The 72,089-nt window shown below is 37.7% G+C and overlaps 2 protein-coding genes across 2 annotated transcripts; both read right to left on the bottom strand.

The window, feature by feature from the left end:
* Positions 1 to 28,735: 28,735 nt before the first annotated feature.
* On the bottom strand, positions 28,736 to 57,844 carry lft (Limb expression 1 family member lowfat). Its single transcript, XM_028314042.1, has 4 exons — positions 57,719 to 57,844; positions 38,572 to 38,762; positions 30,350 to 30,543; positions 28,736 to 30,024 (listed from the first exon to the last, which is right to left on the bottom strand). Exons 1-4 carry the CDS (start codon positions 57,792 to 57,794, stop codon positions 29,649 to 29,651), a joined length of 837 nt encoding a protein of 278 aa, XP_028169843.1. The 5' UTR covers positions 57,795 to 57,844; the 3' UTR covers positions 28,736 to 29,648.
* A 13,187-nt stretch (positions 57,845 to 71,031) lies between these two features.
* LOC114359599 (uncharacterized) lies at positions 71,032 to 71,691 on the bottom strand. The gene has a single exon (XM_028314052.1). The coding sequence runs from the start codon at positions 71,600 to 71,602 to the stop codon at positions 71,327 to 71,329; it is 276 nt and encodes a 91-aa protein (XP_028169853.1). The 5' UTR covers positions 71,603 to 71,691; the 3' UTR covers positions 71,032 to 71,326.
* Positions 71,692 to 72,089: the final 398 nt, after the last annotated feature.

Raw genomic sequence — 72,089 nt, 5'->3', positions numbered from 1 at the left:
TCCTGTCCAGTGGAATACGTCGAAAAATAAATTTTATTTCACTTAGGTGCTCTAAGTAGAATAGGCCAGGTGCTATTCGTGCAGGTGCTATTTGGGTGCTCAAAGTGGAATACGTCGCGCACTCGAGCACGGCGTGGGCGCAATTATATCTACGCACTAATTTGTTTCGTTGCGCTTGCGTCGTGCGTGATTGATCAGTTCCCCCAATTTCGNATGCACATCGGGCGGTGCGTACGTGATGAAAATGCAAACAAAGTACTTCACTATTTTTTCTGCGGGCAATATAAAATATTGCCATACTGTCTTATTGCTGCCTTGAGTTACTATTTAACTTTTCTACAAATCAATTACGACTGGGTATGAAGGAAAGCCGATGGGGCAGCAAGGTTCTGAAGTGGACGCCACGTAACGGAAAACTCAGCGTAGGACGTCCACCCACAAGGTGGACCGACGCGACCTCATAAAGGTAGCAGAAAGGCGCTGGATGCAGGCCGTGGAAATAATTAGGGGAGGCCTATGTTCAGCAGTGGACATCCTATGGCTGAAATGTTGATGAGGGATGATGTTCATCATCGGAATCGGAAAGGAAAATGAAAAACTTTTTAGGACTTCATTAACTTTATTTTCTCTAAGTAATAGAAAAGGGATACCGGATGAGACGACAAATTAGATCTGTCTAATTTTTATTGACGATACGCTTTCGATACGCTCTCGATACGCTCTATCCAGCCACCGGGTCCTATTAGAGAAGATTGGAAAAAGACCCATGTCGTAAAGTAACGAAATTAGTATGATATAAATTAAGGTTAAAATAATGAAAACTACAGCAGTGGGTAGGTACGGCTGGTTTTTCTTTTTACAGAGAAAATTCTCAACTGCGGTAGTGGTATCCGTTCTCGACGCCAAAATTGAAAAGTATCAACTTTGACACTTTTCTCGTATGCTCATTAAAAATAATCCCGTAAGCAGTCGTAAGCGTATAAGAGCTGCTCGGGACAGCGAAAATAACTTGTTTCACTTTTGTTTGTTTAGGCCTAAATGTTTTCATTTCACCCTTTGGGAACCTGTTTAGGGATGGGCCGATAGTGACGTATGCGCACTGAAATAAGTAAGTGCACATTGGTTGCATTGACGGCTGTGATCTGATTCGCGCTAAATTGGATCTATCACCAGCCGGGCTAGGATGCGCGCCGTGATAAAATCTTATTGATGATTTTAGACGACAATCGTACCTAACATCGCGTAAAATCGATAAAAGGGCGCGATAAAAACTTATCGCGGCGCTATCCTAGGCCTCATGATGATGAGATGAATAACACTTTGGATCCAGATTCCAGAACCATTCCCAGAGCAGTTTTTACTTCGAATAGCCAAGATGATGACATGAGAGCACATGATGAGGTTTCAAAGTCAAAAATCACAAATTTTCCTTGGATCCCGGAAAATTGACAAGTTGCGAGTCCTCAATTACGACACTTAAGTGCTTTTAGGATAAGAAACTTTCAGGACGAAACCAATAAAAAAATTACACCATTACTCAATTAACTTTTGTATCTTGTTCTTATTTATAGTCCAGTAGAATTAGCTTTTAAATCGGAAATAATTCCTACAAAAGATTTTATTGTTTTAATGGCTTCATTGGTTGCCCATTAAGATTCTCCTAAGTTTTCAACTTCGACGGAGTTGTGCTTAAGTGGTGGGGGCCCCCGAAAGGGGCATTTTTTCGGTTTTCCGGTTATACCGCGTAAAGGACTTACCCTATCAAAAAGTGGTCTTTATGACGGTTGAAGGGCACTTAATCCTGCATTGAATAAGACCAAATTCATATGTTTTGGACAAACCGTTCTCGCGCTAAAGTTCGGCAAAGTAGAAAATATACGTATAATTAATGACCCTCTCCACGTCCAATGGCTTGTTACCCACATGTTTCCAAGCCTTGTAAAGGGTCGCTTTAACCAGTGTAACCCTAACAAGGCTTACGAGCTTGATGCGCCTATCCTTGTTCGTCCCAGCCGTTCCTTAACTGCGGTTGCTGCACCTCTTCCTGGCACTCACCTGAACGACTCTGTGTTACATACTGTGGCCGCCCCTCTTCCTTGTATCCTCCTGCATTACTACGNTTTTAAAGTTTGCTGATTAGCGTGTTAACAAAATTAAATGATAATCATGTTTTTAAGTTTGCCTTCGGGACTAATTTAAAAATCAATTAATGTTAAAAGATCCCTTGTCTGCTCCCCTTATAATTTGGTCATTACAAAACAAGACAGAGACAAAGGATTTAAACCCCTTTCATTTCTGCCACGACAGCTTTGAGGAAGTTTGTTATGAATAGGTAAAAATACAAAGCAAACACGATGTAAAAAGGAATTAAGAAGATTCAAAGTCTTAAGCTTAGCCACAGAATACGTAAATGCAGACAGAAGCGTCAATCGTTTTGTGATTAAATAATTTTGTTCTGACGATGCAGAGGACCAATATTAACGTACGTGTGTATTTTCAGCGATCACAGTCATTTGACGACGTTAAAAATGAAATAATGTCATAATTTAAGTAAGTTATAATACACCAAACTTTATTTTTCAAACATAACACAGAACGGAATTATAACTTTTCTCTTTTACACAATTTAAACTTATTTGTAGTACTTATTTGTTATTATGTTTACTTTCCCTACATTAATTTTAATAATATCTCCTGAATCTTAGCTATTATGTAGCCTAATTACTGTAAGTAATGAAAATTCTGCGGAGCTTAAAAGCTGTTTCTGCCTAAACTTTAAAGCTTAAACAGACAAACTGTGCCGTCCACGAGACTGAGTTTTTAAAGCTCTACCTTACTAAGAACCAGCTATATCTTTATAGTCTGAAACGGCGACTATTCTGCAGCTTAAAGTTTGGAAAGTTTATTAAAAATTCGCGTTGCAACATTTGCAGTTCGTTCTAAATGATTAACTTTGTATAGGAACCAAATATGTGTATTTAAATTATCCATTTTATGAACCTGTTTAATTTTTAAAACTTAATGCGTGTTGTTCCCAAAAAGTTATGAATACATTGTCTATTGTCTAGATCCACAAGCAAAAGACATTAATAATCAAAAATAGCTATTAAGTAGTAACAGTAGTATTTTTTATTTTCTAATCAAACAACTCACTTTATCAACTCATTTATAAATATTTACAAACTGTTTATACTTAGGCACCTTTTTCTGACCTACCTAGTAAAGTTTCATAAAAATAATAAAAATATACAAGACTTTTTTAATTGCATGTCTCAATACATTATTATAAACGATGTCAACAAACTTGCAGTCTTTAGCGGGTTGGTTCGGCAAAAAATGCTCATTGTGTTCCATTTTGGATGTAATTATTATACAATGTCATTTATATTTATGAACAGGTTCAAAAACCAAATAAAAATTATATTTTTACAGATGTAAAATGAAGCCTTGTTGTCATCATGTGTGCATCGTGCAAAAATTAAGATAGTCATATTTAACAAATTAGGACGCCAATTAAATAGTAAAAGTAATAACAATGAGTGCATATAGAAGAGTTAAAATACATATTATTGCAATAATCACCATTTTATAATGTCGCTGTGGGCAAATAAAGTGTTCCATACGTTATTGTAGCCCAATGGGTTTGCTATCTCTATAGCAAAATATATCTGCCAATCTCTCTGTCAGCAATATCGTCGCTCCATTCGTCTATTTCCGCAGATATGAACATTTATGAGACTCAAATAACTGGAATGAGCTCCAAAATGTAGTAGCAGTGTAAGTACCCTTACAAGACAAAACTGCAGCGTCTTAGAGGCACGGCACACACGCTACTTTTTATTTTTTATCCACAACGAGGAAGCTCTTGGCCTGTCCTGATGATAAGTGACGATCAGGCCGAAGGTGGAAGCGAGCTTCACCCGGAATCCTCAACCACGGAGGAACTGGCTATCTTACCTCTACTGCCGAAACACAACAATGTTAAATTGTTGTTATGGCGACAGACTTAGGTAAGATGGTGGTAGCTAGCCAGGCGGACTTAGAACAAGCCCTACCACCAACCAAACCGAACAGAAAAGTCTGCCCCCACTGGGAATCGTCCCGGGACCTCTGCGTCTGAAGTAAGTGGTGCCACAGGACTACAGAGGTACTTTTAGCTTCGGCGATCGGCAATTTTGCAAATTCATGCGTTCGGACGCGAAGTCGCGCGTTTTAGCGACCGCTGTCGCTGCGTCGAGCTTCCGAAAAGCAATTCAATCGCCACGTTAGCGTTTTGTGAGCGGTTTGGTAATGTGTAGTGACTGCATTCAGCTTCTAAAAAGCGGCTAAGTCGCCGATAGACGATGCTTAAAGTGACACGTGTGCTGTGGCTCTTACGAGGTGCGGCGTTGACAAAAAATTGGTAATTGTGCCGCTGCAATTTCGGTCTGATGGAGGTTTTGCGCGGCGGCCCTCATTTGACGACACGACAATTGCCGAATCTCGCCTTAATTGGGCACGGAATAACCCGACGTTATTATTACATACTTAGTTCTTTATGCCTTTAGGGCCAGGCCAACAGCCTGCGACAATAGAGTTTGGATTTTGTAATAAGATTATGATAACAGTTGAAACAAAAAATGATTTAAACGAAAGAAAATGACAGAAAAGATAAAAAATGATTTGTCTTAACAAAGTTAAAAACCTAAATATTAACTTTGATTACATGTCTACTTACTATGTATTACTTTAAATGCGTTTAATTAAAAACAATAAAAACACGACAGCCTATGTCACCCCATAGATCCTTATACGAATCCTGCCTCCAAGCGTTTGCTAAATTATGTCAACATTATTTTATTTCACATTCGTATCGCAAGATATAGGAAAAACGATTCTAACCGTCCATCTGACTTTCTAACTCCGAAGCCGTATTTACGACAGATTAATGTCGTTATACCTAAGTCCCAAGACAGTTTAAGTTTTCGCTAGAACTGCTCAACCTTCACTGATTCGGTTTTAAGAAAGTTTATACCAAGTTTAGTTAAGTAGTTTAGCGGTCAAGCTTTCTCGTATCTTGTGGGTAGGAAGGCGTTGCAGTGGAAATAGTGGAAATGAACTATCTGGTAATACATAGGAATAGTTACTGTTATCCTTCTCTTCATTATGATTATGATAAATTGGTAAGAGGTTACCAAAATATTGAAATGCGCTAATATTTTGTAATTCCAAGTTTTTTTTACAAGAGATTTTCAAACTGTCCCAAAAAAAAGTACAAAAAATATAGCCTTTACCGCTTCATCAATCTCTGTGTATGTATGACGATAATCTCATGGCCGAAAGCTCTTACTATAAACGCGAAAGTTTATAAAAACATATTGATGTCTGTAACTCCTTCACGAAAAAGCTGCTGACGTTATTCGATGAAACTTTTTATCGAAATCCACCCAGACGAAGACTTGTCACAGAATCATCCGGTGTCGCAGCAATATCGTGACAGCAATGATGACAGCGGCGACGTCATAATGTAAACAGTTTACATTGCTTGCGTACGTACCTACTAAAGATTATTCGGACGTAGGGTACTGATACCGCAGTGGATAATGAGCACACATTTTGATTGCTTTGTGAGTGTGAATTTCTAATGCGACACTGAGTTTCGAACTCAGCGCATTAGTTGGCATCTCTCTATATCTCTATGGTTGTAAGCGACAAGTATTTTTGTGTCTAAATTATTAATTTTAGAATAACTTCTGTATCGTATGAAGAGCACAGCATTTCATTCCATTTATAAAGCCAAACGGTCACCCTTCTAACTAGTCCACGCTTACACATGATCGATTTCGCTCGTCGCTCTCTCGGTATAGCGCGGCGCAATCACGCCAGGAAATTACCAATCCGTTCCTTGGCATATTTGCGTTTAGCACTTATTAGTGAATTAAACTGGCGCTGATTCATGTATCCAAGGCGGGGTACACATAATACAGGATGTCCCAAAAAGTAGGGCATCACTAGGGCTACCGGAATCACGATGAATTTTGATAGTTTTCGAGTTGTGATTTTATTTTACAACATACAGGATTTTTAACTTTATAGTTTACATTCGTGTTATGGATGTAAATACTTCTGGATCAGCTAGACCTAGTAGTAAAACCAGGCGTGTACCTTTATTCCCGCCACAGTGACCAAAAAAGTACCTAATCACAGAAATTTAAATCAATCAAAACTCGGAAAAACTATCAAAAATCGCGGAACATACATGGGGGTTATTCGGGTAGCTCTAGTGATGCTCTACCTCTGGGCTTCGGCTTGACACTACTTTTTGGGACATCCTGTATGTATGTTTGCAATTGTGTTAGGCTGGGCCCTTGTGGAAGTATTCCTGTGGGACTCTATATTTTCCGGAGGCGTCCGTTTCGCGCGCAGTGAGGCAGTGCTGGGTTGCGATGTTTTGAGTAGAAATAAACTTATTGTAAATATTGATAGTTAATAAGAACAAATCATTAAAGGCAATAAAATTAAACAAAGTTTCATAATAAATATAGGCAAACATTTTAGATGCCCTCACCGAAAGTGGATAAGTTTTATTCTGCGGAACCAAATAAAGCTCAATAAACTTTCAGTTACTTTCTACATGACTGTAATGTAGTAATGTAAAATCAGTAATAGACCTTTTAATTCACTACAAAATTGGTTTTAATTTTTTTTTAAATCGCATGTTTACATCATTTCTAAAATATTGTTGTAAACAAAATAGTGGTAACTGCCACATCACTAGAGCGAACTGAATAAGGCGGGCCATCCGCGTTAGGGATTTAATGAATTTGGAATTTCAGTCGTAATTGTGTGACATGCTGCCGACGTCACGGTAATCACCCCGGTAATTGGAGACGATGCTTTTAGTGGCTCTGACGTCACAATACTTGAACAAACTTGACTCGAGTTAAGATTAAGGGCTGTAATAATATTATGAAACATAGGCACTCTCCTGACTGGTTATGAGTGTGAAATGTAAGCTATTTCGTATACAAAAAGGCCTCACGGTGCGTTTTGAAAAATAAAACTCACAGAATAAAACTCATTCATTCAGGCCCGATTCGACCAAACTTATCAGAGAATAATTCATAAAGTATGGGAAATATAAACGTCGAATAACTAACGACTAATTCTGCGATTAATATTTACTCTCGTGTGGTCGAATCCCCCTTAGAAGTTTAACTTAAAACTAGATTTGTCTATAAGTGTAGTATAAAAATAAATTCTCAAACCAAACCTATTCTCGCAGAAAAATCCCAATATGTGCAACCGAATCCCTTGGCATTCCGCGCAATATTTTTATTTCAATAGACGCACATAAATCAAAATTGTTTACGGGGCCGAGGTAAACAACTGTCGATTCGGAATAGGCTTACTAATCTATTTTTCAAGCTATACAATTTATGACTGCAAGCCTATCCCTAGTTTGATCTTTCGTGATATTTTCGATTTATTGGGATATACCTACGAGTGTCTCTATTACAACTTGGGACACTAGTGCCCGTTTTCACCATTAATCACTAATTTTTAAGCGATCCCTATGGTAACACATTACAGGAATTTTGTTTCCATAGGGGCCACTTAAAAATTAGGGATTGATGGTGAAAACGGGCATAGGAATTTTTTTTCCAGTGAAAAAGACAAACAAGATATCTTATTTGTATGAGACTTCGTGCCATTGGATTAAGCCATAATTCATTCTTAGATATAGTGTTTTTAGACTCGTATTACGAAACTACACTCAAGAACCTAGAGCTTAGGAATAGATTCCTTCTTTCTTTGTTGCGAATTCGCAATATAATCGCATAATGTCCCGCCATTTCTTTCATAAATGTTTTTATGAATATAGCCTGACCAGGAACATAAAAACCCTGGCATAGAGGCGCTTCAATTGCATTTGATAGTGCAACACTGAGTACAGTCGTACATGTGTTAAATTAATAAGCTAAATTTATGTACCAGGATTCAGGATTACGGGCTAATTTGATATTTTCATAAATTAACGAAAAATATTATTAAAGGAAACCTGGTTTAAATAAATTAAATGAAACCATCAATCGAGCTAGTAGGATTTATTTTATTATTCATCAATAATCAAATTCAGAACTTGAATATTCAACTGCAATGTCTGCTCATGAACGCTTCAAACTCGGTACTTCTTTCCCAATTCCATAAAATTCAAAGCTTAGAAAGTGACAAAAAACATTAAAATAGGTAGTTGAAACAGACTACAGCTAATTTTCATAGTGGACTGTACTATACGATAAACATGTCAGTCAATTTGACAACCTTTGTCGGAAACATTATTCAATGAAAATATTGTCCGAATCCTTAGTATTTCTCTTCGACAAATACATTAACACATCGTGAACCACTTTTCTTTCACGACTATAAAAATATTTTAGCAATTTAATTCACAAAATCAATTGCAAACATTTAAAATAAAGTTTGTTTACACTTTGACAACAATAGACTGACATGCAAGGTGACATGTCAATGAAGTTTTCAGTTACTGTTGCCATTAAAAGAAATTAGTACCATTAGTTTTCCGCAACACGGCGAGGGTTTTTATGTTCCTGGTCAGGCTATAGTATTATTACTGCTTACGACAGCTAAGAAATAAACGAAATTATTCTCAGAAAAGTAGGGATTCGGTAGATATAAACATATTACCGCGTTATTCATTCATTGGACTTATATTGATCACCGAACTAGTGACAGCATAGGGTTGCCAACGAGGAAAACGTTCTGATATACAAAGTACTCAAATAAGTATTGTCTCCTATGCTTGTAACTTCTAACTGATAATGTTTGTTTGCAATAATTTAACAAAAAGTGTACATAATTAAACTGTTTCGGATTGAACCCTTAAGTCTGCGGACACGAAACTGGCGACGGCCGAACGATGGCGGTTTCACGCCTGCAGACTCGTCGTGCTAAGATTTAGATTTTTTTTTTGCACAACAAATCAGGTATTTGACCGCAGTCGCACCTAATGTTATAAATGTGAATATGAGATGCTTTCTATTATCTAAGAAGGTACATACCTGCTTGATTGAAAAGACTTGATTTTTATTACTAAACTTCGTGATTCTAGGTCAACATAAAAACACTATCTATAGATTTTGATTCCCCTCTTTGTTCTTGATCGAGTCTTGGCAGGCAGAAAGAATAGTAATGAATGGTGATCACAATTTAAGTGTTCTTTTTTTTTCACCTCTTTTTTTTTCTCCTCCCTTTAAAAAAGCGTTCGACAATTCAATTTAAAAGAATATCAGTTACTTTGACTAAACCATTTATGATATTGCCAACTTAGGAGAACCTCTTACACCCTGTAATCTCACCTTCAGGGACACATAAAGCTAGTTACACACATCTGTGTCAGTTTCCACGAGCGTTCTAGCCTTTCTTGTCCTATTGTACACCCAGATGTAATCAGCGCTACTGTCGCTCGAAACTCATTGAAACTGAACACCTCTTACTGTGTACAGTCAACAACACATCAGACTATACATTCTTGTTGCAAAATAGCCCGTATTACAAAGAGATAGGACTCCACTGTGTTCAGTTTGATGTGCTGTCGGCCGACCTAGCACTGCTGCTGCTACTATTGTTGGAGTACTGAGTAGGTATGTTACTCAATAAACACTATACAGGGTGTTAGGTAAATGGGTATATGAGCCGACACTAGCCCATGTTAACATGGGCATGTAAATGGTATGGTGAAGTCAGTTTGATATCATCATTTTAATTTTTTAAATATTCAAACTAAATAAATTTTATAAAATCCAATTTGTATGAAAAATAAAATAATTAAAATGAAGATATCAATTTTCTGACTTCACCATACTATTTATATGACCATGTTAACATGGGCTAGTGTCGGCTCATATACCCATTTACCTAACACCCTGTATATGTGGAGCCAGGGGACGGAAAAAAGGAACTGAAAGGAAAGCCTGCAGGAAAAATATCTAAAGTTTTTTTCTATTTCATTAAATGCTTTTGCGCTTTTGCAGATCTACTATAACCTTTTATAAGTACGTTACCTCCTTTCTACTTATCTTACTAAGCATTTTGCATCTTCCACATTAAATACCAGTTTAATATCTCATAATTAGCCCCATAAAAATATATTTAAATGCGAAAATGATGATGCAAAGTAGAATTTATCAGCCCTATATCACTCGGATCCGGCTTAGGGCCGAGCCAGACGTATGCCCCGGGAGGACGTATATGGCAATACCACTTTATTATGAGGCAGTTAACATCACCACGCTCGTACCAAGTATTATTCTCATTTCCGATGCATTAGTCGGCGAGGTGTGTGGCTTTAGTTCTAGATTTGCTGGTGAAGCTAATTTAATCGATAGTATGAGGAGGACCATGTTTTGAACTACAAAGAAGAGAGCTGGTTGGGTGAAAAAAGGCACGGAAATTCAGGCATTTAGGCACTCCTTGGGATTTTGCTGAAGTGCGATTGGCTGGAATAATGAGGAAGATTATGTTTTGACATTTTCATTTATACTCCAGTAAGTAGGTCCATACTCCAGTTTGAATCTACACTGAATAGATTCATATTATATCTGTTAGTCTTAATATTGAAATTCACAAAAGCAGATGCTTATTCAATATTAATTTACACAAATACAGATTTTATGTAGGTTAATAATCTCCATCATATTTCGGAATGCGAGGTTTAGATCCAAGATTATATTTCCACAAGTGGGAACTTTGAGGGGTAAGATGTTTCCACTAATGTAATAAGGTTAACCTTCTGGAAAGGTAATGAACGTACGTTATCTTGTACACTTACGAATAAATTGCTTATACAATAGTTAGATGGGAAAGCTCGACTAACATTTATAGATCTGTTGATGATAAATCAAGCTTTTTCACGCGGACGCTCGTCCTCTGAAAAACACTCATAAATGAATAAAAACATAAAACTTATTATCAATGAATTGGCTAATGGAAAACACTCCCCAACATAACTTTTTAACATCAAACATACTGTACACATGTCTATTCCAGTAGATAAATTTTCATTTTATTTCGGCGTTAGCGCACCCGCTTCCGACCGGATCGAGTGGCCCATAAATCTAACTTTGTCAATTAATCGAAATGTTTTATTGGGCCAAACGCTCGCTACAGGTGGTTTTGGCTGTTATTTTTATTGCTGAAACTTGTGTAGGTACGATAGAAAGTTTCATGAAAAGCAGCATGAAAAGTTAGTGTTAATGTACTATCTTCAGGAAATATTGATAGTTCGTCCGTGCCATCTTGGAAAATACATATTTTACTTTAAGTACTCTAGATATCCTTGGGGGAGGTCTTTGTCCAGCAGTGGACGTCATTCGGCTGAAACGAACGAACGGATGAACAAAGTCTAGAGATGTTATTAAGGGACTTTAGTTCTAGCATGCATAATTTAATAACTTCACGCTCCCAAGAAAAAGGTTTTGGAACACAAAAATGACATAGGTAGACGGACAAAATTGATGCTATGAAGATTCCTTCTTTCCTTAAAGGAACGGAAACCTAACGACAACAAAGTAAGAAACCTATGTCACTGAAACGTACGTTATATAAAGGTATGTAGGTACAATCAACTCGCTACCGGTGTGCTTGCTGACCCCACTTCCGGGGCTCGGTCCTGAAAAGAGCAAAAGCTCTGCTGAATATACAGCTTTTAGTGGCCCACGATAAATTGTTGCATTACCTGCTGGCCGAAACAGGGCTTAGGTTTGTTTATTTTACGTTTTATTTACAATGTTTTTACGAGTTTCAAAGTAAATTATTAGTTTGGTATAAGAGTAGAAAAGTGTGTCATCCCAAACACACAATGTACCAAATATTTGTTTTTACTCTTAGTTTTAGCTTCGATATGTTTTTGTAATCATTTTCATATTTTTATGAAACGAGCAGCTTAAAGTAATTTAATACAGTAACTTATTATTAATCTGTGTTATGTACAGTAGTAGACATTAGTAGTCAATTTTCTTTATTGTATAAGTTTTTGTAACAATGTCATTTTTTTTATTAAGAAGCTCTCTATGTTATAATTATTTGTTTCTGGTGAGAATTAAATATAACATCGCCATACCATAGAGCGCAGCTAAAACTACACTGTGGCCTTCGACCCGGCTGTGCTAACAGTAGGGGAGACCGAGGCGAATTGTAACAGAGGAGAGTAGTGACATTTTCGATTATTTGTACTTATTGACTACTAGCTTTCCGCCTGCGGCTTCGCCCGCGTGGAATTTTGTCTGTCACAGAAAACTTTTATCACGCGCGTCCCTGTTTCAAAAACCGGGTTAAAAACTACCCTAAGTCCTTTCCCGGGACTCAAACTATCTCTATGCCAAATTTCATCAAAATCGGTTCAGTGGTTTAGGCGTGAAAGCAAGACAGATAGACAGAGTTACTTTCGCATTTATAATATTAGTATAGATAGACTAGCAAGCCTGTAATAGTGCGCGTTTTTAGTTCAAGTCTCGAGCTAACATACAGTGTGAGTCACGTTAAAGTGTACATATGAAAATAGATGAAACTAGACCTATTTTTATCGACAAAAAAGAGGTCAAAAATTTTTTGAGTTTTTTTTTTGAGTTTTTTATAGAATTTTTTTTCTTCCNAGAGTTTAGGAATTTTTTTTCCAGTGAGAAAGACAAACAAGATATCTTATTTGTATGAGACTTAGCTTAGAGGGATTAGGCCATAATTCATTCTTAGATATAGTGTTTTTAGACTCGTATTACGAAACTACACTCAAGAACCTAGAGCTTAGGAATATATTCCCTCTTTCTTTGTTGCGAATTCGTAACATAATGTCCCGCCATTTCTTTCATAAATGTTTTTATGAATAGTAATAATACTGCTTACGACAGCTAAGAAATAAATGAATTATTCTCAGTAGGAGAAAAGTAGGGACTCGGTAGATATAAACATATTACCGCGTTATTCATTCATTGGACTTATTTATCATCGAACTAGTGACAGCATAGGGTTACCAACGAAGAAAATGTTCAGATATAATAACAGTGCTTTATAAGTATTCGTAATGTCTCCTATGATTGTATTGTAACTTTTAAGTGCTAATAGTATGCAATAACAACAAGTGTGAACAAATAACTAAACTATTGTGCTAAGATTTTCATTCTTGCCACACATAAATCCCTATAGATTTTGATTCCCTTCTTTGTTCTAGATAGTCTTGGCAGGCACAAAGAATGGCAACGAAGAGCAGCGAAGCGATCACAATAAGAGTTCCTATTTTTTCATCTCTTTTTTCTCCTTATCAAGAAAACGAAAGTGACATCAATTTCAAAGAATATGAGTTACTTTGACTAAACCATTCATGATATTGCCAACTTACGAGTACCTCTTAAATGTCACCTTCAAGGACACATAGAGCTAGTTACACACATCTGTGTCAGTTACAACGAGAGTGTAGTCGCTTTCTTGTTCTATTGTACACCCAGATGTAATCAGCGCTACTGTCGCTCGAAACTCATTGAAACTGAACGCCTCTCAATGTACAGTCAACAACAGCACACCAGACCATCATTCTTGTTGGAAAATAGCCCGTACTACAAAGAGATAAGACGCCACTGTGTTTAGTTTGATGTGCTATCGACCGACCTAGCACTGCTGCTGCTACTATTGTTGGAGTACTGAGTATGTTACTCAATATATACTATAGATGTGGAGCCAGGAGAGAACCTAGAAAAGGATGGAATTGAAAGAAAACCCTAAAAGAAAAATATTTTTTTTTCTATTTGTATTTCTGTTTTATGTTTTTACAGATTTAGTTATAACCTTTTATAGGTACATTACCTCCTTTCTACTTGTCTGAGTTGCAGCACCAAACTTTCACCATAACTATAACACTAACCGGTGGTTTTTATATGCAGTTTGACAGATATTTGACGTTTGTCAAAGTTAAAGTAAGATGGTGCAACTCAGCCTAAGCATTTTGCATCTTCCACATTAAATACCAGTTTAATATCTCATAATTAGCCCCATATGTTGGCAACACTGAGTGACGTCACGTTTTGTGGCGGGGCTCAGAGCGGCGCGCGCGGCGCTGAACTCTTTTTGCTCGAGCCACCGAACGGAACGGACGGAACAGAATCGCGTAGTGCTTATTTTTGTGTCTAGTTCGAATTATAAGCAAGATAACGGTTTTAGTTTTATTTTAAGTGATTCTTTTGTTACCTGTAAATAATTATTAATTGTCGAATAAATCTCTAATGTTTTTCGTAGTCAAACGTTTTATTCTACCCTCAGTCCGGTAAAAGTTTACATCAGAAGCGGGCTACGAGTTTTCCTAACGCGCTCAAATAAGTTAAGATGGGAGGTAAAAGAAAACACAAAAATAGGCACCGAGATAGAAAAAAACGTGTCCGTTCGCCATCGCCAAGCAGCAGCAGCACATCCACGAGCAGCGACAGCGAGCCGAGGACGCCGCCGCCCACCTCCAAGGCTCGGAAAAGGACAAAGGTATCGCACCCAAACGATACTGAAACTGTGAGTACAAATCATAATCCTACCTTGCACAATATGATACCTGATTTTGACCCACTTACCGACAATGTTACGTCATGGCTAAAAGTGATAGAATCGTATGCGTCAACTTTTGCATGGACCGATAGTATGATTCGATATCAGGCATTAAATAAACTCAAAGGTTCGGCGAAAGTGTGGTATGAGTCTTTATTACGCAATGATCACACCTGGACTACTTGGTTATGGAAAGATTGGATGGAAAAATTATCCATTACGTTTAGAGTGAAAAGGAATATGTTTGAATTACTAAAAGATATTATTGACCGTCGACCTGTCGAAAATCAGTCCCTATACGACTTCTTTTTTGAACAAAAGGCAAAAATAGATAGTTTGTGCTTAAACTTCTCGGAAGGCGACATAATTTCAATCATATTAGGAAATATTGGTGATAATAATATTACAGCCTCAGTTGAAGCTTGTAATTTCAAATCATGCGAAAGTTTAGCTGGATTTTTGCATAGTCGGACTTATAAATTGAAAACCAAACCAAACACTAACACTAATAGTAGCTCACGTGAGGTTATTTCTAACGCAAGGGTATATACTCAACCCACCAATATTATCACATCTCAACAAGCGTCAACTAACAGTAACGCATCTTCATCTTCGAATAGTCAGATGAATGCGAATCACACACAAACGCGTAAACCTTTAGAGTGTTACAATTGCGGGGGTAGTCATAAACGAATACATTGTTCTGTGAAATGTGAGTTCTGTGGCAAAAGAGGTCATTCGGAAGCTACTTGTTATCACAAAAAGAATTCAAAAATAGATAAATCGGAAAAAGTTGATAAGTCGGAAAAGCAGGAAACGAAGTTTGTACAGTCATCTAACTCAAAAAGCAAATTTTGTAAGAGGGTACATATAAACGGCTTAGATAACGATGCATTCATAGATACTGGAAGTAGTTGCTCAATTATATCGTCTCATTTAGTGGACGGGCAAAACATACAGAGAATTCCATTGACCGCACCTGTGACGCTGCAAGGATTTTCTAAAGATACTTTAAAAACGGTAACGGAAATAGTTCAAGTCGATCTTAGATTGGATTCTATAGAAATTAATAAAGTTGATATGTATATCCTTGACGAACTTTCTGGGTGCAACGTTTTGATTGGACGTAATGTTACAGAACGACCCGATTTAATGTATTCGCGAATAGGTAATAATCTAACATTTCAATATGCAAAAAGTTTTGAAGAATTTTGCAGCGTCATAGATGAGTCGATTGGGAGTTTTGATGCAGATTCACATCAACGCGAATTATTAGTACTTTTTGATAAATATCAGCAATGTATAGCCTCCACGATAGGTGAACTAGGTGAGGTTAGTGGACACGAAATGAATATCAATCTAAGCGACAATAAACCAGTTCAGTTTCGACCTTATAGGACAGCACACAATGATAGGAAAATCATTAGAGATATGGTAAATGAGCTATTAGAGAATGGGATAATTCGTGAAAGTAGGTCGGCCTATGCGAGCCCGGCGTTGCTTGTAAATAAAAAGAACGGCGAGAAACGTCTCTGTATAGACTACCGTGCGTTAAATAAAATCACTATTAAGGACAAATATCCGATGCCACGCATAGAGGATCTCATAGATAGGCTTCAGGGGTGTAGATTTTTTACTAGTCTGGACCTGAAAAGTGGGTACTATCAAATCAAAATGGCGGAGGAGTCCATTCACAAGACTGCCTTTATAACTGAAGATGGTCATTACGAATTTCTAAGACTCCCCTTTGGTTTGGTCAATGCACCATCATGTTTCCAGCAGATGATGAATAAAGTCATGGGAAACCTTAGATTTGGCAAAATAGTACTATATTTAGACGATATATTGATAATAAGCGAAACGGCTGAGGAAAATTTAGCTTTACTGTCGCGCGAGCGCGAACGCGCTGCCCCCGTGTATACTCGTGCGCCATCGGGCTCCGACTAACGGTTAGTCGCGTTTTTCGATCTTGGGCACTATTGGGTGAAAGAGAGAGAAACACTCTATTTTTTCGTGTAAATTTGAAATTTGTACAATGTATACTTACGAAACTGTGATCTTTTAATTTTGCGTCCTACCGGAAGTACTTTAAGTCCTGCTGGCAGGACTCCGGGCGATCTATCATTAAAATATAACATCGCCTTCGCCATACCAAAGAGCGCACCTAAAACTACACTGTGAGCCTCGACCCGGCTGTGCTAACAGTAGGGGAGACCGAGGTGAGTAGTAACAGAGGAAAGTTGTGACATTGTCGATTATTTGGAATTTATTAATTAGGTACTACCGAGCTCGTACCAGCCGGGTTAGGAAGCGCGCCGTGATAACTTTTATCGACGTCAAAATGCATGCGCAAAATAAAATGGCGTGATAACCGCTTATCGCGGCGCGCATCCTAGGCCTACAATGCGCGTTTTTAGTTCAAGTCTCGTATATGTTATACAGGGTGTTACTTTGCATTCTTGCCATATTTACAGAGGTTACTATATTAATGATACTGAACACAAATCCGTAAAAAAATNTTTTATTGAATTTTCTACAACAGTACTGATCCTCATTAAACATTATTTCTACTTGAAAGACGAAATTTTTTTCCTTCAGAAGCCTGAAAAATTGACGATTTCTAGTTCTCAAGCTGTTTGCGAAAATGCGAATTTCTGATTTTCATGTTTCTAATATGATTTTGAAAAACGTATTATTATTAATTTTATCATGTAATATTACATTATTCTACCCTAAAATTTCATACCTACAATAATTGCAATTCCCATAGCTTCCTAGCCGTATAATTTGGGCCTCACTCGTAATATTGGTCCAGCGCCCATGTACTGGGACACTACAGCATGAATATTGATGGTGAGGGTACCCAGATGGGCTCGCTCGACCTTCGCTCCCGTGCATAAAGTAAGACCCGAGTAAATACAAATGAGTAGGTCATCTTTATAGAAACGTACCGAGCGCGGTTTGTATGTGAGCGCTCCAATATACGTATGCGGCGCGCACGCACACGCTGACAAAATTCGGCGCAACCATGACTGGGTCCCCGCTAATCCCCACGCTAAATTTTGTCAGTGTGTGCGTGCGCGCCGCATACGTATTGGCGCGCTCACATACCAACCGCGCCCGGTGCGTTTCTATGAAGATAACCTACTCATTTGTATTTACTCTGGTAAGACGTTCATTCCACGCCTTATGACGCCCAGATGGAGTAATCCAATATCCAACGAATAGGTAGTGTAGGCTGCCTAAAATGTTTTCCTTTGCTATTTGGGTGCGCAATAAAATAACTACAAACTTTTTACGTATTGCACTCAGGTGGACATCGGTGGTTGTTTTTACAATGTTGTTGTAGCTATATGATATTATTATTATTGGTTTTTTGGGCCTTCATTTGCGCCAGCTCGACCAGGATTGATCTATTGTGGCATCCCTTGTGTTTAGAGTTCACTGCTTAGTCCCGTTGAGTCTATAAATTTCCAGATTCTTTGGAGCGTGATAACTATATTTACAGTGAAGTTATATTAAACAGAACGCAATCACAGCGCTCTTGTAAACCTTCGTCTGCTGTCGTAAAATACTTTTAGATACGTAGTGAAACTCAATTCCGAAAGCCACTATTCGACATCGAGATTTGAAAGAGCATTTTACAAAAATAAAATACATTTCTCTTGCCCCAGGCTACCGCGTGGAACATATTTCCCAAAATGCCGCTAGAGTCGCGCGAAAGATGTGCTAAACCTATACAGGTTGGAAACGATAAGTGATTTCACTCGGTTATTTCTAAACTATACAAGATATCGTAAAACTGGTTACTAATCCTGAAAGCGCTTCACTAGCTTACTAAATGTATGGAAGCTGGAAACATTAAATTTTCCGATAGATCCAGTTTTTTCTGTAACCTATTATTAATACAGTTTGATAGAGCTCGAGAATCACTTTCAGGATCAGTAATAAGTTTTTCGGTATCTTGGATAGTTTAGAAATAATCGAGTGAGATCACGTATTGTTTCCATCCTGTATGCATCCTTACATATTATTATCTAACATCTATGCAATTTATTTGAGAACGAAGAGTACTTTTGACCATGACCTCGCACGTTACGCCACAGAGTAGGTATTTTTAAGATGGAAAACACGAAAGCAAAATAAAAACTATTCTGAAACAGTAACTGTGACTACTTGGTAAGCATTGAAGCATTGAGTATATTTAAACTTTATTTTCATCGTGTGAATTAGGTCTAGCGCCTAACTCANGCGCAGCTCGCTCGCTGATAGTTTTCCAAAAATCGACAATGTCACAACTCTCCTCCGTTACAACTCTCCTCGGTCTCCCCTATCATCAGAACAATGGCCTAGCTCTACTGTCTTCGTTATCAGCGTTTGTGCAAATTACTTACATACCCGCAGCACAGCTAGTGCAACGGACAATGAATGAAACCGACGTTTACAGTTTCCTGTATTTGACTATGTTTTAGAATTTTTACGATGTATTTTCCTGTCGAAATGCGAAATAGGAGACACTTTTAGACGTTTCCTCAACTTATTAAATAGTTACGTCGTTTTGTCAATGGACAGCTGAAAATTACTCATACATATATTATGTGTTCCATGGGAAGTACAAATGTACATAGTTAATACATCAGATCACAAATTACTTCTACTACGACAATTTTTCTATCCTCCTGAAAGTTAAGGAATAAAATATACAGTGTGTCCGGGCATGTAGTGATCAAACTTTAAGGGCGAAATCTAGGGACAATTTTATCGATAAAAATACTTCAAATTTGGGGCTTGACCCATTTATCGCAAAATTACAAGGATTTAAGTTTTTATTTTTTAGTTTTCACCTCTTCCTTCAAAAACAAGTGAAAGCGTGGGTAGCCTAACATTAATAAGCAAATATTTGCGATAACCAATAAAATTATCTATTAGTAGAAGTAGAAAACAGATACAAGTTCCATACATTTTATGGGAGTAAGAATGGATTTAATTAGAAAAATACATGACTTTTTCACTTCTTTTTCAGTTATTTTGCAACACAAGAAAAGCCAGGTCGTTAAGGTATGTTTTATTTGCATTGTATTATTTGTATTTGAGCTATTCTACAAAACAAATGTAAATTTATTAGTCTACGTTTATTAGATTGCGAATCTTTTTGTGGTTTCCAGGTTTCTGGTATGATTTTGAAAAACGCCATTTTTTGTTTATAAATCATGTACGTACATATCCTAATTCTAATTTTACAAGGAATACATACAGTAATTGCAATTCCCATAGCTTTCTAGCCGTATACCTACCGTTCTAGTTAATTTGGGCCTCACTCGTAATATTGCTCCAGCGCCCATGTACTGGGACACTACAGCATGAATATTGATGGTGAGGGTGGCCAGATGGGCTCGCTCGACCTTCGCTCCCGCGCATAAAGTAAGACGTTCATTCCACGCCTTATGACGCCCAGATGGAGTAATCCAATATCCAACGAATATCTTGTACTAGTTTTTGCCCGCGGTTTTACCTGTGTGAAATTTAGTTTGTCACAGACCGTCATAAATTATAGCCTATATGTTATTCTGGGTTATAAACAATACTACTGTAAAGTTTCATCAAAATCCGTTCAGTGGTTTTTGCGTGAAAAAGTAACAAACATCCACACAAACTTTCGCATTTACTTATAATATTAGTAGGGTGTAAGCCTAAAATGTTTTCCTTTGCTATTTGGGAGCACAATAAAATAACTACAAACTTTTTTACGTATTGCACTCAGGTGGACATCGGTGGTTATTTTTACAATGTTGTAACTATATTTACAGTGATCTATATTTAAACAGAACGCAATCACAGCGCTCTTGTAAACCTACGTCTACGCGTCTGCTGTCGTAAAATACTTTTAGATACGTAGTGAAACTCAATTCCGAAAGCCACTATTCGACATCGAGATTTGAAAGAGCATTTTACAAAAATAAAATACCTACATTTCTCTTGCCCCAGGCTACCGCATGGAACATATTTCCCAAATGCCGCTAGAGTCGCGCGAAAGAGGTGCTAAACCTATACAGGGTGGAAACGATAAGTGATCTCACTCGGTTATTTCTAAACTATACAAGATATCGTAAAACTGGTTACTGATCCTGAAAGCACTTCACTAACTTACTAAATGTATGGAAGCTGGAAACATTGAATTTTCGGATTTTTATTCTGAGAATCGAGAATCACTTTCAGAATCAGTAATAAGTTTTTCGGTATTTTGGATAGTTTAGAAATAATCGAGTGAGATCACTTATCGTTTTCATCCTGTATGTGGGTACTTACGTCATATCTACAGTTTTATGCATCTATGCAATTTATTTGAGAACGAAGAGTTCTTTTGACCATGACGTCTCACGCCACAGAAAGTCTAGCAAAATCAAAACTATTCTGAAGCAGTAACTGTTACCACTTGGTAAGCATTGAAGCAATGAGTATATTTGAACTTTATATTTATGTGTGAATTAGGTCTAGCGTCAGTGTAGGCACTTACCTTAGGAGGTATGGGAGTAGTTCCTTAGGAGGAATGACAATGACATAATATTGACAGACCCCTAGACAAAACGCACTTTTTGATCGAATCGAAAATCGAATCCGTCAAAACTCCATACAAAAAAGGGGCTTTTCGACCACTTATCGACTGGTTTGCGATTATAATTTGCACTTTGTCTAGACCCACTGAAGCATATCTGAAACCTCGCTGACGTTAGACGTCTCAAAATCACGCTCCCATACTTCCGCAGAATAACAGCGCTGCAGCGTCATGTTCTGGGTTTTACTACTTCAGAGCATGACACATGCTGAGCGGTGGCCAATTTTGGGTCTAGCTACTTGTACTTGCTTTTATTATCTGTGTGTTATATTTTTAAGTAGGAACCAAATAAATGGTTTTCTTTTTTCTTTCTTTCTCCCGCGCCGCTCATATACCTCAAGCCTTAGTTCAGCGACCTATGCTTTGAGTATTAGGTACCTAGTTACATTAAATATTGTTTTAGGTGTAGAAATAATCGGACTTATCTCACAACCCGATCTGCCATGCCGGCTTAGTAGGTCCTTAAAACAATAGGCCCGTTAGTTTAAAACTAAGTTACAATGGCTCTTTGTGACTGCCTGTAACTTGCAGGAAACGTGTTTGTTTTAAACCTACTTTCTATTAGCGATTCATCATAGGTAGTAACCCGCTTACTTAACTATTTAACTGCAGTTAGTTATTTCCTGTGTCAGCCGAGTAGAAACCCGCAGATTATGGAGAAGTTGATGCAATTTAGACATACCTACCTACTTTTCCAGTCAAAAGTGATATTAACCAAGAGCGTTAGTTAAAACCACTTTTGACTGCGAAAAGTCAGAATAGAGTTTAAAGTATTTTTCTACATTTAGTCATGACACTCGTGACTGAAGACGACACATGAACTTTTTAGACATGAACCTTCTATCTACACTAATATTATAAAGAGGAAAACTTTGTTTGTTTGTTTGGTTGTAATGAATAGGCTCAAAAACTACTGGACCGTTTTTAAAAATACTTTCACCATTCGAAAGCTACATTATCCACGAGTAACATAGGCTAAATTTTATTTTGGAAAAAAATTGGGTTCCGTAAAATATGTAGATAATGTAGTCCACGCGCGCAAAGCCGCGGGCGGAAAGCTAGTCGTTCATAAAAACACCCATTAAGAATCTTCGATTTAATCAACAACTAAACAAACACAGTACACTCGTAGTGTCAGCTGTTCTGTGAGCTTTTATAAAGCTTGACTGGCATGACTCAATCAATAAAAAGTTTAACATGTCTCTCATCTTTTTAGAATGTTCAGATTTTTGTCATTGGCCATACTTTTTTAATTTTGTCAGATTTAAAACCTCAATGTCCTAATGAAACCTAAAAACCAAATAATTCAGGGACCACCTCGTTCCCAGTTCGGTGCACTAAGTTTGAGGTAGTTAATCTGTGGCGCGTTGGCACCCGCGTGTGTGATCAGCTGCGCGCGCGCCGGCACCTGCTAATATTGACTCGGCCCCACCCGCGCTGCATCCGCTCTGTGGCTGACCGGTGTTGCCAGGGTGTGATGATTTACCTTGGAAACTGGAAAATGTTCGTTTTTGAAACTAATAAAATGTAGCAAAGTACTGTAACTGTTTGTATATTTAATCACACTATCACACTAATATTTATAGAGGCGAAAGTTTGTGACACACTCACGTTTGTTACTTCTTACGCCTAAACGGCTGGAGCGATTTTAATAAAGGTAAGGAGTTAGCTGACACCCTGGATTAACACATAGGCTACGTTTTACCACGGGTAACACCCCGGGACAAAGCTAGTAAAAAATAAAACCCACAAACGCATAATATAGAGCATAGTTGCTCTGTGACACTTCGTCCCTCCACCATAAAAGGGTAAGGCGTTTTGTTACCTGTCACATTATGCACCTCATAAGTTTACAGGGTCTGTCATCCACTAGCTTTAACATTGACATGGCTTGGGGACGCCACAAAACAATAAATATTCACGTCATGTCACCTACGGGGCCCTAATTCGCATTGATAAATTGTATTTATTTGCCAATTCAGCACTTTGAAGCATCCAACCTTCCCTCACAATTATTTTTTTTTTTTTTTATTTTTTTTTTATCCTTGGACTTTAAATTTCGCTTCCAACTTTAAAAAGTAACAACAACAAACCGATCGGAGCTAAAAATACATCCTTTTAGGGGTATTCGAAAGTAAACCTGGCAACACTGTTCGCCCCGACGGACATGTCCCCTGAAATAACGTAGTCACAACGTGAATCGCTCATTACGAGGGGTCGACGCACCGGGACTGACACTTCTGTAGGGCTGCCAGTTGCCACCCTAATTCAAAAATACTAGAGATATACGAGTATACTGAGATATTTATTTATTTATTAAGGTACAGCCACAAATTGCAAATCATGGCTTTTAAGCATAAAATACATTCCACAAAGATAAACCAGGTAAATAGTGTAGAATACACTAACAAAATAACCTACAGTCCAACCTTTTTAGCAAGTCATGTGATCTATCAAATACCCACTTATTGTACTTATGAACTATAGGTATCCTGAATCACGAAAATTCGTTAAACCTGTAGCTTTTTTAGTATATATTTTTTTATTTTATTAATGTTTTTACGTACTTAATAATTGTGATACTGTTGACATCAGCAGACAACGAGTCTGCATTCAGTCCCTAGCGGTTTACAATAGAAAATATTAATACTTCTTTCGGTTACATTTAAAATATTTTCACTTAACGAGCTGAGGATAAGAGAAATAAAAGCGCACGTACAAACACTAAAAGCAAAAGTTGGTGCAAAGTTGGTTTTGGTCTAACTCTGATTTAGAAGCAGAAAATGTTAACAACTTACATTCTTTTTATGTGTTCTAATATAAACCAACTATAAAAATGTTTCCAAAGGAACTAAGCAACATTCTCTTTTGACTGTAACTTTTAATTGTTTACGTGGAAGAGAATTATGAACCTACTTATTTTCATCTCTATGCAAATACAAGTATCTCTAGTATTTTACAAGCCTTTTTTCATACTGAAATTTCGCTCACAAGGGTTTTTTTTAATTTAAAAGTTAAGTTTTATTTGAAGTTAGACAGCCCTGCCCGGAACGAGCTAGTGAATGCAAATTAATAAGTTGGGCAACACCACTTGAGGGATAAGTCAATACTCGCTCCTTGGCTTGACGGCACGGCAAAGACATTTTTTAAACAAAAACATGTTTTACCATTCTTACTAATATTGTAGTTGTCATTTTTTTTTACTTTTTTTCTTTCTTACGTAGTACATATTCGATTCATCTAGCTCGATGTGTTACCAACTTCCACATTTGGCTGTAACGTGTAGGTTATGATAGGTATTCAGAAGCGATTAATCTATCTTCAGTTAATTAATGTTAATAAGAAATCCTTGGACATTTTACATTTCGCCTGTAGTCCCAAACTAAGCAAAGCTTGTACTATGGGTACTAGAGTACGGATATAAACATATGTGGGTTAGTAGGCGTTTCGCCCGGATGTATCAAAAGTATTAAAAACGGGTGCGAATCGACCCCTTTGGAGAACTAGTAATCGCATACTATAGTTCAAAAAAGAGTTGATGCGCACGCAATTTAATACTTTTATTTTTTACTTTTTTTTTGTAAATACATACATTTATAGGTAGAAAACACCCATACCAATACAAACAAATATATTCATGGACATAAATGTTTGTACTGTGCGGGAATCGAACCCGCGACCTCAGCATAGTCCGTTACGAACCCAAACGAGTCTGTAACCTATAGGTTATTAAGGCTGGGTTGCACCATCTTACTTTAACTTTAACAAAAGTCAAAAATCTGTCAAACTCCATACAAAACCCACCGGTTATCGTCATAGCTACCGTTAAAGTTAGGTGGGGCCACTCAACCTAAGATAAGTCATTCAGCAGCGATAGGTAATCTATCCTCAGGCAATTTATTTACTTGATGTACTCTACCTACTCGTTTTATTGAGCTTAAAGTACAATAATATGCTAATTTTCTTTACTATCTCTATAAATTACGACAAAGGAATATTAACAAAATCGTTTCTTAGATACTTAGATAGTTTTGGGAAAACGTCTTTTCCTTACATTTTTAAAATCTTCCAAGTAATTTAGGACCTATGCCCACCTTTAATATTTTAAGTAATTAGTCTAAGTCTAAAAGAAAATTAAAAAGGATAATACTAACTTTATTCTTCTATGCTAACGTCTTTAAGATCATACCGAGTATGAATAATTCATTTTCATAATCGATTCAATATTATGAAAGTTTGAAACTAATATTTAAACAGGCTGCAACAGGGAAACGGAGCTTTTAAAACTTCGCCGTTATTAAAGGCTACGATCAGTTCGGAACTTTAGTTTTCTTTTTCTCTCAAGATATCTAAGCGTTTCTACTTGAAATAATTGTTATTGGACTATTAAGGATATGTATTTATTTATTTACTAGCTTTTGCCCGCGGCTTCACCTGCGTGAAATTTACTTTGTCACATATCGTCATAAAATAAAGCCTATATGTTATTGTGGGTTATAAACCATAATACTGTAAAGTTTCATCATCCATAAACATCCATAATTTCGCATTTATAATATTAGTAGGATTAATATTAGGGAAACAAACAATTTAATACATAGACATTAATAATAATCACACAAAAAATAGGGCAGAAATATAATCTATACTATCCAATCCATACTAATATTATAAAGCTAATGAGTTTGTTTGCGTGAACGCGCTTATCTCGGAACTAAGTAGGTACTGGTCCGATTTAAAAAAAACTTTTTGTGTTGTTGGATAGCCCATTTATTGAACAAAATATTGCCAAAACAGGAAATATTATTCAAACTATTTTCATGCGTACGAAGTCAGTAGTTTCAGCTAGTTTGAAATAATTTACACTATTCCAATAATGTGTTATTTAATAATCCTAAAAATATTCCATTAAGAGGCCACTTTACGAGCAAGTGTGTGCAAAATTATTTATGATGACACATAAGTGCTTTTGTATGTAACGTCTGAAATAATATAATATTATATTTGCCACAAAACACAAGGAAAAGCTCTTTTTACTATTCTATAAAAAATAATGGGTGAATATCATATAGCCTTCAATATAAGCGGCGAGAGAATTTTCTCAGAACTTCAATTTCATGGGAAATACAACGCCTTGCTATTTATTTGCCAAGGGCCTTCTCACTTTTCTAAAGGATCTCATACACCCGACCACAGAAGTGGTATTCCGGATATAAAACATTCAGAAATAGAATAAAAGGCTGAGTTGCACCACCTAACTTTGACCGTAACTATAACGATAACCGGTGGTTTTTGTATGGAGTTTGACAGATTTTTGACGTTTCTCCAAGTTAAAGTCAGATGGTGCAACCCAGCCTAAAGCCCGTGCTAAAGCTTAACTCAAATGGAAAATATCTATCTATAAGTACCTACCTACCTACTATTAGTTTGTTTGAGTAATTTGTAGATTCATATATGTAAGTTATTCCAGTTTTCTTTATATTATTTGCTTAATTATATTATTATTATGGGCCGATTTTTCAATAGTCAGATATCTTTTAACTAAAGAATAAACTTGTCATTTTGGCATATTTTCCATAGTGAAAATGTCATTGTGCAAAACTTATTCTTCAGTTAAAAATTATCCGACGATTAAATCAGCCCTAATTTAAATAAAACACCAGCACTTTCCAAACATCATTTATTCAATTTCAAACAATTTTAACGAATTTCTACATGATACGAATCTGGACTGTTATAAAAGTAAATTTTAATACTACTTACTACTCTAGTAGGTATTCTGTAGTCATTATATCCTCTTGNATATCCTCAACTAACAGTGCGTAAACTGGCATCACCGTACGTGATACTACATATGTAGTTCTTATTTCTAATCTCGAGGACAAAGCACGAGCATAATTACTTAAATACTTTTTTTTGTAAATACTTACATATTAGGTATAGGTAGAAAACACCCATAACAATACAAATAAATAAGAAGATTAAAAAGGATAATACTAACTTTATTCTTCTATGCTAACGTCTTTAAGATCATACCGAGTATGAATAATTTATTTTCATAATCGATTCAATATTATGAAAGTTTGAAACTAATATTTAAACAGGCTGCAACAGGGAAACGGAGCTTTTAAAACTTCGCCGTTATTAAAGGCTACGATCAGTTCAGAACTTTCTTTTTCTTTTTCTTTCTAGATATATCTCTTAAGCGCTTCTACTTGAAATAATTCTACCAAAATGTTATTGGACTACTAAGGATATGATTTATTTATTTATTAATATTAGGGAAACAATCAATTTTGATACACAGACAAATAATCTCAAGAACTAGATCATCATTTCAGCCATAGGACGTCCACTGCTGAACATAGGCCTCCCTCAATGCTTTTCACGTTGTTCGATTGTTAGCGGCCTGCGTCCAGCGCTTCCCTGCTACCTTTACGATGTCGTCGGTCCACCTTGTAGGTGGACGTCTCACGCTGCGTTTTCCGGTACGCGGCCTCCATTCCAGAACCTTGCTGCCCCATCGGCCGTCAGTTCTATCCGTCGTACTATGTGCCGCCGTGCCCATTGCCACTTGCTAATCCGTCGGGCTATGTATGCGACTTTAGTTCGTTTACGGATCTCCTCATTTCTGAAGAAACACCAAGCATAGCCCTCTCCATAGCACGCTGTGCAACTTTGAGCTTCTGTATAAGGCCTATAGTGAGAGGCCACATTTCCGAGCCATAAGTTATCACTAGTAACACACATTGGTTGAAGACTTTCGTCTTCAGGCACTGAGGTATTTTGGACGAAATATTGTGTTGTTGGCTTAGATTAATAAAGCATTGTTGGATAGCCCATTTATTGAAGAAAATGTTGCCAAAATTGAAAATATTATTCAAACTATTTTCACGCGTACGAAGTCCCGAGCACAGCTAGTTTGGAATAATTTATACACTATTTAAATAATGCGATATTGAATAATCCTAATAAACCTAAAAATATTCCATTAAAAGGCCACTTTATGAGCAAGTGCGAGCAAAATTATTTATGATGACACTTAAGTGCTTTTGTATGAAACGGGTGAAATATTATTATTTTATTAGCCACAAAACACACAAGGAAAAGCTCTTTTTACTATTCTATAAAAAATAATGGGTGAATATCATGTAGCCTTCAATAAAAGCGGCGAGAGAATTTTTCTCAGAACATCAATTTCATGGGGAATACAACGCCTTGCTATTTGTAAAGGGCCTTCTCACTTTTCTAAAGGATCTCATACGCCCGACCACAGAAGTGGTATTCCGGATATAAAACATTCAGAAATAGAATGAAGCTTAGCTCGAATGGAGAATATCTAACTATCTATACTATTAGTTTGTTTGAGTAATTATAGATTCAAGTAAGTTATTCCAGTTTTCTTTATATTATTTGCTTAATTATATTATTACTTAAATAAAACACCAGCACTTTCCAAACATCATTTATTCAATTTCAAACAATTTCAACGAATTTCTACATGATACGAATCTGGACTGTTATAAAAGTAAATTGTAATACTACTTACTACTCTATTAGGTATTCTGTAGTCATTATATCCTCTTGATAAAATATCTGGCGAGCAGACTGTATAAACTAAGTCTATTGTTTAATGATTTGGTCCTTAAGTAAGGGGATATCTTATTTATAATGTGATTGCACAAGTCCGTATATTGCGATGACGTCAAACCCAAACACACCAACGCTTGGCGAAAAGCTCTACGAGCCACTAAAGGAATAAGTATATCTTTAACAATTAGAAAACTAACAATCACATGGCGGCCAGCCGCCTTTCGCTAAGAGTCACAATGAGGTTTCCACCTGCACCTTCTTGCGGTTACAGCTGGGAATACACTTTTAAAAATAGAATCTTAAGCCGCGTGCACACGAAAACCTCTTTGTGAATTCAGCCTCACTCGCGCGCAGGTTACCGCAATAGGCGGAGTTGTGTCACTTCGCCTTATTCTACGTCGACAGGAGACCGGGTCGAATGAAATATACTCTTACATAATAAAACTACACTTAAATAACAAATGCGTGCTCACATTGGTAGCGGGACATCTTAGGGTCTTTTTATAGAGGAGTTTAAAAGAGGGATGCAGCCGACTCTCCTCAAAATCTACTTGTGTTCCAGATGTTAAGTAGTTATGCCTACTAGCCAGTAAAAAGTGAATTCAAGTGATACTGTAAACTGAAATGAAATATCAGACTGCCTTGATTCCAGTTGTACATGTGAATAATTTTAAAAGTTCTGAAATTCCGTCAAGTGTATTTTAGTGTAGAGCTGCTAATGACTTTCAGCTCACAAGGTGATTAAGCAAGAAAGTACATTCAGTTAATTTAATTAACAAAGTCAAACAAGGTACTGAGTGTTTATCTGTAGATTAAGAATCCCGCGGCAATGTGCGCACGCGCCGGCGGCGATGCGATGAGATCACTGTTGCTGCTGAGGCGGCGCTAGTCGCGCTGCGAGCAGGAGGATGTCGCGTTTCTCCTTGGGGAACCTGAGCTCTCTTGCAGCGAGCCGGGCCGCGCGGAGTTCCCGTTCAGCGCGGGCGAGTTCGGTTCGGATGACGCCGCCGCCCGCGCCCGAGGCCGCGTCGCGTTCTCTCGCGGCCCACTCGCGAGCCATCTGCTCCCGCATGGCGTCGTCGAGCGCGCGCGCAGAGTAGTGAGCCACCACCTCCTGCCGCGAACACTGGCGCTCGCGCATCGCCCGCAGAGAGCCGTTCCAATGCAGCAGCTGGAACACCGTCATCAGCTCTTGGAACTCGAGCATTGTCCGCCCTTTGTTCGCTTCCAGCATAAATCTGTGGATGGAAGAGTTGGTTGAGAATCTGGGAGTAGTAAGGACTTGCAGCATCTCATGATTCTCATGTATTATGAAACGATACTCAAGCATGAACCTTCAGTGAAATAAATTCGAAGACTTTTAATTGGTTCAAATGTTAAAATTCCTGAGTCTAAATGTCCTAAGCATTGGTTTTAAGTTTGAATGATGATAGAGAAGATCCTTCTATTCATCCGCCACGGTCTTCTCAACGAAGTGCTCGGAAATGCGCCACGACTCGTGTTCGTTGAACACCCAGTTCTATTTGTCTTTATATCTGCCTACTGTTTACTTATTATGCTCACCTGAAGGCAGCGATGCCCGCGCTAGGATCCTGATGGTGCGCGGCGGCATCACCAGCGAAGGATGCGCGCGCCTCCGCCACGGCTTTCTCGATGAAGTGTTCGGAGATACGCCGCGACTCGTGTTCGTTGAACACGCTGTTCATGAGCGCGATCTTCGCAGCGCTGCGGCGCGCTTCGGCCTTCGTGGGGCAGTTCTGTGGGCAAACATAAACTAATGTAACGACATTTTGTTTAGAGTTAAGTTTGCCTTAGTTTTAAAAAAAAATCTGTTTATTGTAAATAAATAATAAAGTTTCACGACACTTATTTTGATAGATCTCGAAGTTACTAGTAAGATACCAATTTACCATTCCCCCAAAGTAACATTCATGATGATAATGACATTTATTTTATAGATTGTAGCGTATACAAAGCTGCTGGGCAAACTAGATTTAGATTACAGTTTTATATAATATAATAATAATAATAATAAATCTTTGGACAATTTCACACAGCGCCAGCTAGCCCCAAAGTAAGCAACTTAATGCTTGTGTTATGGGTGCTAGCTTGACGGATATACTACTTATATACTTTTTTTTTAAATACATAAATATTATACATAGTCACACCCAGACCCGTCACAGAAATTAAAATTCATCATTTCAATTTCTGGCCGGCCGGGAATCGAACCCGGGACCTCTCGGCATAGTAGTCCGTTCTGAACCACTACACCAAACGGCCGACAAAATGAGTATTCTGTAATTGAATTGTTTAAAAATTCACAAAACATACCGATCTAAAAACCGGTCAGAGAGCAAAATTGCTTCCTAATTTCGAGAAATGAAACCCATTTCAAACTCGGGCAAAGGCTTCAGTTCTCTTTCAGGTAGCAACCGTATTTAGCCTCCAAATTCCGCTGCTAATTTCAGTGTAATAAATAACAAATTCTGCGACTATCCGCTCGTGGAACAAATGGTTTCATTAACTTGTTGAATTTAGTTGTGGAAATCGATATATTAATTAAGTCATGGAATCCCTTGTCAGCTGGTTTATGCAAATGACTAACTTGCGATTTTCTACAATAATGCTTTAAATTAAGCGTAATATCTGATTTATTGTGAAAGTTTTCATTCTAGAAATTCTCACAGAACAATCAGTGAAGATTGTTTTAAAAGAACATGTGCAAGATACAACATGGTATAACGTGAACTACTAGTAGGTAATTGATTACGGTACAAAAAGCTTTTAATTACAGAATTTCAATTTAAAGCGGTGAAAATAAGATTTGAATAGCATTAGCGTCATATTTTATCTGAATTACCTCATAAATTCAATTAATCAAGTAAAAATAACTTATTTTACGTCAATTACAATAATTAAATTGTACTTTGTGAGAGAATAGAAAAGCATTCCAATTATGTATTCCATTGTGCGAGCTCGAAATCGAATAAAACGTACACTCGCCGTCCCAATTTGGACAGTTCATAATGATAAAATTGCATAAATCCCAAAATGCCTGATTTAATTTAGCTAACGTGGCGTACATATTCGAGATATATTTTATCCAGCTGCGAGGGACGCCGTGCGAAATGAACTCGGTTGAAAAATTCATTTTTGCAGAACAAAACTGTGTCTTCTGTAACGGAATATAACAGAAAGCTGCACATTATTACTTACACTGTTCTCTGTTGTACCCTCTTGGGTTTTCCTTTCAGATTTTAAATAATAGTCTTTGTTTCAGTTTTACTTGCACATTCTGTGATTGAATAGAAAAAGATATCATTTTATAATTTTTCTAACTTAATACAGAGTAGATCTTAAAGCATTCTCGATTTTAGCTTTGATTTTGGCAGTAGTACTCTCTTTACTTTTGTTTCATATTTTTGATGCTGTTTTGTGTCGCTGAATAAAATATTTCATTTTCATTATTTTTTTCAGTAATTTATAACACTTTTTATATGATATTTTCAGCTGACTCCTTCTAATCGTGAAATTGAATTAATCCCAAAAAGGAACCAAAACAATTTACGAGGTGCGATAACTGGCCTTGAATGAAAGAACCCAATTTCCGGGCGAAGTCAATTTAATAAACTAACTTTTATAAATTGACTGGGAAGGTGAGGTGGGTAAGGCCCCTTGAAATAATTCGTTTTCTAGTACCACGCTTTATGTAATAAAATGAAAATATTTCAACTATTACACAAATTACATAACTCGGATTTGAATTTTTAAGGTAGAGCTTTCTATTTCGACAATCAAATACATATTATATGCGTTTGAATAAACTCGTATACTGTAAGTAAACGTCCATACCGATCATAAATGCTCAAGCCGATCATACTTTCTAAGTCTGCCCTCAACGGGATTCGAACTTCGTACCCTGTGCCACAGCTAGGTACCAAGTGACTAACTACCTCACCAACATTAGTTTCTGCAACTAGGTCAGCCCTCGTTCCCTTATGCAGCAGCATCAATACTTCAAGACGTTCATGTTCCTAATGCAAGCGATATAATTCAGTTCGCTACTTGCAAACATCTACTACGAAACTCTGTTTACGTATAGATGACCCACGCTGAACTGTCCCGCCAAACTCAATGACAGGGGGGCGCTACCATCGTTCAACTATATGGTTTCCAACATGGCAAAAATCTGAACTAGCGATCCGGTATTGACGGTGGCGCCCCACTGTCAATGTCATCGACAGGACAGTCCAGTATTTTGGAACTATAGTGTCGGATCTACCTGTCACCGTCGCTCACGCTTGGATCTCGGTTTGGTGAAAGGGATGGCAATATTCGAAACTTCGGAAAACGTTTTCGGGGTAACCCCGCTAAGTTCGGGCAGCCCAGTCCGCCCCGTGTAGGGTTACCAATTTACTATATCTCAGGATTTTTGGACTGTTCCCAGGATTGCGGCAGGATTTGGTATATCTCAGGATTTTTAGAATTTCTAAAGCAATAGGTACAGTAAATTTTAAAGATAAAATAAAAAAAGTCTTCCTAACTTGAGTAATAAATTGCACAATATTAAAATTAACATATTTATCCAAGTGGCTATGCGTGAGCATGGTCCCCTGAAATCCTCAGTGTATAAAACAATACTAATGCGCCTTTTTTTAAATTTTCACTACGTTTTATAGAAACTTCTCAAACTGCAACAAAATCTCAGGCCTTTTCTCTGGACTTAAGGCTTTTTCATCTGATAACCCTAGCCTCGTGACGTCACACGGCCGCTGCACGCCCGGACTGGACACTAACAATTTCAGCAGTGGGTACTCACTCAAGCTCGTGATTCTGAAATCTCGACGGAAAACTTTATGGGTGAAGCTGTTTTCGCTGTATTCTCCGAAATAAAATGTACTGTTGCTGGTATTCTTGTTACATAAGTAGGTATTATGCTGTTATAAGTAGGATGTAAGGTTGTTATTTTAGTACTAACTAGGTACTAACATGAAATTAAGTACAGTCGCGGAATGAAAAGGTTCGTCAGTTTTCAAATTGATTCCTTCAACGAATCGCGAGCACATATTACCTTTCGAAACTATGTTACAGAATAATCTCGAGTTAGAGAAAAAAATCTTTAACTATTCGTCAGTAATGTTCAAAATTATTCAGATCAAAGTTGTTTGACGATTTATCTTGTCAAGAAGATTATTATGATTGATAAACTTAAACCTTCTTGTTGGTTCAACCTGCCATTATTATTTCTATTAAATAAAAAAAACTACATTTTGTAACATTGCACTGATGGGATAGAAAAATAAACAAGCAAAACCTTATTCGTTAGCAAACGTCATATTTATTTAAATGTTAGCAGCACTGTTTCTTGCACTGTTATGTTGGCAGGTTTGACTCTTACAATATCTAGTGCAAGCGAAAACCGACACTAAGGTGACGAACCTTTTCATTCCGCGACTGTACAATAAAATTAATTTATCCATCAATTTGTCATCATTCATCGTTGAACATGTAGTTGTCGATGTCGTAGCAAAGGATTTGGTCAATAATGAAAGCAGTAATGAAAGCTAGTCGGAGTCAACTATTACGCTTATAGCAGCATGCCATATTTGGAGCAGTAAACGGATAACACCTAGTTGAAAACTTTTCGTAGAGATCTCGACCATACCTGAAGCTTCCAAAGCACGCACCCCCAGGTAGCGAGATGTAGCACACGTAGTCGTCGTTACACATGTGATTGTCGTAGCATATCGTAGGTAGTTGTCGTAGCACGTTTTGGGCAGAAAATAGTATGATCGCTAGTAGGAGTCAACTCCTGATGATATTAGCGGTATATAAACGATCTCCGCCGCTATATGCCGGTCATACCTGGAAGCTTCCGAAGCACGCGCCGCCGCCGGGCAGCGTGACGTGGCAGATGTAGAACGAGCGCGCCGCCGCCACCGCCGCTGCCANTAAAGTGGAAATTTACAAAACCTGTGTGGACTTATCTTGATAGAATTCTTAAATGCTAAACTAATCGCAATATTTTCTCAATTAACTATTTAGACGACGAAATTGCCTAACTATTTATGCCTATAACATATTTGTAGTATTACTGGTTAATGATTGTAACGAGTTGAAAAAGTACTGTTTTTGCGCCAAACGGCGTAAACGCTCTTAAAGCATTCTCGATTTTAGCTTTGATTTTGGCAGTAGTACTCTCTTTACTTTTGTTTCATATTTTTGATGCTGTTTTGTGTCGCTGAATAAAATATTTCATTTTCATTATTTTTTTCAGTAATTTATAACACTTTTTTATATGAAATTTTCAGCTGACTCCTTCTAATCGTGAAATTGAATTAATCCCAAAAAGGAACCAAAACAATTTACGAGGTGCGATAACTGGCCTTGAATGAAAGAACTCAATTTCCGGGTGAAGTCAATTTAATAAACTAACTTTTATAAATTGACTGGGAACTGGGTGAGGTGGGTAAGGCCCCTTGAAATAATTCGTTTTCTAGTACCACGCTTTATGTAATAAAATGAAACTATTTCAACTATTACACAAATTACATAACTCCAAACTAAGCAGAGGATTTGTATTTTTAAGGTAGAGCTTTCTATTTTTAAGGTAGAGCTTTCTATTTCGACAATAAAATACATATTATATGCGTTTGAATAAACTCGTATACTGTAAGTAAACGTCCATACCGATCATAAATGCTCAAGCCGATCATACTTTCTAAGTCTGCCCTCAACGGGATTCGAACTTCTTACCCTGCACCGCAGCAAGGTACCAAGTGACTAACTACCTCGCCAACATTAGTTTCTGTAAAGGTTCGGCCAAACCAAAGCGATCACACGCGAGCAGCCGGCGTGATGCGATGGCGACCAGACTTAAATGCATTTATCGCCATCGTGCATCGCTGATCACGTGTGATCGCGTTGGTTTGGCCGAACCTTAACTAGGTCAGCAGCCCACGTTCCCTTATGCAGCATCAATACTTCAAGACGTTCCATGTTCCTAATGCTAGCGATATAATTCAGTTCGCTACTTGCAAACATCTACTAAGGCCCAGTTTTTTGATTCATAGTTAAAATAACAAATTGTTAAATTTTGCTACTAATGGTTAAATATTAACAAAATGTTAACTAATAGTTAAAAAATGTACTAAAAGTCAAGCTAACCATTGTTCGAAAAACATTTTTTTCTGAAATTTAACCACTTGTCACTTGACATCTGTCAAATTTGACTATTGGTTATTTTAACTACGAATCAAAAAACTGGGCCTAAGAAACACTGTTTACGTAGTGTCGGTTCCAACTGTCACCGTCACTCACGCTGGCATCTCGTTTTTTGTGAAAGGGATGGCAATATTCGAAACTTCGGAAAACGTTTTCGGAGTAACCCCCGCTAAGTTCGGGCAGCCCTTTCCGCCCGTGTAGGGTTACCAATTTACCATACCTCAGGATTTTTAGAATTTGTAATGAATAGGTACAGTACATTTTAAAGATAAAATAAAAAAAGTCTTCCATAACTTGAGTAATAAATTGCAAAATATTAAAATTAACACATTTATCCAAGTGGCTATGCGTGAGTATGGTCCCCTGAAATCCTCCGTGTATAAAAGCAATACTAATTCGACTTTTTAAATTTTTCAGTACGTTTTATAGAAACTTCTCAAACTGCAACAAAATCTCACGATTTTTCAATGAAAATCAGGCCTTTTCTCCGGACTTTTGATATTTTCATCTGGTAACCCTAGCCTCGTGACGTCACACGCCTGCTGCACGCCCGGACTGGACACTAACAATTTCAGCAGTGGGTACTCAAGCTCGTGATTCTGAAATCTCGACGGAAAACTTTATGGGTGAAGCTATTTTCGCTGTATTCTCCGAAATAAAATGTACTGTTGCTGCTATTCTTGTTACAGTAGGTATTATGCGGTTTCTACTGTTATAAGTAGGATGTAAGGTTGTTATTTTAGTACTTACATGAAATTAAGTACAGTCGCGGAATGAAAAGGTTCGTCATCTTAGTGTCGGTTTTCGCTTGCACTGGGTACTGTAAAAGTCAAACCTGCCAACATAACCGTGCAAGAAACAGTGCTCTTACATTTAAATAAATATGACGTTTGCTAACGAATAAGGTTTTGCTTGTTTAATTTTCTATCCCATCAGTGCAATGTTACAAAATATAGTTTTTTTTAAAGATAATGGCAGGTTGAACCAACAAGAAAGTTTTAGTTTATCAATCATAATAATCTTCTTGACAAGTTAACTCGTCCAACAACTTTGATCTGACTAATTTTGAACTTTACTGACGAACAGTTAAAGATTATTTTCTCTAACTCGAGATTATTCTGTAACATAGTTTCAAAAGGTAATACCTATGTGCTCGCGATTCGTTGAAGGAATCAATTTGAAAACTGACGAACCTTTTCATTCCGTGACTGTACAATAAAATTAATTTATCTATCAATCTGTCATCATTCATCGTTGAACATGTAGTTGTCGACGTCGTAGCAAAGGATTTGATCAATAAACAGTAATGAAAGCTAGTCGGAGTCAACCGCTACGCTTATAGCAGCATGCCATATTTGGAGCAGTAAACGGATATACCTAGTCGAAAACTTTTCGTAGAGATCTTGACCATACCTGAAGTATCGAAAGCACGCACCCTCGGTTAGTTTGATGTAGCACAAATAATCGTCGTAACACATTTGATTGTCGTAGCATATCGTAGGTAGTTGTCGTAGCACATGTTTTGAGCAGAAAACAGTATGAACGCCGCCGCCTGCGCCGCCACCGCTATTATGTCGGTCATACCTGGAAGCTTCCGAAGCACGCGCCGCCGGGCAGCGTGACGTAGCACACATATGGCGGGTGTGCGGCGGGCACGGACTCGTAGATGACGAGCGCGCCGCCGCCACCGCCGCTGCCACTGCTATATGTCGGTCATACCTGGAAGGTTCCGAAGCACGCGCCGCCGGGCAGCGTGACGTAGCACACATATGGCGGGTGCGCGGCGGGCACGGACTCGTAGATGACGAGCGCGCCGCCGCCACCGCCGCTGTCACCGCTATATGTCGGTCATACCTGGAAGCTACCGAAGCACGCGCCGCCGGGCAGCGTGACGTAGCACACATATGGCGGGTGAGCGGCGGGCACGGACTCGTAGATGCCGCTATATGTCGGTCATACCTGGAAGCTACCGAAGCAAGCACCGCCGGGCAGCGTGACGTAGCAGATGTAGGACGAGCGCGCCGCCGCCACCGCCGCTGCCACCGCTATATGTCGGTCATACCTGGAAGCTTCCGAAGCACGCGCCGCCGGGCAGCGTGACGTAGCACACATATGGCGGGTGCGCGGCGGGCACGGACTCGTAGATGACGAGTGTGCCGCCGCCACCGCCGCTGCCACCGCTATATGTTGGTCATACCTGGAAGCTTCCGAAGCACGCGCCGCCGGGCAGCGTGACATAGCACACATAGGGCGGGTGCGCGGCGGGCACGGACTCGTAGATGACGAGCGCGCCGCCACCGCTATATGTCGGTCATACCTGGAAGCTTCCGAAGCACGCGCCGCCGAGCAGCGTGACGTAGCACATATAATATGGCGGGTGCGCGGCGGGCACAGACTCGTAGATGACGAGCGCGCCGCCGCTATATGTCGGTCATACCTGGAAGCTTCCGAAGCACGCGCCGCCGGGCAGCGTTGACGTAGCAGACATACGGCGGGTGTGCGGCGGGCACGTACTCGTAGATGACGAGCGCACCGCTGCCGCTATATGTCGGTCATACCTGGAAGCTACCGAAGCACGCTCCGCCGGGCAGCGTGACGTAGCACACATATGGCGGGTGCGCGGCGGGCACGGACTCGTAGATGACGAGCGCGCCACCACCGCCGCCTGCGCCGCCGCCGCGCGCTGCCTTCACTTGCCAGAACTCCTGCAGTGCTTCCACCACGTTCACGGTCGACAGCACGCCATCAGCTACGGGACAAATGAGGGATTTAGAACTTGCATCGTTAATCACTAAAATAAGAGTTCTGTATTAACGGTTTTAAACCAATGTAAACTATGCTAATGGTTAGTGCTTCAGGCGTGGAAATAGGCAGGAATCTGACTCCACATTCGGGCCTCTGCTGTTACTGTACACACTATTACGTCAGGTAATTTCTTGAATTTACTAGGTTTTTTTTTTCAAATATAAAGGCTTGCATATTCAATAATCATGTAATTAGAGTCAAATAACACAATGACCTCATCTACTTTAAAATACTACGTTATGTACCTGTGGTTATACTCGTACCGAAAGTACCAAGGTATAATCCCAGTAAACAATAATAGAGTTTACTAGACCCAACCAATAAAAACGTGTAGAAAAGTACAAATCCCCAATTTACCTTTCTGTAAATCAATAGCCATCCTTAAACGCCCCAGACGCCAATTCGTCAGGCTAAATGTAGTAAAACAATGTTGTGTAACAACAAAACCTAAGCCTAACTAGTTTAACCAACAGACTAAACACTGGTAATGATTGCAAGGCAAAAACGTTCGACTGTCGGAGTGGTACCGCCTAAAATGGCGTGCCAGCTCCTCAAGCGACGCACTAATTGCGGAATAGTGGAAAACTGCACTAAATCCATTAGCCCCGCGTTATAGAACAGATACAGCTGATTAATCGTCAACCGTTTTCACACGGCCGTCAAGATGAGAGCTGCCACAGTAAGTGCATAGAGTAGGCTCGGTGGACATTTCACTTCACGTTGTATCTACCACTTGCCTTGAATCCTATAAGGCAGTATAAACAGTAAATGCCTAGCCAAAAAGTTTTGTTTTTTTGACTGACTGACTGACATAGCGATCTATCAACGCACAGCCCAAACCACTGGACGGATCAGGCTGAAATTGGGCATGCAGGTGGATGTTATGACGTAGGCATCCACTAAGAAAGGATTTTACGAAACTCCACCCCTAAGGGGGTAAAACGGGATCCACGCGTACGAAGTCGCGGCCGCTAGATTGAAATAATTAAGCTAGATGTAACTTGTAAATGACCGATCGAGCTTATAAGGAGCCTTTACTAGCCTTTTTTTCAGCGCTTTAAGACAAATGCTGAGAAGAAGCGCCGTAAACTAAACCATGATTATGATGATATATCATGATGATACCATAATTACTAGGTTTGGCAACTAAGTGAGGACGTACTGGAACTACGTCTATTATGTTACGGCTTGCTTGGGTGAAATCAGATGCGATACAATGACTGAAGGATGGGAACAATAAGGAGGAAAGGTTACTAGCACAGGTTTTCCATATTATTAAATATGTAAAGCTTTCCACGTACGGTATATTTAGAAATTGCATGTTATTTGCTGATAATTTCATAAGAATTACTCATTAATTTGTAAGAGCGTAGAGTGGTACCAGATACGAGTAATTAGTATATTAATTAGTACGTTCTTTTATAAACTCTCCACCAAAAATGGAGCAGACTTATGAGCTCATTATATGGACTATGGTCCAGCATTGGACTGTAAAGCGCTGACGATGATGATAATTCCATTGATTTTACATCATTAAAATCACAAAATATATTTTTAATGTTGTGAAGAACATCAATCACCTTAAATTTCATGACACCTACTCCTAAATTACAAGAAAGTACTATGCTTCTTTTTAATTGTCCATTCCAGTGAAAAATGCCTCATCGTCATCTCAATGGATGTAATTTGAATTCTCCTTAGTACTAGAAGGAATGCGCTATATTACCTGATGCTTAACTTCGAGGGAAACGTTTCAGTCTTAGATTAAGGCTATTGCGTAGGAAATATCATGCTTATAATATAACTAGCGGCCGCCCGCGACTTCGTACGCGTTGATATTGTTTTTGGAGTTTCGTGAAAGCCTTTCTTAGCGGATGCCTACGTAATAAAATCTACTTTCAGCCCGATCCGTCCAGTGGTTTGGGCTGCGCGTTGATAGATCACTATGTCAGTTAGTCAGTCAGTCCTTTGAGTTTGACCTTTGAGTTATATATTTTGACTATACTTAGCGGCCGTCCGCGACTTCGTACGCGTAGGTACGAGTAGATCCCGTTTTACCTCCTTAGGGGTGGAGTTTCGTAAAACCCTTTCTTAGCGGATGCCTATTGCCTACGTCATAACATCTACCTGCATGCCAAATTTCAGCCCGATCCTTCCAGTGCTTCGGGCTGTGCGTTGATAGATCACTATGCCAGTCAGTCAGTCAGTCACCTTTGAGTTATATATGTATATTTAGATTGTAATAGATGCTATTACACAGCAAAAATAAAGCTATTGTACACATAAACCTCAAAATTACAATTAATAGAACAACGCCAGGTACAGCTTAATTGCCTATGTTACCTTTTCTGAACTTTCGCATTGTGAAAAACCATTATGTTTTACAATTTTTTTCTATTTTGACTTGATTGTATTATCTACATAATGTTGTATGAATTTCTAAACGGCTCTCAGGAAAAGTTGTTGTATTTGAGCAGCAAAATTAAACTATTAAACACGGAATAAAGTAAATCTAGAGTACGATAACCAGCGTTAGCCTACTATCGCGCAATAAATTACCGTTCAAGACGTAAACTAATTACCGAGTCTAGACTTTAAGCCGTTTACGCTGCATTTTAGCAACTCAGTACAAATAAGAGCTGTTTTTCAACGATTCAAAACGCTATTTCAAATGCTTAAGAAATTGTTTCGGATTAACATAACTTTGTGTTAAGCAAAATTACGGACTAAGCCTTTTAAGTAAGCCGGATTATTAGAGGTTACCTATTAAAGCAAAGTTTGAACACTTCGTACCGACCATTTCTCCTAATAGAGCCATAAGCGGACCGCGATTAACATTTTATACGCAATGTTTATACCCCACATTTCCAATTAAATGGCAAAAACCGTACGCTCGATACAAGATTAAGTTTCCAGGCCCAAAAGTGTTAAGTTATTTTAATTTATTGCAAATTATAGTTGATTAGCATAACTAATGGACGAACAGGGCGATTCGCCCACGGCCTGTCTTAGTTATTGAAAGCCTACACTTGTGGCCAAAGTTAATGCCCTACTGTTGAGCAAAAACCTCTCTCATTAACACTATAAATCAAGCAATCAATTATAATAATGAGTCTGTTTATAATGAGCACGCTTGCAATTTAAGTATTTATTTTAAATTACGCTCTACAACCCGCGGCATTTAATATTACTATTTTAGCAATGAATTGTACGAGTATAATCGTCACACACCAGAGTAATACATTAAAATCGCAAAATAACACACAAATCATAGTGATGTGCTGTCATCCGTGCCACAGAATAATAATAAGCACTACGTCCGCGCTTCATTCGTAAAAATACTTCATGTAACATGAAAATTATTTTAGTGTGTAATGTTAATAACTGAATGAAATTCTGAATGCTTTTGTACTGAAATAATGGATCAATGAGCACACAACATTGTTAGCTCATACATATAAGGTACATTGAGATTATAAGTTAATAAAGTTGATTTTTCGACCCGCCGGTGTTAACGGTCCATTTGATGTTCGCGGAAGCTTGAAAAGGTCTTCACAAGGTACAGTCCAACCCTAATTTGGGTTCATTATAAGGTTGAATATCGCAGAACAAATGTGTACCATGGGAACAAAAAAGTTTGTACGAGTATAGGTGAGCCCACTCGTAACACAAGCTTATTTAGCTTAATACGAGGGGCTAACGGGAATATTAGTAATATTGTGCAATATAAATTGCTAATAATCTTTAAAAAAAAATAGTGATATTATTGGCATCGTGTTGGGAACTAATGGTGCTAGGTGCTGCTGCTCTAAGATTTGGAGTTTTCTACTTCATTGTCTAACCCTAACTTATAAAATTTACAAAAATCATTGGTTTTGAACCAATGTTATCTTACTAAAGTTCCGGTGGCATCAACTCTGCCACTTCCAAGTAAAAGCTTAATAAGTTTTACAACTTTTCCTCTTTATTTTTCTTTTTTGGAAATTGGTTTCCGACTATACTAACTTTGATCTTAAAAAGTGTTTAATAGAAAAGCCATTTGGTAAATTCAAATGTGAAAGAGAGAACATTTTACAAACCAATTGGGTAATGATTTAACATTTTACTTTATTAATGGTTTTTAAAAGGCGATGATAATGTAAAACGAAGTAACTCACGGGTGAAATTACCAATTTAATTTTTAAATTATTATTTATTACTTAGTTCTGAAAAGAAATTAAACTTTGATGTGGTATAAGATTTTCATTGCAAAAGTGATTATATACTCAACATCAAATAAACCGCACCTTCCGTGACGCGAACTTTAAAGATTTTCTTCTGACACAATCATGGTGCCCCAACAATATTGGTGTTATTTGAAAGCCCAATAAATATCCATAAAAAAAAACACATTTAATTTCTTAATAAATGATTAACATATACCATAAATGTGACTTGAAAAAATACCTCACTTTGGGCCCACCTATGGGATAAATTAGACAAATTTTTATGGTTATAAAACCAAATAATGATCTCACGTGTCCTCTTTAACAGATGGATAGCGATTAATCCCAACTTAACAGTTTTATAGCCATAAAATTTGGCTCTAGCGTAACTACCTATTTTTTGAAGAAGTGACTCTGGATCCTTCTAAAGACACATTTTTGGGGTAAAAACCTTTCCTTTAATGAAATTAATGAAGGTTAGAACTAGGCTTTTAAATGGTGCCAATATTGGTGGGAATTGGGGATGCATAAGTTTGAAAATGCTTGTCGCGGGAGGTGCGATTTATTTGATGTCGAGTGTAGTTCTTGCAACTCACGAAGGCGAGTGAGCTTTTCTTGTGTGTGTACGTGTACATGCACATAACGTGTAATGTTTGTCAAAACTTTTGAAAAACGAACATTAGCGAGCCACCACACATGTGAAACTCACTCGCCTTCGTGAATTGCAACAACTACAGTAATAATCTTTTAGGAGATTTTAGTAAAAATGTTTGGTCTATGTTCTACAAAAGCTCTTTAGTGTTGTAGGTACATTCAATGTGTCAAACTATAATATCTATTTCCGGGTCAAGCCGAGCCGCATATGATTAATGAACTCCACTTCCGCAGCTTCGATGCGTCTTGATGATTGATTGTAATTCAGTCAAATGGTGAAATGATTTACGGTTATTTCTCTTTAAAAGGTTAATACATATCGGTCGCATTTAGCACGCGATTAGCTAAGACGTCGAAAGCATCATCGATCTGAAATTGGTTGTATTTTTAGCTTATATACCTAAGTTATGAATTCCAAATCCGTTAATGAAGTTTTCAATCTAACAGAGTAGTAATAACGTATTAACAGTTCATGAATATCTATCAGATTCATTAGCTCATCCATCATGCAAATTGTAGTTATACCTAATGAGTGATTGGTCTAACATACTCGAACATAATCTATTTATCTATGTATTATGAGTTCCGTTACTATTTTCGGTCAATTTGTTCATTAGAGTAGAACTATCTATTATTTATTGAACATAATATCCCAATCGGTCGCGTACTACGATTAGGTGTAGTCCTTAATAAGAAAAACCTTAACAGCGGCTAAGTTTTTCAGTTAGATTCACAGACACGAGTAAATTAAATAGGTACCTACTACAGTAATACAGATCCCGTTCCCAATTAAAAATTATTTATAGAAAATCCACCCAAAAAGGCCGCAGCCGCTTATCTGCTTGACGCGAGATTTAATTAACGTTTCCCTCCAAAAATATTGTTATCCATCCAGAGGATTATGGGCTTCACCTGCAATTTTGTGATTCCTAAAAGCCGTGGCACACGTGCCAGTTAATTTCGATGAACGAGAGACGTTAAAGGTCATAGCACAACTATCAACCCAGAAAGGGATCTAAACCATATTATCGCCTTTCGCGCTGTCAACTGCGAGGCGAGGGTATGGATCTTATGCACACTTGTCCGTTGCAGTACGGAGTTTCATACAAGGAATACCGGCCGCTCGAGGTGATACGGTTACGATTCGTTTCCGGCTTGATAAGTGTGCTCATCCTTAAATCGCCGAGGAGTATCGCGGCAATCAAAACTCGTTGGATTAAGATTGGCATACTGTCAAATCAGGGAAATTTCTAAAAAATTGCTTGTCGCCATTGCCAAAAGTACCTCGTCTGCCATGGCCCTAATTGGAACGTAAACAGTGGGAGTAATTTGAGGGTCCGGCCCTCGCTCGGCCCGCAGGATTGAGTGTAAATAGACGATCGCGTTTTAAATTGCAAGATACGTTTGTTTTTGTTCCGGATTTCATAGTACGAGTATAAATAAATAATAAATAAATATCCTTGGACATTTTACACTGCGCTTCTAGTCCCAAACTAAGCAAAGCTTGTACTATGGGTACTAGACGACGGGATAAACATACTTATATACTTTTTTTTTTGTAAATACGTACATATTATACATAGAAAACACCCAGACCCGTCACAGAAATTAAAATTCATCATTTCAATTTCTGCCCGGCCGGGAATCGAACCCGGGACCTCTCGGCATAGTAGTCCGTTCTGAACCACTACACCAAACGGCCGACGATAGGTAGGTAGGTATGTTTCAAATAATTATTTGAATTATTATTTTTTTCAGCTTCAGTTACCCTTCCACTTTGCTGATTATTAGATAAAATATGTACTTACCATACCATATTATGACAAAAAATATTTTTATTCATATAGGGTGATGCAGTTCGAAGATCCAGAGCAATAAGTTACATCAAGTAAACTCAGTTCCTATACCTACATATTTTGTATCAACTCTACCCACGTTTTAATCGTTATTCTATGTTACATGGCCCTTGTCTTAGCATACCCCTAACATTGTTATTTGTAGAATAAGTACATAAAATACATTATGTTTATTAGTGTTAGTTTTAGATTTCACCACCGCATTATTTTACATTTATTAAAAATAAAAAAAATATTTCATAAAGCTAGGTCAGGTACTTTTGAAGATTTTCCAACCGACCCTTTTTCTTTGCAGTCCAATGTACTTTCTATTACCAACCAAAATCCACCTACCAAATCACGGGCAAGTGTGTCTTAAACAAAAAGAAAATGCGTTCATATAAATTCGGTTCACGCCTTAACCTCGGCAACTCCGGAGATAAATAAACAAGCTCGTATAACTTAATCCGTCAGTGGAACAGCTGACTGTTCCGGAACCCACATAACGTGATACAGCAGGAATTATTTTGGCAGCCTTGACGTATTACACCGCGACCGCAGTTTATGTACAAGTTTGTCTAGCGGCCTTTACAAAGGACGATTGAATTGTGCACAGGTATTTACCCGGCACTTGAGTTACGTTTTCAAGGGATTAGAATCAGACATTTTAGTTTTCTACCATTTTTGTTTTGGTTGTGAATCGCTGGGAGTAAAAATAATAAGTTCAAGTACTTGAACCAAGTCTCTACCTGCCTGCGGACCGGTGTATCAGAGTTAAGATTCATAAGTTAGTCCATATAGGTACTTTGTGCTATGTCAAAAAGTAAAAGAAGTTTCAAGTAAAATGGAACTGTAATGAAGACTATTTAGTTCACATTGTTATAATTATTCCTCATTAGAATCTTGTTTTGTCTCTCAAACGTCCCAAACAATTTAGTTATTATGTATTTTCATTATGTATATTGAAATCTCTGATGGATAAAAAAGGAAGATTATCACAACAAAGCATGTCAAATATAGCCACAGAGCCAGTACAAGCATACAAATAGAGCTTTAAATCTAAACTTTTCGGCTCAGGTAAAGTCGTGAAGTGTAAACCCCCATTGCCACGCCATTACCCAGCCTTCGGCAGTTGCTCCCGGTGAGGTGAAATTAAGTGTCGCAGTTTTGGCGCCCTCAGCGAACTATCATGACATAAAGGGCGTGAAATGACTTATTTGTCCATAAATTATACAGAGGTTTTGTGATTAAAACGCCAAACAATGACACGGTCGTTTAATTTACATCTCTAATTTTATTTGTAATACTTTGTGTTGGAAACCAACAAAGAGTTTTTACACTTTTTATTACTTTTTCTTACAAAACAAAATAAAATCACTTCTTCACTTTGACAGCTAAAAGAAAGTCGTTTCATTTATACATTTTATCCACAATTTAATACTTTATTCAGTAATTCAATAATTCATACATTTTATATTTAATTTATGTCTTATGCAACATAAATTTCGAGCGAGATAGCACGTCTCTCTAGAAAACTCAGCAGCGACTCCATACTGGGCATACTACGAAAGTCCTGCTCTGCACTAAACAATCTTACAGTTAGTGAATCTAATTTTTTCATCATAACGCAAACCAATATGGAGTCCCAGCTTTCTACAGGTTCATCATAGCTACGTAGCGCGCTCATTTGCTGCGAAATCTGTGACACTAAGGAACGGATGGCCTGGGCAGTGCCACGCGTAATACTAGGCAGCTCTAAAATAGCACTAATATGCGTTTTAATTATTAGTCCCTTAGTGTCGTATCTCCTATTCAACAAAGCAAGAGCGTCATCATACGACTGGTTTATGAGAGGCAAATTATTTACAAGATTTAAGGCCTCGCCCTTTAAATTGCCCTTTAAATAATATAATTTTTGTACATTGGATAACTTACAGTTTTTGCCTATTAATGCCATAAATAGCTCGATGAATGGCTTGTATGCACAGACGTTGTTACCGTCAAACGATTGAATTTCTATTGGAGGCAGCCTCGTGGTCTCGAACAGCGGCGTCGAAGCGTCCACGGCACACGCAAACCCCAGCGGCGAAGCACTGCTGCGGCGGTCCAGAAGAGCGTCGATCCGGGAGAGGACATCGTAATAGCGGTCCTCGAACTCCTCTTCACCGTCCAACACCTCCTGGCCTTGCAGAATGGCCTCGTCCGCCAGCTGGTGGTAGCGCGCGAACGCTTCTTCTATTGCTTTCCTTCTGTTCGTCAACTCGAAAACACTCGGGTCCGTCTTCTTGTTCAAAAAGGTAACACATCGTGTTATAGCGGCCTTGCACTGCCCTTGTAAAAGCTTGGTTTTTTGGTTAGTGTCACCACAAACCTGGGTAGCCATAATACCTACTGCAATCGGCAACTATGCCGGCGTTGGCCCTCGGGATAATTTTCCAGCAGCACACAAAAAAACCAATGTGAATTATGTATGGGTTTCGGCACCAAATTTATGTTGCATAAGACATAAATTAAATATAAAATGTATGAATTATTGAATTACTGAATAAAGTATTAAATTGTGGATAAAATGTATAAATGAAACGACTTTCTTTTAGCTGTCAAAGTGAAGAAGTGATTTTATTTTGTTTTGTAAGAAAAAGTAATAAAAAGTGTAAAAACTCTTTGTTGGTTTCCAACACTTTGTATAGTTGTTGGTTCACGAAGGGACGAAGGCGAGTGAGCTTTAGATGTGTGGTGGCTCGCTACTGTTCGTTTTTCAAAAGTTTTGATTCACTTGACATTACACTATCGTTATGTACTGAGTTTATGTGCATGTACACACACACACAAGTAAATCTCACTCGCCTTTGTGAGTTGTAAGAATATTATAGGGTTGTATTATCGTAATAAATGAATATGATTCTAAGCTTTGGTTGGTCTAGTCAAGTTTAAATGAAACCAAAGATGTGTTTCGCTGTATTGCATAGCACTGTGTGTANAATGAAACCAAAGATGTGTTTAGCTGTATTGCATAGCACTGTGCTGTGCTGTGCACTTTATGTTGTATAAATTGTCACACTCGGTGCACTTTATGCTTTTAAAATGTCACACATATTACGCTGTGGTCCCATGTACTTTAGTCCGGAAATTGCATGGCATCGCAACGCCTGTGTGACAGAATCGCGTGCATGAGTATCATCAGATGACATCTTAAGTAGATTCTAAGTCCTTCGTTTCAGTCAAATGACGTCCACTGCTGGACAAAGGCAAGGATATCCCGCATCCAGGTTCTTCGAACAACCTTCACCAGATCGTCGGTCCACCTAGTGAGGGGCTTGTCCACGCTACGTCTTCCGGCCCGTGGTCGCCACTCGAGAACTTTTCTGCCCCAACGGCCATCAGCTCTACAAGCTATGTGCCCCGCCCACTGCCACTTTATTTTAGCAATTCTGCGGGCTATACATAATATATTATGAGATCTTAAAATACATTCTTCAATTGACATGATATCCTCAACGATTTTTTGCACCTGTGTATTATTACACTTGTGCACTATTCGAGTGATCCCGTATGCGCGGTGGCCTGTTGTAACGTGACTAGGGTTGCCACCCGTACTTTATAATAAAGTAGTACGTTATTTCAGGTAATTATACTTTATGAGAACGATAAAGTAGGTACAATGAAAATACTTTATTTCGAATGATTTATATTCTTTAGGATTTTGAAAAGTTTAGTCGTAAGTATTTTTTCGTTCAACAATTTTTTGCTTGCCATTTTCGATATTAAATACTTTTTTTCTTAGATATAATAAGCAATGAATTTTTGATGCAAAAAAAAAGGTGGCAACCCTAGACGTGACTCAGCCGCGCTAAAAATAAGCGACTTGCTCACACACACAGATTCATCTAAGGCGGACTAGCCAGGATTACGTATGGCAGACATGTACCCGCGTAGGTAAACTTACGACACAGTATATATGTATATGAGCTAAAGCAGTACGGAAACTTAGCCCTTTCGGCGAGTTAAATACCTACACTTCAACTGAGTGTTAAAGTTGGCACTCTTAATCTTTATAAAATAATAAGGTTCTTACTTACTTATTTATTAAAACGTTTATTTAGGTTTTTTAATTATCAAATACCTAATAGAATAAATTAATTGACTAAGTAGTTAACAAAAAAATAAAACGTTAATTAGGTTCTATAATGTTCGAATACATAATCGAATAAATTGATTAAGTATTATTAGAGGCCGGTAGAAGATCTATTCTCATAAATAAAATACCGGATACTTAACTACTTTCACATACCTATTGCCTCATTTTAAATACAGTTCATCACTTAGTAGGTACCTACAAAAGCGTGCGGAGCAAATTACTTTATCAAATAGAACACAGCAAAAAAGTGTTAAAAAGCGTAATTACGTAATTTAAAAAGAACTATAACAAAATCAGATGTAAGCACTTTATTTAAAAAGTAATATTTAATCATTTTTACAATTCAGAATTATTACGAAGTTTAAAAAATGAAAGTTCTGGTTTTGAAAATGCCGAGTTCAAGCAACCTTTACTACGCAATTCACTCGTGGCATGTTTTTAAAAATACAGCGGATCAGTGCATGCTATAAAATTATTATTAAAAACACAACGCGCGCGACACTCGCGACGGATGGACTGCGAGGTTCGCTTAGAGCTCGTGTAAAGCGTGCGTCTGTGTGCGTGAGTCTGATTTCGAGCGTTTGTATGAAGCTTCCGTACTGTTTGATTTATCTACTGTGCTAGTGAGGACGTTTGATGTAAACTCACACTCAGCCCACAGATGACAGCGTAAATAGACTCTACGTCCTTCGTTTCAGCCAAATGACGTCCACTGCTATACGACGGCAAGGATATCCCGCATCCAGGCTCTTCCAACGACCTTTACCAGATCGTCGGTCCACCTAGTGGGCTTGCCCACGCTACGTCTTCCAGCCCGTGGTCGCCACTCGAGAACTTTTCTGCCCCAACGGTCATGACCTCTACAAGCTATGTGCCCCGCCCACTGCCACTTTATTTTATCAATGGGGCTATATTGATATCTACCTGTGATCTTAAACCATATTCTTCAATTGACATGATATCCTCAACGATTTTTTGCACTTGTGCACTATTCTAGTGATCCCGTATGCGCGGTGGCCTGTTGTGACGTGACTAGGGCTGCCACCCGTACTTTATAATACAGTATTGTAACGTTATTTCAGGTAATTATATACTCTATACTTTATGAGAACTATAAAGTACTTGAAAATACTTTATGATTTATTTTATTTAGAATTTTGAAAATTTTAGTCGTAAGTATTTTTTCGTTTAAACATTTTTTTCGATCGGTGCTGAATCGATGTCGCCACTTGCCAGCGATAAAATTTACTGTTACTTTATTTTTAATACTATTGCTTTTTTTTCTTAGATAAAATATAAAACCAATACTTATAGGCTTTTAATTTTAATACAAAAAAATGGTAACCCTACGACGTGACTCAGCCGCGCTAAAAATAAGCGACTTGCTCACACACACAGATTCATCTAAGGCAGACTAGCCAGGATTACGTATGGCAGACATGTACCCGCGTAGGTAAACTTACGATCTACTTCGGCCCAACATGTCTTGCCCAGACGTAACTATGAAATGGGTTTGGTTAATTACTCTATCACGCAGCTCTGTTTTAGTAATGCAATTTGTTACGTAGGACTTAAAATACATGATTAATGTAAGTGTTGTAACAGTTTGGTGCCTAACTTTAACATTTCAATATTTATTAGCATTTAAATTTTGGATTTGTTATATGTACTATGTTCTATGTTTTGTTGATAATCGTAACTACTTATATCAGCTAAACTTGCAATTATATTTACTCTAAGTATATCCTCGACAGCCAAATACTCGTAGGTATACTGTCCGTGTAGTCAACGGTATTTAATTATGTGAAATAATTAAAATTTATGACCCGAAATTAGAATCATAATGTTCATGGTTTCCTCCTATTTCAAAATACACGAATGCTAATATGCAAAGCTTTCTGAGATAGAATTCATTACAACTTCATTGTTAACAGAACAATAAGAACAGTAATCGATCTTCATTGTGCCTTTTAATGAGGGAAATGAGGGAAACCTTTTCCGCTATATGGAAATTTCCCCACAAATAGGGTAAAATAACCGCACGGGTCTAAGCCAGCTCTGTTAATTTGCTCTAAGTTGCTTCGGCTACTCGCCCGTAACGAGTCGATATTGCAGTGAGACCGTTCTTACATAACGTAGTACAGACAGCACATCAAGCTACATATTTTTGTACAAAATAGCCCCTATTGCAGTGAATTAAGATATATATGCTACGGTAAATGTGATAAATTAAGCCATCAAGCTACATTATAGCAACGCAAATATCACAAATTCGGGCTTGACCTCGTCCAATCTTACCCGTTATAAAGCCTGATATGTACTGTGAGAGAAAAATAAGCACAATACTGTAATTATTATGCTAACTTTATCATAAAACCTACATACATACATGGTGTTCCAAAAAATAGTGTCAAGCCGAAGCCCAGAAATAGTGCATCACCAGGACTATCCGAATCACCTCCATGAATATTCCACGATTTTTGATAGTTATGATTGCGAGATCGAATCAGAAATGAGGAAATCCGTAAACGAACTAAAGTCGCTGACATATCCCGACGGATTAGCAAGCTGAAGTGGCAATGGGCAGGGCATACAGTACGCAGAACTGACGGCCGATGGGGCAGAAAGGTTCTGGAATGGAGGCCGCGTACCGGAAAACGCAGCGTGAGACGTCCACCTACAAGGTGGACCGACGACATCGTAAAGGTAGCAGGGAAGCGCTGGATGTAGGCCGCTACCAATCGATCAACGTGGAAAGCATTAGGGGAGGCCTATGTTCAGCAGTGGACGTCCTATGGCTGAAATGATGATGATGATGATGATGATTGTTTTAAATACTTATTTTTAGACCTTTTAGTCTTTGGCTTGACACTATTTTTGGGACAACCTGTATATGCTCTGGATAACTTTCACGTATTGGTATTTTATTTTCAGGGAACTACAAGCTAAATGGAATGATAAACTAAAACATTAATATAGAAGCACTTTAAAGATGGCTGCTTATGAAATATAAAACTCCTCATACCCTCACATAAAAGAAATGTAATATTGAAGTGGAATTTGAAAAGTGCAAAGAGCATGTAGAGTTCTTTGAGAGACATATTATTACACCTGAGGAAATGTAATATTCTCTCCATTTTATCTTTCAGATAGTATACAGGATCCCTTATACACTGTCTGAACGGAGTAACTACAAGATAGAACTATAATGGTTGGTTCTTTTACCATTTGGCGGGTGAATAGGCTTTTCAAAGTTGTTGAGCACAAAATTACAAACACTACAGCCGCATGGCCTAGTGGTTTGGCTTCCGAACTACAGCGCCAACGAGGTTTTAGATTCGAATCCGCTACGACACGAATATTTATATGCGTATCTATGTGAGTTGGCGCTATATGTATTTCCATATAATGTAATTTCGTCCAAAGCTCAGTGTAATTGTTGTAATTTGAGAAAAAAACTTACTTATTTATATTTGTTTACTCTACAATGCCACGTAGAAAATGTAGCGCAATATAGTTAGTACCTACTAAAAGATACTGATTATACATAGATAAGTACACTGATTTAAAGCAATAGAATTGAATTAATCTCAACATCAAACTGAAGCTCGGTGAGCTCATTGCTCGGTAAGCGGAATAATTTAGTCCTCGGGGATACGAACGCGACAGAATAAAAAAACTTTTATATTTTATACAATAATTTTCATTTTTTGATCTGTTGTCAAATAACATCAGTAAGTAATAATAGTAGTAAGAAAGATAAAGAAGTTTCTCTTTTTAACCGACTTCAAAAAAGAGGTATGTATGTTTGTTAGAGCTTTCTCGTGATTTTTATGCAGTTTTCAGGAAAGTATAGTTATTTAAGGTATATTCTCGAGAAAGCTTTTTTGTCATATTATTAGGAAAAAAACAGTGTCAAAGTTAATGTGCCAACATGGTCATCTGACATGGCTCAGAAATTAAAACGTACCATTTAAGGTAATTTTGCACTACGTGTGTCTTACTTACGAATTGAATCTGCACATCTGAAAAAGCTTTTAAGAATAAATCACTTCTATTTGATTAAGGTCATGGTTATCAGCAATTCATTCAAGTAAAGCCTATATTTTCCTTGCGTTATACTCTTGAGATCTCGATCGTAATAAAGAAGTGGAAATAAAGCACAGAAGAAAGCTCATCAAGCTTGACACTGAGGGACCTTACGTAGTTGTGATAAAGGCGATTTCGCAACAAAGTTGTACAACTTCATGTGCTTGAAGTGTTTGTATGAACGTCCGAGGGCGGGAACTAGTAATCCGTAAAATTGGAAAAGTTCAATCCATTTCTGCTCCCTTTTGGAGTTTCTATAACTTATAGAAATATAGATAAAAGAAATGTAATAGAAACTATATTCTGTTCGCTTAGTTTCCTTTGAAACTATACGTTTTATAAGGATTCCGTTTAGCATGTTTAATTGTATTAAAATCGCATTTTTACGTGAGGAATCATAATACTCCATGTAAAATGTTAAATGTTAAACTTACAAGTAAGCAGTAGGTAATGCATTATAGTAAGACATTAGTAAGATGAACGTTATTTGGACTTTCAGATACGCGTGGTCACATGAATCATCCAATTTAGTGCTGAGAGAATATAACTGCCTAATACTCGTATAATATGCAAGATAAGGTCACAGAATATTCTAATAATCTGACACCTAATCACTTGTCAGGGCAAGATGCAGACCCTCGCAAAAACTGAAATTATATTGACAAATGCTAACAAAAGGTGAAGGATATTTATTATTCATAAGAATATAAGTTTCAAAAAGCATGCAAATAAAAAATTGATTTGATTTATTTCATTTAACGACTGACAATACATTTTTATTAGTAAGGGTTTTGAAAATCGATGTGTAATAAAATACAATACGAGTACACTTAGTTACTGTATTTTTATTTACCAGAATATTAGAGGAAAGTTAGTGGACAGATATCACAGTCACCCTACAGCTGGGCTGGACACCATCGACAATGCGACACTAAAGCTTAGGTTTGCAATTCGCTTTTAATTGCTCCTGCTTGCGCCCGCCGCTAACGGTGCGCGCCTACGCACATTCCTGCGGGTCTAGTGAAAATAGTGCCGAGAAAGTGTGCGGTTACCTAATACCTACTCGCTACTGGATTAGCTAGACTTGGTATCAGGTACTTGTAACATCCTATATTTTGTAGGGTTTAACTAGGCATTTAGGTAAAACATATACCCCCTTATTAATAAAAAGTTACAACATTGTTGAAAACTGTTTGAAAGTGACGTTTAGTTTGGAAATGTCACTTTAAAACAGTATTCAATTAGGTTGTAACTTTTATTTATGGGGATAAAGTGTAAAATTAATGCCATTTTTTGTTTTAGATTAATTTTCACTAAATTTTTATTTCAACAAAGAACAATTTAAGACTCTATTTACTTGTATATTGGTGGTCTCGTTTAAGATCATAACATCTTTATGGCACTCTAAAAAGGCTATTATTCCTATGTAAGATCGGTTTTCGAAGTATAATGCCCGTTTTCACCATCAATCCCTAATTTTTCAGAGAACCTTTTGAAAACAAAATTCCTGTTAAATGTTACCGGTCACTTAAAAATTAGGGATTGATGATGAAAACGGGCATAAATCAACCAGAAATAAAATATTTAAATATCAAACTTTCAGCAATGAAGATTTCACAATATTATGTCAGTTGCTTGCAACGACTAAGGTAGAGTCAAGCTCAGAGAAATGCAGCATTTTACAAAAACCGTTCTTCCATTCACCCTTAAGAAATCTAAATACACCTCATTAATAGAATTCAAGCTGAAATGTTAGCTTATGAAAACTTACAACTATATTATTAAGGTAAAATAAAAACATTACCACTTAGTCTCTGCGTGTTCATTTATACCAAATGCACACTCGTTTATGAATCATCGTTCAACTCCCTCATGACGACTGTAAAATCCCGTTTTGTGAGGTTAACTTTTTATTCGTTTGCATGCAAAAGAAAAAAGGTCTTGTTTATGAATAAAAATCTATATAAATAAAAATGAATTGATGTTCGTTAGTCTGATTAAAACTCGAGAACGGCTGGGCCGATTGAGTTGATTTTGGTGTTAAAATGTTTGTCGTAGTCCAGGGTAGGTCTAAACGGTGAGCAAATAAGGAAAGATTTGCTTATTTATTGCCTTTAAGGCGGAACAGAGTTCGCCGGGTCAGCTAATTTAAAATAAGAAGCGTGTGACTACACACCTATTTTCCGAACGAAACTACAAATGCTAATAGATTTGCATCGAGTCTCACGCGCAGCTCGAGCGAACTCTTTGCAGTCACTTTATAGCGGTCGTAAACGGAACGTCATAAAATCACAATTTGAATTTCCTAAAGACAGTTCAATTTTGAACATTTAATTGAGTTTTATGGCCGCCATGAGTCGTACAGCTCAATTATCTATAAAACAACCGTTGCGCGATCAAAACTTCACGTAGACAATACTGAACACAATCGTGGGTAGGGCTACGGAATCTTATCTTCTTCTAGGTTGCTGTTAATAATATTTTTACATTTTTATCTGTTACTAGAAAAAAAAAAATATTCGTACGTAACACAATAAATTGTTTCCTTAGGTACTAGAAACCAAATTAGGTTTAGTGCATTATTATAATAAATTTTAGAATGACTCTACTACGCTACACTAAGGCTGGGTTGCACCATCTTTCTTTTACTGAGACAAACGTCAAATATCCGTCAAACTCCATACAAAAAACACCGGTTATCGTCATAGTTACGGTCAAATTTGGGTGGTGCAACTCAGCCTTAAAAGTTTTAATAAAAACACGTGTAATTGCAAAATGACTCAATTTTATCTTTTCTTTAAATGTGTTGAAATTATACGTTGCACACTTCCTAAAAATACTTTCCAACCAATAAATAAAATGGTTGAAATACTGTAGACTCCACAGTGTAGAGCTTTCGATTATTAATAAGAAACTTTTCATGGCGGTATTTCAGATATTTATAAAAGTGGCAACCCTATTCGTATGGGATATAACAGTACTCATTAAGGCTCTCTCTGCGAATTTACTATGGGAACGATTCGGAACCAGAGAGCAGACCTTTCGGCTCGTTTGTTGTTTTATTTGAAGGCACCGTTTACTTGTCTTTCTCAATTTAGAGGCAATATAAACTTTGGAAAAACTGCACTGCTCTGTATTCAGTTTAGCTTTATTTCAACGTCTACATTTAAAGTTAATGCGTTAATAAATAAAAGAGAATTTAGTAAGCTTTTACAGTATGTAAAGCTTTTGGAATAAAAATGTGTTACCTAGATTTAACAAAACGCTATGTAATTTTGTTTCTACGTATATTTATTCTATTTTAATGTCCCAAACGCACTTTTACAACATACAATAAAGTAAAAATCAAATATCAACAAGCCAAACGTAATCACAGCCTAAAAAAGAGCGAGAAGAATCAGCTGATCCGCTAATGGCAGCGTCTAACATGTGTCAGCGCTTTGATCCCAATTTCACTACAGGCCGGCGATCAATCATCCCGATGACTCAACTAACCGGCACTGCCACAAAGTCGCCAACGTTTCAATCCAAATTCGCATAAACATCGATTCGGTACACTCTACCCAACCATCGATACTTCCAAATCTTTAATTGCACGATCTCTAACTCCAAAATGTTTTTGCGAGATACTCCAACCAATTTGCCTGCCATTAAGCGGTTTATCGCCATAAAAGTTTAATTAAAACTACCTAACTTTCCTAACAACTTTTCACATAAAGATCATTTTGAGCGGACTCTCCGCGGACAAAGCAGAAACTGTTCCATTGTTTCAATTTAAATCACAAATATTTGAGTAGGAGTTGAACGATGCAACGAACTTATCGACAAAGGCAGAACTCTGTTTAANGTGTTTATGTCTGGGAATGGATATGGAAGCTCGTTTTAATAATGTGCAATTACATGCAGACAGAGACCCGAGTTTCCATCGGAAGCGGCAGAGACAAAGGGCAATGCATCGCGGTTGCAAATGTCAGCTGACCTCGGTAAACGTCGTCGTAGAGAGGAGCTAGCGCGGCGTCGGGCGCGCCCCAGCGGGACGGCTCGGGATACACCATGGCGCGCGCGGGCGCACGGAGCGTGCGAGTGCGCCGGCCGCTGCGCGCGAACTACCGCGCCGCGCCGACCCCGCCCCCGCCTCGCCCCGCGGCACAGACTACCGACAACAGCTCTTTGGACAACAGACTCGAAACTCCAAGCGCTGCGCGTAACGAGCAAAAAGCTCCGCGANCCGTGGTCACCACTCGAGCATTTTTCTGGCCCAGCGGCCAGCAGCTCTACCAGCTATGTGCCCCACCCACTGCCACTTTATTTTAGCAATTCTGCGGGCTATATTGATATCTACCTGTGATCTTAAAACATATTCTTCAATTGACATGATATCCTCAACGATTTTTTGCACTTTTGCACTATTCTAGTGATCCCGTATGCCCGGTGGCCTGTTGTGACGTGACTAGGGCTGCCACCCGTACTTTATAATACAGTATTGTAACGTTATTTCAGGTAATTATACTCTATGAGAACGATAAAGTAGGTACAATGAAAATAATTTATTTCGCATACTTTTTTTCTTTAGGATTTTGAAAAGTTTAGTCGTAAGTATTTTTTCGTTTAAACATTTTTTTCGATCGGTGCTGAATCGATGTCGCCACTTGCCAGCGATAAAATTTACTGTTACTTTATTTTTGATACTATTGCTTTTTTTTTCTTAGATAAAATATAAAACCAATACTTATAGGCTTTTAATTTTAATACAAAAAAATGGTAACCCTACGACGTGACTCAGCCGCGCTAAAAATAAGCGACTTGCTCACACACACAGATTCATCTAAGGCAGACTAGCCAGGATTACGTATGGCAGACATGTACCCGCGTAGGTAAACTTACGATCTACTTCAGACCAACATGTCTTGCCCAGACGTAACTATGAAATGGGTTTGGTTAATTACTCTATCACGCAGCTCTGTTTTAGTAATGCAATTTGTTACGTAGGACTTAGAATACATGATCAATGTGAGTGTTGTACTAGTTTGGTGCCTAACTTTAAGGTTTCAATATTTATTAGCATTTAAATTTTGGGTTTGTTGGATGTATTATGTTTTGTTGATAATCGTAACTACTTATTTCTTGCTAAACTTGTAATTATATTTACCTAAAGGTAATAATTTTCTTTAATTGCCCAATAATTTTGTTTAGAAATGAAATACATTAATATTAATAATTAGGTACACACAGATTGTAAAACCCAGATAAAAAATGATAAAATGCTCTATGCCCTCGACAGCCAAATACTCGTAGTAGGTAATTATGTGAAATAATTAAAATTTATGACCCGAAATTAGAATCATAATGTTCATGGTTTCCTCCTATCTCAAAATACACGAATACTAATATGCAAAGCTTTCTGAAATAGCATTCATTACCACTTCATTGTTAACAGAACAATAAGAACAGTAATCGATCTTCATTGTGCCTTTTAATGAGGGAAATGAGGGAAACCTTTTCCGCTATTTGGAAATTTCCCCACAAATAGGGTAAAATAACCACGGGTCCAAGCCAGCTCTGTTAATTTGCTCTAAGTTGCTTCGGCTAGTCGCCCGTAACGAGTCGATATTGCAGTGAGACCGTTCTTACATAACGTAGTACAGACAGCACATCAAGCTACACATTTTTGTTACAAAATAGCCCCTATTACAGCCAATTAAGATGCCACTTGGCACTACCTTTCGTGGCATAAATTGAGCTTGACCACGTCCAATCTTTCCCGTTAAGAAACCAAAATATACCGTGAGAGAAAAATACGCATACTGCAAATAATGCTGACTTCATAAATCATCATCATAAAACCAATATACAGGGTGCCCCAAAAATAGTGTTAAGCCGAAGCCTAGGGGTAGAGAGTAAATAGTTTGCATAATATTTCCCGTTTTTGCAAAATTTTGCTTTACTGCTCCGCCCATATTGGCAGTAGGGTAATGGTACATAGCCTAATCAAAGCCTTCCTGAACGGAATGAACAATAAAATATATGATTACTTTTACAGCGAAAAGATTTTCAAAATAATTTATGTAACTTTGCAGTATTGGTTAGCGTTAACACTCGTTAACCTTATGGACTAAAATCTACCTTTTTTCAGGGAACTACAAGCTAAATGGAAGCATATTATATACTAAGACATTAATAAAGAAGCACTCTAAAGATGCTGCTTATGAAATACAAAACTCCTCATACCCTCACATAAAAGAAATGTAATATTGAAGTGAATATTTGAAAAGTGCAAAGAGCATGTAGAGTTCTTTGAGAGACATATATTAGTTATTACACCTGAAGAAATGTAATATTCTGTTCATTTTATCTTTCAGATAGTATTATACAGGATCCCTTATACACTGTCTGAACGGAGTAACTACAAGATAGAACTATAATGGTTGGTTCTTTTACCATTTGGCGGGTGAATAGGCTTTTCAAAGTTGTTGAGCACAAAATTACAAACACTACAGCCGCATGGCCTAATGGTTTGGCTTCCGGACTATAGCGCCAACGAGGTCTTAGATTCGAATCCGCTACGGCTAAATAAAACGAGATGGACACGAATATTTATATGCGTATCTATGTGAGTTGGCGCTATATGTATTTCCATATAATGTAATTTCGTCCAAAGCTCTGTTTAGTGTAATTGTTGTAATTTGAGAAAAAAAAACGTATTATTTATAATTTGTTTACTCTACAACAGCCACGCAGAAAATGTAGCGCAATATAGTTAGTACTAACATACTGATTATACATAGATAAGTATAATAGACTAAGAGCTAGTGAACGCCAGACCTACGTTATTTTATAAAGGCTGAAAGTTTGTCAGCGAATGCTCCCAACATAGCTAAGAACCATGGCCAAACATGAAGTTTGGGTCATGGTGGCTTTGGCAGACCGTCTGTCTGTTGTGAATGTTTATGAGTTGATGATGGAAGGTAAGTACAACTCCTCAACTTTGTAATTAAGTTGGTATTTTACACACCTTTAGTACCGTCTGTCTGCCAAAGCCACCATGACCCAAACTTCATGTTTGGCCATGGTTCTTAGCTATGTTGGGAGCATGCGCTGACAAACTTTCAGCCTTTATAAAATAGCGTAGGTCTGGCGTTCACTAGCTCTTAGACTATAAGTACACTGATTTAAAGCACTAGAATTGAATTAATCTCAACATCAAACTGAAGCTCGGTGAGCTCATTGCTCGGTAAGCGGAATAATTTAGTCCTCGGGGATACGAACGCGAGAAAATTCACTTGTGGTGGTTAAAAAAACTTTTATATTTTATACAATAATTTTCATTTTTTCATCTGTTGTCAAATAACATCAGTAAGTAATACGAGTAATAGCAAATAGTAAGAAAGATAAAGAAGTTTCTCTTTTTAACCGACTTCAAAAAAGAGATATGTATGTTTGTTAGAGCTTTCTCGTGATTTTTATGCAGTTTTCAGGAAAGTATAGTTATTTAAGGTATATTCTCGAGAAAGCTTTTTTGTCATATTATTAGGAAAAAAACAGTGTCAAAGTTAATGTGCCAACATGGTCATCTGACATGGCTCAGAAATTAAAACGTACCATTTAAGGTAATTTTGCACTACGTGTGTCTTACTTACGAATTGAATCTGCACATCTGAAAAAGCTTTTAAGAATAAATCACTTATATTTGATTAAGGTTCATGGTTTCAGCAATTCGTTCAAGTAAAGCCTATATTTTTCTTGCGTTATACTCTTGAGATCTCGATCGTAATAAAGAAGTGGAAATAAAGCACAGAAGAAAGCTCATCAAGCTTAACACTGAGGGACCTTATGTAGTTGTGATAAAGGCGATTTCGCAACAAAGTTGTATAACTTCATGCACTTGAAGTATTTGTATGAACGTCCGAGGGCGGGAACTAGTAATCCGTAAAATTGGAAAAGTTCAGTCCATTTCTGCTCCCTTTTGGAGTTTCTATAACTTATAGAAATATAGATAAAAGAAATGTCACAAAAACCTTATTCTCTCGCTCAGTTTCCTTTGAAACTATTCGTTTTATAAGGATTCCGTTTAGCATGTTTAATTGTATTAAAATCGCATTTTTTTACGTGTAAAATTACAATAAAAAGTACTCCATCTAAAATTTTTAATTGTTATTACAAGTAAGCACATAACACAGTATGATATTAGTAAGTTGAACGATCTTTGGACTTTCAGAAACATGTTCACATGAATCATCCAAATTATTGCTAAGAGAATTTAACTACCTAATGTGCAAGATGAGGTCACAGAATATTTATCTGACACCTAATGACTTGTCAGGACAAGATGCAGACCCTCGCAAAAACTGAATTTATATTGACAAAGGCTAACAAAAGGTGAAGGATATTTATTATTCATGAGAATACAAGTTTCAAAAAGCTTTTTTTTTAACCTCTTCACAATAACTCGACCGATCGACTCAAAAATCTATTATCACTTATGTACCTGAAATTAGCAAATAAAATTTTGATTTGCTTTTATTTCATTTACCGATAAAAAATAAAACATAATTTTTTTAAGGTTTTTAAAATTATTTTTGCTATTTTAAATAATTTACTGAAACCAAAATCGATATTACACATACTTACAATACAAAGTAAGTACTTATTTTTTTCATATTCAAAAATATTACACCCGTATTCACAAACGATGAAGCAGCAACGCTATGCGAAGTCGATCGCACAGCGTTGAGTAGAGCTCTGTGATTGGTTCGTGTGTGTCAGTCCGCCACTAAAGTATCGTCTATGAATAGGTTTTTGGGACCCAGGGTCTGTGCGTCCACGCGGACTGTGGACCTCATAGAATATTTGTGAATTACGGATGTTAGAGTAAAGTTAGTGGACAGATGAATCTTTAGGTTAAGTTTTGACATTTATTATTTGTAATTTTATACTTTATTACATTAGCTATAATTATTTTGTAACTTTTTTTGTATTTGATAAAATAAGAAAAATTGACTGACTGCATTGACATAGATAATTTTGTAATACCAATTAATTTCGTTTTTTTTTCTTTTTCAAATTTATTAAGAATTCGTATGCCTATATGGTAGATCATAGTGGAACTTACTAACCCCTAACTTTGTACCTATGATAATGACTTTCTAACTTTTACGGTAACTATGACGATAATCGGTGCATTTTGTATGGAGTTTGACAGATTTTTGACGTTTGTCAAAGTCAAAGTAAGATGGTGCAACCCACCCAAAGAAGAACGGTCATGTGACGTTCTTCTTTCATTTTCATTTTCAACCGANCGGCTCTCTTGATGAAGCCGAAGTTTCAGGTAAGCAAAAATGTAGAACCGAGCCCCGCGGCACAGACTAAAGACAACAGCCCTTTGGACAACAGACTCAAGACTCCAAGCGCTGCGCGTAACGAGCAAAAACCTCCGCGATTGTTCAGAGTTGACGCGCGGCCCAATTAATTCGGCATTTGCAGTTTTTGCGATTTCAGTAGCTTAATTCGGCTCTTGATGAAGCCGATGTTTCAGGTAAGCAAAAATGTAGAACCAAGCCCCGCGGCATAGACTACTGATAACAAACAGCTCTTTGGACAACAGACTCTCAAGCTCAAGCGCTGCGCGTAACGAGCAAAAACCTCCGCGATTGTTCGGAGTTGACGCGCGGCCCAATTAATTCGGAAATTGCAGTTTTTGCGATTTCAGTAGCTTGATTCGGCTCTCTTGATGAAGAAGCTGATGTTTCAGGAAAGCAAAAATGTAGAACCGAATAATGTTTGTTCTTCGACATTTACCTACTTATTAAAAGCTCCTAAGTTAAACAGTGCTTGTAAGTTTGAAAATTGATCATCCGTTCTATTTAATTTAAATTTGATTAATGTACATATCTTTAAAATATTCAACTATCATGCATTTAAGAGAAATAATAAGCATTAACTTGCTATTAAAAGACCATAAAGATTTTATGCATTACTTATAGTAGAACCATAAAATTAATAACAGAAATTATCTAGCAATCTCAAAGTGGGTTTATTATTCGATAGACTGTAGTGCGTAGTCTGTGGTTTCCGTCCCGGCCCCCGCGCCGAGTGCTTCACTTTCGCACGGTCCGCGAACCCAGCCGCGACACTAGTTTAATTGCAACCCGCTGCAGCCAAACCGGATTATTGTCTCCGATATCACCGCGACGTTGATGGAAAACCTGCGAGAAATCAGCAAGCTTTCCGTGAAACATCGACCGGTCCCTTTCGCCGCGTCTGCGGCAAGTGCAGCGCTCAGCGTACTCGGTTCTACGTAACGATGCGCAATTATCTGCGCAGGAGTCGCGCCTAATATAAGACATCAACGCGTCAGCGTTCGCTTCTCACGCCTTCTACGGAACGACTAGATCAGTCGTACTCCATTAATCTGCGATGAGAAGTCCAAATAAGGCGTTCCGTGATTTAATTTGCAGGTTTCCTTTGAGGCGAGGTCGCATGCTAAGTAGATACGATTAGCGAGATCTGGCGAAAGGTGTCGATCGCCCGCAGAAGCAGGAGCGGTGAACTATGCAGAGGTGCACGCGCGGGCGCGGGACGGGTGCTGCCGCCGCAACCAGTTTATGTTTTAAATTCGCGATAAAAAAAATCTGCAGCGGCGCGTGTCATTAGCCGCGCGACGCCCTCCCCCCGCCCCGCTGTGCATTTATTAATCTTATTCGGCGAAATCGGCGCATCACCCGCCTCCCCCCACCCCGCCGTCTAGGGTGCCCAAACTGCTCAGCCACTCGTCTTGGACCAATGCAATTTAACTACCCTTTTTGTTTAAATAAACGACAAAATATAAAAATATGCTAAAAAAATCTTAACCATTTCAAAAGAGAAATGTGATTGCATTGTCCTACATTTAAAAGTGACTTGCAAATTCTACTGTTATACTACCACATCATTCTGTACCTCTAGTCATCGAAAAATTTTTCGATGACACTTTGAATACGCAACGAAACGAACTCGAAAGTTTTTCCTACTAGAGGTACTGGTACTTACTGACGTATAAAGTATAACTTTCTTTGGGTACAAAAAACATAAACCAACTCGCATGTAATGCACATCTTAGAATTTTATTATTATCTCAGTCAACTAAAATCTAAAACCACGTTTATTCTTTCTCCAAATCATCCCGCAATATCCCAACGTGTGGAGAGCCGGTGTCCTGTTTATGCCCGTTCACTCACCGTGCGACATCGCCTTGAGTCGTATAGTCTAATTTTTTAGAAATCAGCAGAAATGTCATCAAATATGGCCAACTGACATAAAAATATTTTTAGTCTGTGAACTAGTGATGCGACAAAACCTCTCGTTAATCGCGAAGTGAAATATTGTAGTACTTGCGTATCATCGCCGGGTGAACAGATTATGAAATTTTCGAGAACAGGAAACAAACTGTATGCACAGATGTAATCAAAAAACACACTGGACATTAAAACAATCAATGATATCCGTAAAGTTATTAAACTTCAAATAGTTGCAAAAAGTTCTGTTTGACAGAGTTGCTACTAGTGACATCTCGCTCGCTCAGTTCTTTGTTGCTCTATTCCGCTAGGGAGGTAATTTAAGATGCTATCAATGAGGGTTTTCGCGATTGAAAAATCCACCAGATGGCAATACGTAGACGCGAGATTCAAATGCTGCATGATTGGTTATTTTTGACATGTCATTGACAGATATGTCAAAATCCACTAATTGAAAGAAGTTTTTTATTTTCTTAAAAATAAACAATGGAACAATACGTAAGCATAAAATTGCATAAAAAAGTAAAATAATTTCGTTTAAATAAAACCGACTAAAAATTAAACTGCATCCGAAAAAGTAAACATTAAAAGTAGAAAAATAATTTTACGTTATCTCCAATATTGTCGAAGTTATCGCTGGAAAACTAAACAAAGTATCGTATATTTTTTATTTAAAATTAATCAGTAATCGGAATAAGTAATCGGAATAAGTGAATACTTAAAATAATATCGATTAAATTTACAGATTATTGTCTATGACTCACAGGTTACGGCACTGATGTGTCAGAGACAAGTCATAGACAATATGGAGATAACACATGATTTTAAACGTCAAGTCAATTTGACAAGCCTTACAAATTTTCATCGTCCACGTATTTTGCTAAAATATTTGTTTCAAAGATTGATTTCAAACTTGTATAAACGTGAAAATAAAGTTGGTTTTATGGGCTTGTTAAATAATGTGTATGATACTATGAACACGTAAGTGATTATGGTGTAATTGTGTATGAAAGCATTTGTTTACATCTCTGCTGGATTCTAAAAAATCAAGGTATACCTACGCTTGCATACGACATACATAATACTTATATGTGCGTCTGCTGTACAAAGGGCCTATCGCCCTGCCCGTTTACCTGATCTCAACGTTTCTGTCAAACTTTGCAACAACTTAAAATTGTTCTAAGTTGAAATATTTCTAATCCTAATTGGGAGGTGTCTCGATGAATCATCTCACCACCTAGTTAAAAATATCTAGTCATAAAAGTTTTCTAGAACGCGTTTTGATGACATTTATAAACGGCGCGTTTATTTATAGCCGTCTATGCCGCCTACTGTCTAAATAAAAGCATACCTAAGTAGTGCATAGACGGCCTGGGAAACATAATTACAATACACAATTTTGGACAAAATCTATAGTACTTGCAACTCAGGAAGGCGCGTGAGCTTTTCTTGTGTGTGTACGTGTACTGTACATAACGATACTGTAATGTCATGTCTATGAAAACTATTGAAAAACGAGCAGTCAGTAGCGAGCGAGCCACCACACATGTAAAGCTCAGTCGCCTTCGTCAATTGCAACAACTATTACATAATTTCACAGTCCGAACTGACCTAGACTTTTTTCTCTACCGCAACACAATCCCTTGAAAAATTTATAGCCCGCTAGCGTTCCAATCGCCTAGCCTAGGCCCTAGACAGATAACGCATAGATTGCGCGGGCGCAGATGCGATAGCGGCTAACGGCTGTCCCCAGCTGAACCTAACGGGCGCGTGACCTTGCCGCTAATGCTCATATTTAATTATATTCAAACGCTAGCTCATTACAGACCGGTCAGCTGCTTAAAGACATAATTCAGGACTTCTCAACACTTTATAATAGACACAAGTCTAATGTGTAGCTTAAAAGCACACACAGTTGAGTTTACGCGGTAGGTGCCGCTTTAATTTATGAAATCTATGTAAATCTTATTATCAAGCAATTTGCTTGCAATGCTTAATATAACGTCCGCAAAACAATGAGAAAGTCTCTCCCTCAATTTACCGACAACTAGGTAGAGCTTTTTTTGGTCAGTTTAGACTGACCCATGCGTCGTACTTTTACCATTTGCAACATTGTTGCAACCCATTAAAAAGCTGAAAAAGAACGAACCGCCAACCTCTAATCTTGCGCCGGCCACTGAGAAAACATGCAATAAAGTCCGGCAACGTATTGTGTTCCCAACTCTATTTTAGTTACAATGCAATACAACTATTGGGTATGATCATTATTGTAGTTTCAGTTCTACTTATATTAAGATCATGTCATGATGAAACCTTTAGGAAGGGTGATAAAAGTTAAAATAAATAAGGTTGGTATCTCACGTACTTATTAGATTATTTTCTTTATATTACTCCTAATTAAGTATGTTTCTACAGTTAGTATTAAGGGTTATTATCTACCCGATCAGGGATCACATTAATCTCACGACATTTTGCACAATGCATGCGCGTGCAACGCATTCACTCGAGAAGCTTCGTTGCTACACCGTTTTCCTTAACGCATATAAGTACCAAGGACTAGGTACATCTATTCTAAGCTCAGTTATGTCGGCAAAACAGGTGATTCATAAGACGAAACCAACTTTTACTGAAAAAACTATATATTTTGCTAAAACCTTAGCTTTTTAGACTAAGGCCGAGTTGCACTTTGACTTAGGTACTTTACTTTAACAAACGTCAAAAAACTGTCAAACTCCATACAAAATCACCGGTTATCACCTGTAAGTCACCGTTAAAGTTAGTTGGTACAACTCAGCCTAAGTAGTTAAAGTTAAGTACTCAAATAGGTAACATTAAAACTCATTTTCACAAAGAACTCGAACGGATTATGCCATGCCATCCAATTTAGATGGTCTAAAGTCCAGAATCTACTTACTTCGGCCAATCAGGCTAAAACCACTCGCAATGTCCTAACCAAACTGGAAATCCCCAGTCTTCTTTTTCATTTTCATTCCAGGGTGTACCTAATATGATAACCATCACCAATTTCAAACTCAATTAGTGTGATCATGATGAATTTATGGTTGTATTAAAGCTGCACTAGAGCTTTACTTATCCCGTCCTACTTGATAATATCACAGATATTACGATGATAATATCTTTAAAAGTCACGTTGTACATGTTTATATCCACTTTTTTCAGTCATGTCCGTCAGAATTATCTTAATAACTAGGCTTAAATGACACATTTGCATAAACCTTTACATGTTTCTGATCGGCCAGGATTAAACAGGACCCTGTCGCTTTTAATGAGCTCTTTAATTATTTCCACCTGCCACAAGGCAAGGTTTTTAAACTTCCGTGAGAGAGCTCTCCGCTGTCAGTCTTACGAAAGGAAATGTTCCTCGCATGCTATCCTGTGATAAGGAGTTAGACAGATATGTCAGATTCTGGTGTTTGATCAAATTAGATAAGTTTCGGAGGCGGCAGGAGATGCCTACAGCGATGTTTAGAGCATGTTCACTATTTTTATGAGGAACAGTGAGATAGGTCCTACACAAAGCCCTTTATGACTGTAGGTGCATGGCTTAATTTATGCCCCAGCACTTTTGATTCCGTCTAGCCGAACAAACATGTTCCAAGGATAATTTCAACAATGGGACCTTTTCTAGGGATCGGTACCTAACCTACATGTTTCAAGAGTAACAGTTTGTGATAAGTAGATCGTGATCATGGTCGCCGACACAATAAAGAGTTGTACTTACTTATTTTTTCAGGTACTATCTCTTTCAAGTTATCGAGTCAAAATTGGCTGCTGATCACATGCAGACCCTCGTCAGAACACCAAACAGGTTTGGTGTGATAACCGTTTCGCGACATTTGTTTTGCATATTTATCTCCACTCGGGCAGGTCGGGCGGCGCCGGGCGAAAGACAGATGGAAGCCTAGTTCAATGACATTTACAAAAAAGTTGCATTTAGTACCTACCTCAAAATCCACCAACCACCGAACCTGAACAAACGAACGAAGAGGCTTAAAATAAAAATTTAACTAAGTTACCTGTATTTTCGGCTTTATCAGATGTAAAACAATATCCATCATCGAATGCCCTACAATTTACTTCTTAATTAAGTCCGAATAACAAATTATTCATACATGAAATCTTTTTACATTATCGTTACCCGGCCCTTGTATACAATGATAATAACATTCAGTATATTTGGGTCATAACACCAACGTAGCAGCCTAGCAGCGGGAACAAAGGCGAATTGTGCATTCGCATGTAAAATGAATTTCATATTTATTCATCACTGTACAGACAGATAGGTAAGTATAACTTATTAAGGCATTCGAGTGGGTTCTTATGTGACCTTCTAAAAGCATAAAATATAAGTATCTAAGTATATGATAAAATTGTTGTAATCGTAAAACTGAATAGGTATAGAGTAGAACGTTTCTCTCGAATTGAGGACTCTCCTTTTGAAGTCGGTCGAAAATAGGAATTATTCCTTGAAGTACACCGATTCTGAATCGCTCCTAATGTAGCGCGCCTATAAAAAGATTTTTTAATTTTATGTTTACAGATGAATAAAAAGTACCAGGGCAACATAGCATAGGGGCGCTTCGAGGAATACTTCGAAAATGAAGATGGCCTGCAGGAGAGCATCAGGGAAGTCTCGAATCAAACTACTTACCTATTGTAGACTCGGCAACTAGGTAGATACCGGATTTTAATTGCCTACCTAACATTAATAATGGATCTTTAGAGTAGGCGCACACCGTTGATTTTTAGTTGGCCGATAGTTGTGCCAGATTTTAATTTGTATGAAGAATCGGCCAAATCGAATCGGCGTAGTGTGCGCACTCCCATACATACCCATACTGATCAACTGCCCGACTAAACTATCGGCCGACGAAAAATCAACGCTGTGCGTCTACTCAAGATGTATTATTATCGCTCTACTGGACGTAGGCTAAATTAATGAAAGGCTGTCGGTCAAAGTAATGTAATTGTGAATAATGATGCTCTACTTACTCCGGAAAAATATTTTCATGGCTACAAAGTCGCGGGAATACCTAGTAATTTATATGAAATATTCAGAAAGTTTGGCTCATGACAACCTTATTATTTCGCATGTAATACAATACCTATTCAATTTTCCATCTGAAAAAGCAAATCATAGAACTGGAAATAATACTCAATGAAAATTCATCCAAGACATATTTGATTTGATTAAAATAAATTGGTATGAAAATGAGATGTTTTGTTTTACATTATATTTTCATTGAAATTGACTTCTTTCATTAACTACTAGTGATGAAAAAAAATGTGGGTCCACCCAATATTTGTAAATATCAATAAAAATTAAAATATTAAAAATAATACTAATTTAGGTCTCAAAAAATATGGGTAGCAAAATTTTTTGTCAACTTAATTTTTTTGAATAAAGTATTTTCTAATTTTTAAATCAATGTCTGCAATTCTTAAAGCACTGACATAATTAACTGATAACAATTATAAAATTTAAAAAGTTCAACGTAATATTTGATTCAATCAATGTGATATTTCACAACATTGACTCAAATGTCTACGGACAATGCTTTTGCTGGAAACACATCCTCATGTAGTTATTACATATTAATTGTTGGCTACGATCTGTCCAAATTTTGAGAGACAGTGCAGAAGTTATATTAGGCGGAGCAAAAGTCGTGATATTTAAAAAATTTAAATGATCATCGATAAATTTAAAGTGAGTAATAAAATTATTTTTTTACATAAATAACTTTATTTACAAACAATGTTAATTGAAACAGTCTTTCTAACAATAAAATTCTTAATATTTGTCAATCGAAAAGTCACCAGCGACTTCAGACAATTTCAACGGATGATGAAAGCAAGCAATGGATGGCAATTAAAATAATAATTTAAAGGTTAACAAACCTAATGGTAGGTAGCATATTGAATTGAAGTTTGCTGGTTATTGAACAAATAAACCATTTCATAAATAGCACATTTTTTACAGTAAACTGTTTGTTTTTCAATCATTATTTAAAATTTAGGTTCTGTAGGTATCTACTCAAATGTACAATGTGAAAGTGAACTTAGACCCAAAGAAAATAGTGACTGTGCTTGATTAATAAAGGTGCATTGCACAAATGCGCAGACAAGCAATGAAATCTTAACAATTACTTGTATATTACACAAGCCATAAGTGGCTCAAACTTTCTTAGACTTACAATATACAAGTCCTTACTGGACTGCATATCTAGTTACTCTTTCATCACATAGAATCACCAATGTCCTTCATAAAACTGGATAACTTATAGGTTAAGTTGACATCACTTCTTGACCTGTGCTGGCGCGGTGGGCGCCGTCGCCGCTCGCTGTTGCGCTGCGGACAGCTGCGGCGTGTTTGTAGCTAGCGCTCTCAGCTGCTGCTCAGCCGCTGCGTTCACCATCTTCGTCACATTCGACTTCATTTTGTTCTTCTCCACAGCCTGAGCTTTGCTCTTGACAGGCGCGTTACTCCGCTTCGTCACGGCTTTACCTTTCGCCTTCTTCACTTTAGCGCCTGACGGCAGCTTGCTTTTTACCTTTAACTTTCCTTGGGCCATTTTATGAAATAAAATAAAATAATACGCAATTTGTGTTCACAACAGGCGATTCACCACGTTATTTTGACGTTTGTTATTGTCAATCTTGACATTGACGTTTTGCGTTCCGTTCAGAAACTACGTCTGGGAATTTTTCGATCATTATAGTCTGTGTCGTCCGATAGTTAAGGAGGCAAAACATGACAGTTGTAATTTCGAAATGTTTTCGTATCGCTCTGGCGTTTTTTAAGGAACTCCGTAAAAAAAAGTCACGCCGTGAAGGGATATTATATCTTCGGACCGATCACATAATGTCACCTCTAGGGCAAAGGCAGAGATGTTCAAATAGTGTTGCAAAACTATCGATATTTGATTATGCCCTTTTTCATCATCAATCCCTAATTTTTAAGTGACCCTTATGAAAACAAAATTCGTGTTATGTGGTAGGTCCCCTATGGTAGGTCACTTAAAAATTAGGGATTGATGGTGAAAACAGGCATAAGTCTCA

This window comes from Ostrinia furnacalis, unplaced genomic scaffold (genome assembly GCF_004193835.3).
Source record: "Ostrinia furnacalis isolate ACB-3 unplaced genomic scaffold, ASM419383v2 OfSCF4495, whole genome shotgun sequence".
NCBI lineage: Eukaryota > Metazoa > Arthropoda > Insecta > Lepidoptera > Crambidae > Ostrinia > Ostrinia furnacalis.
Note: the sequence above shows the minus strand (reverse complement) of the source record. Positions and strands in the feature narration are given on the sequence as shown.

Excerpts from the sequence above, each read along its gene's own strand:
- LOC114359599 (XM_028314052.1), bottom strand. The coding sequence starts at position 71,602 with ATGGCCCAAGGAAAGTTAAAGGTAAAAAGCAAGCTGCCGTCAGGCGCT.
- lft (XM_028314042.1), bottom strand. The coding sequence starts at position 57,794 with ATGGTGTATCCCGAGCCGTCCCGCTGGGGCGCGCCCGACGCCGCGCTA. Across the intron at positions 38,763-57,718 it reads CTACGACGACGTTTACCGAG|CTGATGGCGTGCTGTCGACC; the intron begins GTCAGCTGACAT and ends TTTGTCCCGTAG. Across the intron at positions 30,025-30,349 it reads GCGGGCATCGCTGCCTTCAG|ATTTATGCTGGAAGCGAACA; the intron begins GTGAGCATAATA and ends TTCCATCCACAG.